Genomic DNA, 69,546 nt, shown 5'->3' on the forward strand with positions numbered 1-69,546 from the left:
ACTATCTTAAGAGGAAACAGTATCGATCAACAGGTAGCGAAAAGGTGTTCCAAGATTGCGGCTGTAATTTTGAATATTTTTTCGAGATATTTGGCACACATATTCTTAATATAATAAAGAATGGTGGTACAGAGCCCAATTTGAAAAATATATTAATATGTGGAAATTACTTTGTAATTAAATACAATATAAAAAAACGAGCTTGTACCGCCATTAAGAAGAACAAAAAAATACACTTTCTTCAAATACAACTTTTTTATCCGATTTTGTGTTATTTTGGAACTACTAAAATTTTTTATTTCATTAGTAGTTCCAAAATTACACAAAATCTAGGCATCGGATAAAAAAGTTTATTTGAAGAAAGTGTATTTTTTTGTTCTTCTTAATGGCGGTACAGGCTCGTTTTTTAAATATTGTATAATTACAGAGTAATTTCCACATATTAATATATTTTTCAAATTGGGCTCTGTACCGCCATTCTTTATTATTTTACGAATACGTGTGCCAAATACCTCGAAAAAATATTCAAAATTACAGTGGCAATCTTGGAACACGTTTTGGCTACCTGTTGATCGCTACTGTATTAACTTAAAACATTGTAATTTGCTAATCCAGTATATTTTACTCTACTACTACTCTACTAGCTACCTCATTTTCCACTGTTTCTAAAGACTTGTTTACATGGGTAGAGTTTTGAGGAGAGTAGAGTAGCGGTAGTACTCTACCAAAAATGGCTTGATACCATTCACATGAGGAGAGTACAAGTATAGTACTGATGCTAGTATAGTGAAACCGATTTTTGTATTTTTAAACACTCTTGATTATAAGTGCACCTTAAATTCTTAATTTTTTGCTTAAGCTCGTTTACTCCAAAGCCTCCTTTGCCATTCTTTAGACGATTTCATCCTCCGCAGCTTGCTGCAAACTTTTATTTCTGTAGTATACACTACCTAAATTCCATAAACACTGGTATTCGCCGTATTATAGCTCTACAAGTTTTAAAGTTTCATCTTCGGTGAACTTCATTTTCACTATTTACACAAAACACAATTCCAGCCAGAATGACAGCGCCCCCATGTACTCTCCTACCTACTCTATTCTGCCATAACTGAGCGTGTTCCATGGGTAGAGTGTGCAGCCGAGTAGACATTTTGGCAGTAGTGGTGGTCATAGAGTAGTTACTTTGCCATAGGTTGCTAGTCACTCTACTTTAACTCCAACTATACACTCTACCAGCTATTCTACTGTGCTGAGCATTTTTACAGGTAGAGTTACTCTACTCTATCAAGTACTTGCATCATTACTCTACCCGTGTAAGCAAGTCTTAAATCTACTGAATGAAAATCTACTTCTACTCTTAATGAAAAATGTCTAAAATCATTTACCCACCTAGTATTATTGTAGAATTTAAGACAGTCCAGTGCCTTATAAATAATTTCAATATGAATATTATTTCCTTTAATTCTCCTTTGATACCACTCCATTTTAGATTTTGGGGAACTTATTTCATTGTGTTTATAGCCCATATTTATTGAAGGAACCCAATCTGGAGATTGTTATTATCGATTAAGTCGGCTGGTTTTCCTATTTTCCTATAAGATTAAAATGTTAACATCTTCAAAAATCGTTACTGTTGTAATTGTAACTTACCAGATATAAAATGATTACAGCAGACAGGACAGGAAAATTTTCATTTCGCTAGTAAAACCTGTACATTGTATTGCATTTAACCATTGTTGTCTCTCAGATACCTTATTTAGTTCAGTTTAAAAGTGAACTTTATCTTGACTTCACAATTACTTTGCATTTCACACTTCAAAACACAACACCAATGAAGCATATTATCTTTCTAAATTAATACTTCCAGAGAAAATGTTAAATTAATCTTTGTACAACACAAAATTACAAAGAAATACAACTAAAATTATCTAAAACTCATGAAGAACAGATAGAATAAGATTTATCTTTTACACCCAGTAGCCATATTGAGAATAGTATATTATTATCAGTAGAAACGATTACATTTAAATTTGGTAAATATAACTCCGCACGACCACGCAACTCGAAACACAAGTACGCAAACACGGTTGCGTGAAGCGTGGCTCGCAATCGTGAAATTTACGAGACTTGCTCGACCTGTAGATTCTTGTGGTTAAGATGGTTATCCGTTAGACTTAGACAACCAACAACACAGCACTGTCATTACCGACCTTGATATGGATCCAAATGCAAAATTTTTTTCCTACGATGATCCTCTCGTCCTGGGGCCTGATTCTAATTCATTTCGACAGTCGCAATTTCATTTCGACACCGCCATGACAGCCGGAAAGTATAGCGATTCTTGGGGATATTAACCTTATCATGTTGAGACTGCTCAGAATTTGGGTTGGCGCTTCGGTTTCTTGGATTTTGTTGATAGTCTGGGAAAATTATCGAAAAAATACCATTTTTGGGAAAAATTATTTACCAGCTATTTTATTGCTAAAATCGAATCTTAAGATTGCATATATTAGTAATATGGGGTATGACAAGTCCGCAGAAAGTGTGTTATTTTATTTATAAACAAATTAGCACTCCTAAATCTTCTTTTTTTTTTTCAATTAGTGGTCTGTAACTCCTATAATTTTTCCTTTGAGCCAAAAACACTCAAATAAAAATTCACCGTAATTTAGTTCTGCACAAAGTTATTTTTTTTCCGATTTCCTTCAACAAAAATTTTACTCAGAAAATCCGAGTTTTCCCAAAAAATCTGCCATTTTCAATTAAAATTTTAGGGAAGTAGCTAATTATTTATCAATAATTAAATAATTGAAGACATGAAAGATTTATTATAGTAGATTATACAGAGGGGCTAAATTATGGAATAAATTCATTTCTTTAAAACGGACGATTTTGGAGCAAAATCCCGAAAGAGGTCGATTTTTATTTTTAAATTACAATTTTTTGGCATATATTTCATACTAGTGACGTCATCCATCTGAGCGTGATGACGTAATCGATAATTTTGTTAATGGGAATAGGGGTCGTGTGGTAGGTCATTTGAAAGGGCGTTTAATTCTCTATTCAGTAATATAAACATTAATATCATTAGGTATTTATACAGGGTTGCCAAAAAAATTTTGAATTAAATTAATTGGCGCAAAAAGAAGAATGTATGTAATTTATTTAACTCAAAATACATTGTACTGCTGTCAGAAAATAGAAAAAAAGGTTTATTTCACAAATAAACATTTCTTTTCGCTTAAATTAAATCACAAACAGCCTCCCTCCTACCTATTGGCAGTTTGAACTTTTAATTTAAGCTAAAAGCAATGTTTATTTGCAAAATAAACATTTTTTTCTATTTTCTGACAGCAATAGAATGTATTTTGAGTTAAATAAATTACATGCATTCTTCTTCTTGCGTCAATTAATTTAATTCAAAAATTTTTTTGGCCTCCCTGTATAAATAATGATATTAATGTTTATAATACTGAATAGAGCATTGAACGCCTTTGTAAATGAGCTACAACACGAACCCATATTCCTATTTAAAAAAATAATTACGTCATCACGCTCGGATGGATGACGTCACTAGTTTGAAATATATGCCAAGAAATTTAATTTAAAAATAAAAATCGACCTGTTTCGGGATTTTTCTCTAAAATCGTCCATTTTAGAGAAAATGAATTTATTCCATAATTTAGCCCCTCTCTGTATATCAGGAGACCGGCGACAATCTAACCAATAGTTTAGCAATAATTAAAATGTAATTAAAAAATTTCGGTCGAAATAATTACCAGAAAGATTATGATGCACCAGAATAACTATGATTTTCATATAAAAAAGCACTATACCTATTCAACGTACCTTACAGGATTGAAATTGGACCATTTGAGCGGTCTCAAGAATGTTATAAAGAAACAATTTTTTGGCTTATAAACAAATAGAACCCCTCAGAAAATATTAGATTAAATTAAATTAAGTTAACGCTGTTGAAAAGAGCACGGCTTCTGTGTCCTTTTCGAAGAAAAACAAATTGAATTGCGAGGAGTGATTCCAGGTATAACCGGTCAAATTTGACCGGCATTTGCGACAGAGTTATAAACAACAGGATTTTAATCTTTGAACCATTAGATACCTTTTAATTCCGGTCCTCTTTGTACATACAAATTTTCATATCTTCAAGACACTCATAACAAAAAAGATTTATGTCACTGTCACCAAATTATTTAATTATTGATAAATAATTACTTCCCTCAAATTTTAGTTGAAAATTAAAGATTTTGTTTGGAAAACCCGAATTTTCCGAAGAAAATTTCCGTCGAAGGAAATTGGAATAAATTATCAATGTGCAGAATTAAATTACTGTCAATTTTTATGTGAGTGTTTTGGTTTAAAGTTAAAATTTTCGGAGTTATAGAGCAATAATAAAAAAAAGATTTCGGAGTGCTAATTTGTTTATAAACAAAATAGCACACTTTCTGTGGACTTTGCATAGCTATATTACTAATATAGGAAATCTTAAGATTTGATTTCAGCATGTCCAGCAATAAAATAGCTGGTAATTAATTTTCCTTGTTTTTTACTAATTTTCCCAGATTATTACCTCACATCTTTCATTGAGTTGATGATTCATGTTGTGGACATTCTCAATTATTATATTTCTAATTTAATACTATTCTATCTAATTCCTCAAAACAAGCAAATTTCAATTAAACCCAGCTATATTATAATACCTTTTGATTTAGTTTTCCTTGCAAGAAATAAACAAAACACATCTAAACTAAACCTAACCTCGCTTTTGGCCATTCATTCATCTCCGTGTCAAATAATTTCGACAGTCGCCATATTGAAAGCGACTTGTTTTTGGTCGAAATTTGATTTAGAATCAGGGCCCTGGGCCCTGATTCTAAATCAAATTTCGACACTAAACAAGTCGCTTTCAATATGGCGATGGCGACTGTCGAAATTATTTGACACGGAGATGAATGAATGGCCAAAAGCGAGGTTAGGTTTAGTTTAGATGTGTTTTGTTTATTTCTTGCAAGGAAAACTAAATCAAAAGGTATTATAATATAGCTGGGTTTAATTGAAATTTGCTTGTTTTGAGGAATTAGATAGAATAGTATTAAATTAGAAATATAATAATTGAGAATGTCCACAACATGAATCATCAACTCAATGAAAGATGTGAGGTAATAATCTGGGAAAATTAGTAAAAAACAAGGAAAATTAATTACCAGCTATTTTATTGCTGGACATGCTGAAATAAAATCTTCAAGATTTCCTATATTAGTAATATAGCTGTGCAAAGTCCACAGAAAGTGTGCTATTTTGTTTATAAACAAATTAGCGCTCCGAAATCTTTTTTTTTATTATTGCTCTAAAACTCCGAAAATTTTAACTTTAAACCAAAACACTCACATAAAAATTGACAGTAATTTAATTCTGCACATTAATAATTTATTCCAATTTCCTTCGACGGAAATTTTCTTCGGAAAATTCGGGTTTTCCAAACAAAATCTTTAATTTTCAACTAAAATTTGAGGGAAGTAATTATTTATCAATAATTAAATAATTTGGTGACAGTGACATAAATCTTTTTTGTTATGAGTGTCTTGAAGATATGAAAATTTGTATGTACAAAGAAGACCGGAATTAAAAGGTATCTAATGGTTCAAAGATTAAAATCCTGTTGTTTATAACTCTGTCGCAAATGCCGGTCAAATTTGACCGGTTATACCTGGAATCACTCCTCGCAATTCAATTTGTTTTTCTTCGAAAAGGACACAGAAGCCGTGCTCTTTTCAACAGCGTTAACTTAATTTAATTTAATCTAATATTTTCTGAGGGGTTCTATTTGCTTATAAGCCAAAAAATTGTTTCTTTATAACATTCCCGAGACCGCTCAAATGGTCCAATTTCAATCCTGTAAGGTACGTTGAATAGGTATAGTGCTTTTTTATATGAAAATCATAGTTATTCTGGTGTATCATAATCTTTCTGGTTATTATTTCGACCGAAATTTTTTAATTAACATTTTAATTATTGCTAAACTATTGGTTAGATTGTCGCCGGTCTCCTGATATACAGAGAGGGGCTAAATTATGGAATAAATTCATTTTCTCTAAAATGGACGATTTTAGAGAAAAATCCCGAAACAGGTCGATTTTTATTTTTAAATTAAATTTCTTGGCATATATTTCAAACTAGTGACGTCATCCATCCGAGCGTGATGACGTAATTATTTTTTTAAATAGGAATATGGGTTCGTGTTGTAGCTCATTTACAAAGGCGTTCAATTCTCTATTCAGTATTATAAACATTAGTTTCATTATTTATACAGGGAGGCCAAGAAAAATTTTGAATTAAATTAATTGACGCAAGAAGAAGAATGCATGTAATTTATTTAACTCAAAATACATTGTATTGCTGTCAGAAAATAGAAAAAAATGTTTATTTTGCAAATAAACATTGCTTTTAGCTTAAATTAAAAGTTCAAACTGCCAATAGGTAGGAGGGAGTCTGTTTGTGATTTAATTTAAGCGAAAAGAAATGTTTATTTGTGAAATAAACCTTTTTTTCTATTTTCTGACAGCAGTACAATGTATTTTGAGTTAAATAAATTACATACATTCTTCTTTTTGCGCCAATTAATTTAATTCAAAATTTTTTTTTGGCAACCATGTATAAATACCTAATGATATTAATGTTTATATTACTGAATAGAGAATTAAACGCCCTTTCAAATGACCTACCACACGACCCCTATTCCCATTAACAAAATTATCGATTACGTCATCACGCTCAGATGGATGACGTCACTAGTATGAAATATATGCCAAAAAATTGTAATTTAAAAATAAAAATCGACCTCTTTCGGGATTTTGCTCCAAAATCGTCCGTTTTAAAGAAATGAATTTATTCCATAATTTAGCCCCTCTGTATAATCTACTATAATAAATCTTTCATGTCTTCAATTATTTAATTATTGATAAATAATTAGGTACTTCCCTAAAATTTTAATTGAAAATGGCAGATTTTTTGGGAAAACTCGGATTTTCTGAGTAAAATTTTTGTTGAAGGAAATCGGAAAAAAAATAACTTTGTGCAGAACTAAATTACGGTGAATTTTTATTTGAGTGTTTTTGGCTCAAAGGAAAAAATATAGGAGTTACAGACCACTAATTGAAAAAAAAAGAAGATTTAGGAGTGCTAATTTGTTTATAAATAAAATAACACACTTTCTGCGGACTTGTCATACCCCATATTACTAATATATGCAATCTTAAGATTCGATTTTAGCAATAAAATAGCTGGTAAATAATTTTTCCCAAAAATGGTATTTTTTCGATAATTTTCCCAGACTATCAACAAAATCCAAGAAACCGAAGCGCCAACCCAAATTCTGAGCAGTCTCAACATAATAAGGTTAATATCCCCAAGAATCGCGCGGTGTCGAAATGAAATTGCGACTGTCGAAATGAATTAGAATCAGGCCCCTGGGCCCTGGGCCCTGATTCTAATTCATTTCGACAGTCGCAATTTTATTTCGACACCGCCATGACAGCCGGAGAGTATAGCGATTCTTGGGGATATTAACCTTATCATGTTGAGACTGCTCAGAATTTGGGTTGGCGCTTCGGTTTCTTGGATTTTGTTGATAGTCTGGGAAAATTATCGAAAAAATACCATTTTTGGGAAAAATTATTTACCAGCTATTTTATTGCTAAAATCGAATCTTAAGATTGCATATATTAGTAATATGGGGTATGACAAGTCCGCAGAAAGTGTGTTATTTTATTTATAAACAAATTAGCACTCCTAAATCTTCTTTTTTTTTCAATTAGTGGTCTGTAACTCCTATAATTTTTCCTTTGAGCCAAAAACACTCAAATAAAAATTCACCGTAATTTAGTTCTGCACAAAGTTATTTTTTTTCCGATTTCCTTCAACAAAAATTTTACTCAGAAAATCCGAGTTTTCCCAAAAAATCTGCCATTTTCAATTAAAATTTTAGGGAAGTACCTAATTATTTATCAATAATTAAATAATTGAAGACATGAAAGATTTATTATAGTAGATTATACAGAGGGGCTAAATTATGGAATAAATTCATTTCTTTAAAACGGACGATTTTGGAGCAAAATCCCGAAAGAGGTCGATTTTTATTTTTAAATTACAATTTTTTGGCATATATTTCATACTAGTGACGTCATCCATCTGAGCGTGATGACGTAATCGATAATTTTGTTAATGGGAATAGGGGTCGTGTGGTAGGTCATTTGAAAGGGCGTTTAATTCTCTATTCAGTAATATAAACATTAATATCATTAGGTATTTATACAGGGTTGCCAAAAAAAATTTTGAATTAAATTAATTGGCGCAACAAGAAGAATGTATGTAATTTATTTAACTCAAAATACTTTGTACTGCTGTCAGAAAATAGAAAAAAAGGTTTATTTCACAAATAAACATTTCTTTTCGCTTAAATTAAATCACAAACAGCCTCCCTCCTACCTATTGGCAGTTTGAACTTTTAATTTAAGCTAAAAGCAATGTTTATTTGCAAAATAAACATTTTTTTCTATTTTCTGACAGCAATAGAATGTATTTTGAGTTAAATAAATTACATGCATTCTTCTTCTTGCGTCAATTAATTTAATTCAAATTTTTTTTTGGCCTCCCTGTATAAATAATGATATTAATGTTTATAATACTGAATAGAGCATTGAACGCCTTTGTAAATGAGCTACAACACGAACCCATATTCCTATTTAAAAAAATAATTACGTCATCACGCTCGGATGGATGACGTCACTAGTTTGAAATATATGCCAAGAAATTTAATTTAAAAATAAAAATCGACCTGTTTCGGGATTTTTCTCTAAAATCGTCCATTTTAGAGAAAATGAATTTATTCCATAATTTAGCCCCTCTCTGTATATCAGGAGACCGGCGACAATCTAACCAATAGTTTAGCAATAATTAAAATGTTAATTAAAAAATTTCGGTCGAAATAATAACCAGAAAGATTATGATACACCAGAATAACTATGATTTTCATATAAAAAAGCACTATACCTATTCAACGTACCTTACAGGATTGAAATTGGACCATTTGAGCGGTCTCAGGAATGTTATAAAGAAACAATTTTTTGGCTTATAAACAAATAGAACCCCTCAGAAAATATTAGATTAAATTAAATCGACCTGTTTCGGGATTTTTCTCTAAAATCGTCCATTTTAGAGAAAATGAATTTATTCCATAATTTAGCCCCTCTCTGTATATCAGGAGACCGGCGACAATCTAACCAATAATTAATTATTTATATGGGAAATAAGCCACAATTAAAATGAAAAAAATAATTTTATTAACGTTTCGACGCCCAAATCGGGTGCCGTTGTCAAAATACAAAATATTACTAAAATAAACTAAAGTGTTGTTGCTAAGCAAAAAAATTCTTCTAATAATTTATTTAATCTCACTCATTTATATTGGCAATTCAGACATATATTATACATTTTAAAGTAGAAGACTTTAAAATGATATTGTCAATATTTATGAGTTGCGTTCCTGGGACGACTTACTGAAAGATAGTTCATTCGATAAAATGGGCGTCGAAACGTTAATAAAATTATTTTTTTCATTTTAATTGTGGCTTATTTCCCATATAAATAATTAATCATAAAAATGCCACAAGGAAATAGCTTCAGAACAAAATCTAACCAATAGTTCAGCAATAATTAAAATGTTAATTAAAAAATTTCGGTCGAAATAATAACCAGAAAGATTATGATACACCAGAATAACTATGATTTTCATATAAAAAAGCACTATACCTATTCAACGTACCTTACAGGATTGAAATTGGACCATTTGAGCGGTCTCAGGAATGTTATAAAGAAACAATTTTTTGGCTTATAAACAAATAGAACCCCTCAGAAAATATTAGATTAAATTAAATTAAGTTAACGCTGTTGAAAAGAGCACGGCTTCTGTGTCCTTTTCGAAGAAAAACAAATTGAATTGCGAGGAGTGATTCCAGGTATAACCGGTCAAATTTGACCGGCATTTGCGACAGAGTTATAAACAACAGGATTTTAATCTTTGAACCATTAGATACCTTTTAATTCCGGTCCTCTTTGTACATACAAATTTTCATATCTTCAAGACACTCATAACAAAAAAGATTTATGTCACTGTCACCAAATTATTTAATTATTGATAAATAATTACTTCCCTCAAATTTTAGTTGAAAATTAAAGATTTTGTTTGGAAAACCCGAATTTTCCGAAGAAAATTTCCGTCGAAGGAAATTGGAATAAATTATCAATGTGCAGAATTAAATTACTGTCAATTTTTATGTGAGTGTTTTGGTTTAAAGTTAAAATTTTCGGAGTTATAGAGCAATAATAAAAAAAAAGATTTCGGAGTGCTAATTTGTTTATAAACAAAATAGCACACTTTCTGTGGACTTTGCACAGCTATATTACTAATATAGGAAATCTTAAGATTTGATTTCAGCATGTCCAGCAATAAAATAGCTGGTAATTAATTTTCCTTGTTTTTTACTAATTTTCCCAGATTATTACCTCACATCTTTCATTGAGTTGATGATTCATGTTGTGGACATTCTCAATTATTATATTTCTAATTTACTATTCTATCTAATTCCTCAAAACAAGCAAATTTCAATTAAACCCAGCTATATTATAATACCTTTTGATTTAGTTTTCCTTGCAAGAAATAAACAAAACACATCTAAACTAAACCTAACCTCGCTTTTGGCCATTCATTCATCTCCATGGTACAATAAAGTTTCATTTTATTGTACCATGATTCATCTCCGTGTCAAATAATTTCGACAGTCGCCATATTGAAAGCGACTTGTTTTTGGTCGAAATTTGATTTAGAATCAGGGCCCTGGCCCCTGATTCTAAATCAAATTTCGACCAAAAACAAGTCGCTTTCAATATGGCGACTGTCGAAATTATTTGACACGGGGATGAATGAATGGCCAAAAGCGAGGTTAGGTTTAGTTTAGATGTGTTTTGTTTATTTCTTGCAAGGAAAACTAAATCAAAAGGTATTATAATATAGCTGGGTTTAATTGAAATTTGCTTGTTTTGAGGAATTAGATAGAATAGTATTAAATTAGAAATATAATAATTGAGAATGTTCCACAACATGAATCATCAACTCAATGAAAGATGTGAGGTAATAATCTGGGAAAATTAGTAAAAAACAAGGAAAATTAATTACCAGCTATTTTATTGCTGGACATGCTGAAATCAAATCTTAAGATTTCCTATATTAGTAATATAGCTGTGCAAAGTCCACAGAAAGTGTGCTATTTTGTTTATAAACAAATTAGCGCTCCGAAATCTTTTTTTTATTATTGCTCTATAACTCCGAAAATTTTAACTTTAAACCAAAACACTCACATAAAAATTGACAGTAATTTAATTCTGCACATTGATAATTTATTCCAATTTCCTTCGACGGAAATTTTCTTCGGAAAATTCGGGTTTTCCAAACAAAATCTTTAATTTTCAACTAAAATTTGAGGGAAGTAATTATTTATCAATAATTAAATAATTTGGTGACAGTGACATAAATCTTTTTTGTTATGAGTGTCTTGAAGATATGAAAATTTGTATGTACAAAGAGGACCGGAATTAAAAGGTATCTAATGGTTCAAAGATTAAAATCCTGTTGTTTATAACTCTGTCGCAAATGCCGGTCAAATTTGACCGGTTATACCTGGAATCACTCCTCGCAATTCAATTTGTTTTTCTTCGAAAAGGACACAGAAGCCGTGCTCTTTTGAACAGTGTTAATTTAATTTAATTTAATCTAATATTTTCTGAGGGGTTCTATTTGTTTATAAGCCAAAAAATTGTTTCTTTATAACATTCCTGAGACTGCTCAAATGGTCCAATTTCAATCCTGTAAGGTACGTTGAATAGGTATAGTGCTTTTTTATATGAAAATCATAGTTATTCTGGTGTATCATAATCTTTCTGGTTAGTATTTCGACCGAAATTTTTTAATTAACATTTTAATTATTGCTAAACTATTGGTTAGATTGTCGCCGGTCTCCTGATATACAGAGAGGGGCTAAATTATGGAATAAATTCATTTTCTCTAAAATGGACGATTTTAGAGAAAAATCCCGAAACAGGTCGATTTTTATTTTTAAATTAAATTTCTTGGCATATATTTCAAACTAGTGACGTCATCCATCCGAGCGTGATGACGTAATTATTTTTTTAAATAGGAATATGGGTTCGTGTTGTAGCTCATTTACAAAGGCGTTCAATTCTCTATTCAGTATTATAAACATTAATATCAATATTTATACAGGGAGGCCAAAAAAAATTTTGAATTAAATTAATTGACGCAAGAAGAAGAATGCATGTAATTTATTTAACTCAAAATACATTCTATTGCTGTCAGAAAATAGAAAAAAATGTTTATTTTGCAAATAAACATTGCTTTTAGCTTAAATTAAAAGTTCAAACTGACAATAGGTAGGAGGGAGGCTGTTTGTGATTTAATTTAAGCGAAAAGAAATGTTTATTTGTGAAATAAACCTTTTTTTTCTATTTTCTGACAGCAGTACAATGTATTTTGAGTTAAATAAATTACATACATTCTTCTTTTTGCGCCAATTAATTTAATTCAAAATTTTTTTTTGGCAACCCTGTATAAATACCTGATGATATTAATGTTTATATTACTGAATAGAGAATTAAACGCCCTTTCAAATGACCTACCACACGACCCCTATTCCCATTAACAAAATTATCGATTACGTCATCACGCTCAGATGGATGACGTCACTAGTATGAAATATATGCCAAAAAATTGTAATTTAAAAATAAAAATCGACCTCTTTCGGGATTTTGCTCCAAAATCGTCCGTTTTAAAGAAATGAATTTATTCCATAATTTAGCCCCTCTGTATAATCTACTATAATAAATCTTTCATGTCTTCAATTATTTAATTATTGATAAATAATTAGGTACTTCCCTAAAATTTTAATTGAAAATGGCAGATTTTTTGGGAAAACTCGGATTTTCTGAGTAAAATTTTTGTTGAAGGAAATCGGAAAAAAAATAACTTTGTGCAGAACTAAATTACGGTGAATTTTTATTTGAGTGTTTTTGGCTCAAAGGAAAAATTATAGGAGTTACAGACCACTAATTGAAAAAAAAAGAAGATTTAGGAGTGCTAATTTGTTTATAAATAAAATAACACACTTTCTGCGGACTTGTCATACCCCATATTACTAATATATGCAATCTTAAGATTCGATTTTAGCAATAAAATAGCTGGTAAATAATTTTTCCCAAAAATGGTATTTTTTCGATAATTTTCCCAGACTATCAACAAAATCCAAGAAACCGAAGCGCCAACCCAAATTCTGAGCAGTCTCAACATGATAAGGTTAATATCCCCAGTTGCTGTCATGGCGGTGTCGAAATGAAATTGCGACTGTCGAAATGAATTAGAATCAGGCCCCTGATTCTAATTCATTTCGACAGTCGCAATTTCATTTCGACACCGCCATGACAGCAACTGGGGATATTAACCTTATCATGTTGAGACTGCTCAGAATTTGGGTTGGCGCTTCGGTTTCTTGGATTTTGTTGATAGTCTGGGAAAATTATCGAAATAATACCATTTTTGGGAAAAATTATTTACCAGCTATTTTATTGCTAAAATCGAATCTTAAGATTGCATATATTAGTAATATGAGGTATGACAAGTCCGCAGAAAGTGTGTTATTTTATTTATAAACAAATTAGCACTCCTAAATCTTCTTTTTTTTTTCAATTAGTGGTCTGTAACTCCTATAATTTTTCCTTTGAGCCAAAAACACTCAAATAAAAATTCACCGTAGTTTAGTTCTGCACAAAGTTATTTTTTTTCCGATTTCCTTCAACAAAAATTTTACTCAGAAAATCCGAGTTTTCCCAAAAAATCTACCATTTTCAATTAAAATTTTAGGGAAGTACCTAATTATTTATCAATAATTAAATAATTGAAGACATGAAAGATTTATTATAGTAGATTATACAGAGGGGCTAAATTATGGAATAAATTAATTTATTTAAAACGGACGATTTTGGAGCAAAATCCCGAAAGAGGTCGATTTTTATTTTTAAATTACAATTTTTTTGGCATATATTTCATACTAGTGACGTCATCCATCTGAGCGTGATGACGTAATCGATAATTTTGTTAATGGGAATAGGGGTCGTGTGGTAGGTCATTTGAAAGGGCGTTTAATTCTCTATTCAGTAATATAAACATTAATATCATTAGGTATTTATACAGGGTTGCCAAAAAAAAATTTTGAATTAAATTAATTGGCGCAAAAAGAAGAATGTATGTAATTTATTTAACTCAAAATACATTGTACTGCTGTCAGAAAATAGAAAAAAAGGTTTATTTCACAAATAAACATTTCTTTTCGCTTAAATTAAATCACAAACAGCCTCCCTCCTACCTATTGGCAGTTTGAACTTTTAATTTAAGCTAAAAGCAATGTTTATTTGCAAAATAAACATTTTTTTCTATTTTCTGACAGCAATAGAATGTATTTTGAGTTAAATAAATTACATGCATTCTTCTTCTTGCGTCAATTAATTTAATTCAAAAATTTTTTTGGCCTCCCTGTATAAATATTGATATTAATGTTTATAATACTGAATAGAGAATTGAACGCCTTTGTAAATGAGCTACAACACGAACCCATATTCCTATTTAAAAAAATAATTACGTCATCACGCTCGGATGGATGACGTCACTAGTTTGAAATATATGCCAAGAAATTTAATTTAAAAATAAAAATCGACCTGTTTCGGGATTTTTCTCTAAAATCGTCCATTTTAGAGAAAATGAATTTATTCCATAATTTAGCCCCTCTCTGTATATCAGGAGACCGGCGACAATCTAACCAATAGTTTAGCAATAATTAAAATGTTAATTAAAAAATTTCGGTCGAAATAATAACCAGAAAGATTATGATACACCAGAATAACTATGATTTTCATATAAAAAAGCACTATACCTATTCAACGTACCTTACAGGATTGAAATTGGACCATTTGAGCGGTCTCAGGAATGTTATAAAGAAACAATTTTTTGGCTTATAAACAAATAGAACCCCTCAGAAAATATTAGATTAAATTAAATTAAGTTAACGCTGTTCAAAAGAGCACGGCTTCTGTGTCCTTTTCGAAGAAAAACAAATTGAATTGCGAGGAGTGATTCCAGGTATAACCGGTCAAATTTGACCGGCATTTGCGACAGAGTTATAAACAACAGGATTTTAATCTTTGAACCATTAGATACCTTTTAATTCCGGTCCTCTTTGTACATACAAATTTTCATATCTTCAAGACACTCATAACAAAAAAGATTTATGTCACTGTCACCAAATTATTTAATTATTGATAAATAATTACTTCCCTCAAATTTTAGTTGAAAATTAAAGATTTTGTTTGGAAAACCCGAATTTTCCGAAGAAAATTTCCGTCGAAGGAAATTGGAATAAATTATCAATGTGCAGAATTAAATTACTGTCAATTTTTATGTGAGTGTTTTGGTTTAAAGTTAAAATTTTCGGAGTTATAGAGCAATAATAAAAAAAAAATATTTCGGAGCGCTAATTTGTTTATAAACAAAATAGCACACTTTCTGTGGACTTTGCACAGCTATATTACTAATATAGGAAATCTTAAGATTTGATTTCAGCATGTCCAGCAATAAAATAGCTGGTAATTAATTTTCCTTGTTTTTTACTAATTTTCCCAGATTATTACCTCACATCTTTCATTGAGTTGATGATTCATGTTGTGGACATTCTCAATTATTATATTTCTAATTTAATACTATTCTATCTAATTCCTCAAAACAAGCAAATTTCAATTAAACCCAGCTATATTATAATACCTTTTGATTTAGTTTTCCTTGCAAGAAATAAACAAAACACATCTAAACTAAACCTAACCTCGCTTTTGGCCATTCATTCATCTCCGTGTCAAATAATTTCGACAGTCGCCATATTGAAAGCGACTTGTTTTTGGTCGAAATTTGATTTAGAATCATCACACTGGGGCCTGATTCTAAATCAAATTTCGACACTAAACAAGTCGCTTTCAATATGGCGACGGTTGAAATGCGATTGTGCGAGCCTTGTGGATTTTAGTTGAACTAACGAAGTGACCTCATGAAATAGCCGACTATCGAAATTAATAGCGACTTTAAAAAGGGTGTTGATATTATAATTTCGACTGTCGAAATTATTTGACACGGAGATGAATGAATGGCCAAAAGCGAGGTTAGGTTTAGTTTAGATGTGTTTTGTTTATTTCTTGCAAGGAAAACTAAATCAAAAGGTATTATAATATAGCTGGGTTTAATTGAAATTTGCTTGTTTTGAGGAATTAGATAGAATAGTATTAAATTAGAAATATAATAATTGAGAATGTCCACAACATGAATCATCAACTCAATGAAAGATGTGAGGTAATAATCTGGGAAAATTAGTAAAAAACAAGGAAAATTAATTACCAGCTATTTTATTGCTGGACATGCTGAAATCAAATCTTAAGATTTCCTATATTAGTAATATAGCTGTGCAAAGTCCACAGAAAGTGTGCTATTTTGTTTATAAACAAATTAGCACTCCGAAATCTTTTTTTTATTATTGCTCTATAACTCCGAAAATTTTAACTTTAAACCAAAACACTCACATAAAAATTGACAGTAATTTAATTCTGCACATTGATAATTTATTCCAATTTCCTTCGACGGAAATTTTCTTCGGAAAATTCGGGTTTTCCAAACAAAATCTTTGATTTTCAACTAAAATTTGAGGGAAGTAATTATTTATCAATAATTAAATAATTTGGTGACAGTGACGTAAATCTTTTTTGTTATGAGTGTCTTGAAGATATGAAAATTTGTATGTACAAAGAGGACCGGAATTAAAAGGTATCTAATGGTTCAAAGATTAAAATCCTGTTGTTTATAACTCTGTCGCAAATGCCGGTCAAATTTGACCGGTTATACCTGGAATCACTCCTCGCAATTCAATTTGTTTTTCTTCGAAAAGGACACAGAAGCCGTGCTCTTTTCAACAGCGTTAACTTAATTTAATTTAATCTAATATTTTCTGAGGGGTTCTATTTGTTTATAAGCCAAAAAATTGTTTCTTTATAACATTCCCGAGACCGCTCAAATGGTCCAATTTCAATCCTGTAAGGTACGTTGAATAGGTATAGTGCTTTTTTATATGAAAATCATAGTTATTCTGGTGTATCATAATCTTTCTGGTTATTATTTCGACCGAAATTTTTTAATTAACATTTTAATTATTGCTAAACTATTGGTTAGATTGTCGCCGGTCTCCTGATATACAGAGAGGGGCTAAATTATGGAATAAATTCATTTTCTCTAAAATGGACGATTTTAGAGAAAAATCCCGAAACAGGTCGATTTTTATTTTTAAATTAAATTTCTTGGCATATATTTCAAACTAGTGACGTCATCCATCCGAGCGTGATGACGTAATTATTTTTTTAAATAGGAATATGGGTTCGTGTTGTAGCTCATTTACAAAGGCGTTCAATGCTCTATTCAGTATTATAAACATTAATATCATTATTTATACAGGGAGGCCAAAAAAAATTTTGAATTAAATTAATTGACGCAAGAAGAAGAATGCATGTAATTTATTTAACTCAAAATACATTCTATTGCTGTCAGAAAATAGAAAAAAATGTTTATTTTGCAAATAATCATTGCTTTTAGCTTAAATTAAAAGTTCAAACTGCCAATAGGTAGGAGGGAGGCTGTTTGTGATTTAATTTAAGCGAAAAGAAATGTTTATTTGTGAAATAAACCTTTTTTTCTATTTTCTGACAGCAGTACAATGTATTTTGAGTTAAATAAATTACATACATTCTTCTTTTTGCGCCAATTAATTTAATTCAAATTTTTTTTTGTCAACCCTGTATAAATACCTAATGATATTAATGTTTATATTACTGAATAGAGAATTAAACGCCCTTTCAAATGACCTACCACACGACCCCTATTCCCATTAACAAAATTATCGATTACGTCATCACGCTCAGATGGATGACGTCACTAGTATGAAATATATGCCAAAAAATTGTAATTTAAAAATAAAAATCGACCTCTTTCGGGATTTTGCTCCAAAATCGTCCGTTTTAAAGAAATGAATTTATTCCATAATTTAGCCCCTCTGTATAATCTACTATAATAAATCTTTCATGTCTTCAATTATTTAATTATTGATAAATAATTAGGTACTTCCCTAAAATTTTAATTGAAAATGGCAGATTTTTTGGGAAAACTCGGATTTTCTGAGTAAAATTTTTGTTGAAGGAAATCGGAAAAAAATAAGATTTAGGAGTGCTAATTTGTTTATAAATAAAATAACACACTTTCTGCGGACTTGTCATACCCCATATTACTAATATATGCAATCTTAAGATTCGATTTTAGCAATAAAATAGCTGGTAAATAATTTTTCCCAAAAATGGTATTTTTTCGATAATTTTCCCAGACTATCAACAAAATCCAAGAAACCGAAGCGCCAACCCAAATTCTGAGCAGTCTCAACATGATAAGGTTAATATCCCCAAGAATCGCTATACTCTCCGGCTGTCATGGCGGTGTCGAAACGAAATTGCGACTGTCGAAATGAATTAGAATCAGGCCCCTGGTGTTCATGTCTACCACAGAACCACAGATCGTATAAGTGGTCTGTGCACAGAACACAAAAAGGTGTCAACCATGTGTCAACCCTTAGACAAGGAAAGATAGTGTCAACTACTGTCAACTCAACCATAGAACATAATGGGTGCGTTCGGACGACCACAGCGGCTGGACAGCTCAGCAGTAGCTGTCAGACGTCACCGCTAGAAGTCAGCCTCTGAGAGTAGGGCCGGTACTTTATGTCTCCGTTAACAGCCGGTTAGTTAACGGAGGTTTAATCGGGACCTCTTTAGGTCTCTTGCGTTGTAATAAATGCAATTATAATGATTGTTATGCTTATTTATAATTATAATAATACTTGTAATTGCATTTAATACAACGCAAGAGACCTAAAGAGGTCCCAATTAAACCTCCGTTAACTAATCGGCTGTTAACGGAGATATAAAGTACCGGCCCTTTCACGGCTGGATACAACCACCGGTGCAACCACTCAGCGGATTTCTGCTGACAGCCAGCCGCTATGGTCGTCCGAACGCACCCAATGTTTATATCTTTGCCATGATGTGTCAAAATTGTCAAGTTTTATTAGGTAGATGGTAGGGTGACGAGCAGTGTGACTCATTTTTAATTTTATATTGTCAAATATTTAGGTGTTTTGCTGGTTATTATTATTATATTATTTAAAAATGGAGTGGTTATTTGGAAAAAAAGTAACCCCCGAAGAAATGCTTCGTAAAAACCAACGAGCATTAAATAAAGCCATGAGAGATTTAGATAGAGAAAAGCAAAAGATGGAACAGCAGGAGAAAAAAGTAATAAACGATATTAAAAAATTAGCCAAGGAAGGTCAAATGGTAAGTTCTATGTCCTGATTAAGATAATATTTTAATAAAATTATTCGTAGGACGCTGTCAAAATAATGGCTAAAGATCTGGTCAGAACTAGAAGGTATGTGAAGAAATTCATGTTGATGAAGGCTAACATTCAAGCAGTATCATTGAAAATTCAGACTCTTAGATCCCAAAATACAATGGCACAAGCTATGAAAGGTGTCACTAAAGCTATGCAAAGTATGAATAGGCAGCTAAATTTACCACAGATACAAAGGATATTACAAGAATTTGAAAAGCAGTCTGAAATTATGGATATGAAGGAAGAAGTTATGAATGATGCCATTGATGATGCGATGGAAGGAGATGATGATGAGGAGGAAACGTAAGAACTAGAATTTCATTATATTAGGTTAAAATAACATTTCATCAGTCTAATAAGCAAATTGCCTAAGTCCATTTTTTGCGAAATTTGTTTTTTGGTGTCATCTAGTAGTAGACGGTAACAGCTACTGCCTGACAGTTCCCACAAATGCCGTTATTATTTTATTTCACGCCAATTTTGCTGAACGAATTTTTCTGAAGTTCCACATTTGGTTCACATTCATACGAATATTGCCTATGTCCATTGCTTGATCAGATGTTTGTTTGTATGTAACAGTGTTTCTAAAGTTGTTTTGATTGAAAACGTTAAAAAATGTAAGTAAATAAATATATTTTGGTGATTATTATTAATATGGATATTGTATAATAATAATAATATGTAAGCACTACGAGCCTAAAAGGCCCATGGCTTGATATACTATTCTTTTCCACTCCCTTTTGTCAGTCGCTTTTCTTTCCCAGTTCCTTACGTTAATTCTTCTCATATCTTCTCTAACTCCATTACTCCATTGTGACCTCGGTCTTCCTCTTCGTCTTTTCCCTGCCAATGCACTATATAGTACCATTCTGGGAATTCTAGATGGAATCATCCTCTGCACGTGGCCTAACCATCTAAGTCTTTGCGCCTTAATTAGTTCCTTATTTGTTCTTCTTACCCATTGTCCATTTAAGTTTTTCCCACCGAAGATTTTGCGCAGTATTTTCCTCTCCCAAACTAATAACAACTCTTGATGTTTTTTTGTTGTGCCCCAAGTTTCAGAAGCATACGTTAATATCAGCCTTATTACGGTCTTGTAAGTTGTTAGTTTTGCTCTTCGTGATATATTTTTACTTCTTAACAACCCATTAAGAGCAAATATAGCACAGTTGCCCGACATAATTCTCTTTTGTATTTCTTCTTCACAGTTAGGATTTCTTATGAAGACAGTTCCTAAGTACTCAAATCTCTCAACTTCTTTGAATTTATGCTGTGTTCCCTTCGCTGTTGTCATTGTTATGTATTGCCCCCAAACGAATTGCTTATTTGTCCATTCCATATACTTTGTTTTTGCTTCATTTATATACAATCCTTTGGTTGCTGCCCTCTCTTCGAGTTTCATGACTGTTTCTATAAGTTCTATTTTGCTCCTAGCCAAGATTACCAAATTGTCTGCGAATGCCAAGTACTGGTACTTCCTGTATAACCTTTTCTAGTAATATGCTAAACATTATAGACGATAATGGATCACCCTGCCGCACTCCTTGTTTGACCTCAAAGCTTTCTGTTATAGTATTGTTCATCTTGACTTTATTCATTGTTCTTTGGAGAGTTAATTTTATAATTCTAATAAGCTTTGAAGAAACGTCCATGTCTTGCAATGCTGTGAATAACTCACTTCTTTTCACTCGATCAAAAGCTTGTTTAAAGTCAATGAAAAGAACCATGGTGTCTTTATTATATTCGTAACTTTCAGCCTGTATTTCTCGTAGTGTGAAGACCTGATCCACAGTACTTCTGCCTTTTCTGAACCCACTTTGATATTCTCCTATTTTATCAACCTTCGTTGTTAATCTGTTTTTAATATGCATAGCCAATATTTTATACGTTATGTTTAGCAGTGCTATGCCTCGATAATTCTGACAGTCAGCTATATTTCCTTTTTTGTGAATAGGACGCAGTATTGCTTCTGTCCATTCCTCAGGTAGTATTTCTTGTTCCCATATATTATTAATTAGTTTATGGATTTTCTCTACTAACTGATTTCCTCCAAATTTAATCATTTCAGCCGTTATGCCGTCGCTTCCTGGGCTTTTGTTCATTTTTAATTTATCAATGATATTCTGAATTTCGCTTATAGTCGGAGCCTGCTCTTCACCCTGTTGATTTTGTATTTCATTTACTAGATCCTCTGTTTCCTCGTTATTATCATCTGTCTTTTCAGGTCCATTTAGAAGCTCATCAAAGTACTGCTTCCAGTGTTCTAATATCTCTGGTTCACCCATAATCATTTCTTCATTTTTGTCTTTATAATGTACAGTTTTCAGTTGGTGCCCTCGTTTCTTATTTTTTATCCCTCGGTACAGGTTCCTAATTTGATTATTTTTGTAGCTTTCCTCTATATTTTTCAGTTTAGCTTCATAATGTTTCCTTTTTTTTTTCTCGTAGTATTTTTTTGGTTCTATTTCTTTGTTTAGTGTAATTTTCCTGCGCTTCTCTTGTTCCTTGAGTTATCATTTTTAATCGAAGTTTGGCCCGTTCTTCCAATGATTGTTCACATTCTTCATCAAACCATTCTTTTTGTTTTTTCTTTGTGTTGTCATTGGTGCTGGAAATATTTGCTGCTTCTTTAATTACATCTTTTAATGTTCCCCACATGCATTCTACATTCCTTTCATCCACTATGCTCTCTAATTTGTTGTTAATAATTTGTCCATACAACGTTTGCTCACATTCTGTCTGTAATCTGATTGGTTTGTTTCTTTCGTATTTTAATCTCTTTTTGTTTCGAAGAGTTGGTACTAATTGTTTCATCCATATTCTGACCAAATAGTAGTCTGAGTCCATATCAGGTCCTCTATATGTTCTCACCTTTGTTATGCAGTGTTCTTCGTTTTTCTCAATTAAAACATGGTTGATCTGGTTGACTGTACAGCTGTCTGGAGATTTCCATGTTCCCTTATAAATGTCCTTTCGTTGGTGGTACATACTTTTTATTATAATTCCCTTTTTTTTGGCAAAATCTACCAGGAAATATCCATTTTCGTTAGTCTCTGGATGTAAACTGTGCTTGCCTATAGTGAGCATTAATATTTCTTCTCTGCCTATTTTGGCATTAGCGTCTCCTAGAATGATCTTCATGTCATACCTGGGTATAGCCTCATATACTTCATCTAATTTGCTATAAAATTGCTCTTTCAGATCCATTCCTTTTTCCTCCGAGGGTGCATGTATATTAACAAATGTTATTTTTTGGTATTTACCTTTTCATCTGAGATTGCACATCCTGTCCGAAATTGCTTTAAAGTCTGAAACAAATTCTTTCAATTTTTTACTTATTATAAAACCTGTACCCAGCAGTCTGTTAGTGCCTCCGCTATTGAAAAATATATAGTCGTCTATTTCCTGGCTACCCTGCCCCAATTGTTTTGTCTCTTGTAGAGCTACTAGATCAAACTTACATTTCTTAACTTCGTTTATTAAATACTTCAGCTTTCCTTCCTCCTAGGATCCTCTTATTCCAAGTTGCTGCTTTTACCATTTCTTCTGTTATTTTATTAATTTGTTTTTTGATTTCCTTTTTTTGTGTCCGTGTTCCCTGCGGTGTCGTCTTTGTTGATTCATCTTCGTCTGCATCTGAATAATAAGTGGAATTATATTGTCTGAATTGTATAATAAGTGGAAAGTTTTTGTAAATACTTTGTTCAATTAATTTTGGTCAATTATGTATTGCTTGGAGTTAGGCAATTTCCTCTTTTATTACTTTTGTTGTCTGTTGGACGTAGGCAAAGTTACAAAGTTTGTTGCCTCTCCTGTAAAATCTTCAATTTGTGACTTAGGCAATTTGCTTATTAAACCGGAAATTTATGGATAATTCTGTTAGATGTTGTTTCTTTGTATCTAGATTTTATTAAATCTTTGTGGATTTTAAAGATTTTTTAGACCCTTGCAGAATGGAAACATTCAATTGCATGTGTAAAATGACTTCACTTTTTAAGAAACAACTGATAACCATTTGCGTTTGGCCGATAACTAAACATTGGGAATTTTACCAATTAATGAATACAGTAGAACCCCGCAAAGCCGAACTAATTGGGGGGACAGTCTGTTCGGACTCTGAAAAGGTAGGATTATCCGAAAGTTAGCCTAACTAATAAGTCAAAGCTTTCGTCGCTTTGAATAATTGATTTTGAGTCGCAGCACCTGTCTCGCTCTCTCCCTCTTCCACCTATCTCATATTGATGTCACTGATGCAGAGCCAGTGTCATTGTTTGTGTTTAGTCGGACTCGCTGGCTAGATTTACAATTTGAAGAAGCTTCATTTTTCCATGCTCCATTACAAAATGACCTAGAAGTCGTACAACAGGATGAGAAAACGAAGAAGAAAGTGCAATTACAGAATGGATTGAAGCTACGACAATGGGCACCAAGAATTTATGGATGAACACATTGTAGACTTGGTTTAACCTCAAGGCAACTTTAATGAAGATGAAGAAAGCTAGGAAGAAGTTTCCCTGTCATAGCGAGTGGCACACGTGGATGCCACTAAAATCTGGTAGTGGCTCTATGTTATGTGGAGCAGAACTCTGCTGCGTTACTGGTCGATGTAATGTTTATGCGTAAATGGTTTACCATCGCTGCTAGATTGTTAAATTTTCTGGTTTTACTCTGTATAATAATTATATTTTTAAGTTTTTGTCTTGAATTTTTAATTTTTCTCATTTCTGTTGGTTCGGATTAGCGGGGTTCGGATTTGCCGGGCTCTACTGTATACTTATTAGAGACAGAGGGAACAAGTAATACAAACCTCTTGCATAGGTGTAACTTGATAAAAATAGATTAGTAAGTGGTTCATTTTGTGGACCACTGTGCAACATGTAGCAAAATTTGGGATTCAAATTTTAATCCTGTGTGCAGAAAAGAGTTAAAGAGCTGATTTGTGGAAATTTTTGTCTAACTGTATTTATGCCTTCCACTTTTAAGCATTTACATAGCAAATGTAATAAAGTGATTATCTAGTTCATGGTCATAGTTATAGATTATAAATAGTCACTGACTATATGACGCTATGAGATGGAAAGTGGCCTAACCCACAATTTTACTCAAATGCATTTATTACATTAAAGTTATCCCTTATTTAAGTATTTTCAGATGCAGAGTGGCTCAAGCAACCTTTGGCTACCTATTGGTAGATTGTCTACCTTCTAACTGGCATGATTCTAAGAATTATTGTTTACTTACTATCAGTATGCCAAATACGGCCTAAACAACATATTGCTTCATATATGAAACATTAAAGTGGCCTAACCCACATATTTGTAAAATTTTTAAGATTTTTCCAAATTATAATTAACTTCTGAAAAATATATCAGTATTCCATATTGTTCTAAAAAAAAAAACAATATAACCTCTAACAGTATAATTACATTTTGAAAATATCTAAATCTTCAAAACCGTTTTTCTCATTTGTTGCATTTTGCGCCTAGGCCACTTTATATCTCAAAGCGTCATATAATCAACTGTGACAAAAAGAAAACTACTTTAAATTTGTTTACTTTCCAAATGTAATTCTATATTATTATTGAATTGCTATCACTGAAGTGAAGTATAGAACTCTTCAAATTATATTTTACTTAGTCTAAATATAGTATTGTTCGTCCGCTATAACTTTTCCCATGTGTCACGATTCATTTTCAAACAAATTAAGTCAAAACATAAAGTGAAACGAACGTTGATGTGTATATACATTTTGTATACTGTATACTATACCGGGTAGTGAATTGAAAAACGGGCCGTAGGAAACTCAATGTAAAATTCTAAATTGTTGAATTCCTGCTTCCCTAATTATTTTACATCACTATTCATGAGAAACTATTTGTAGAGGATTAAAATCTGTATTAAAAACAAAAGTTAAAATTGTTCTACGATTTAAACAGAGTCCAAAATTTTGAAAAATAGAATACATTTGCCATACCTAAGTAAGTGCGCAAAAGTAAGGCCACACATTACTATTTCTGACAGTACGCAAACTATTGACTGAATAAAACATCTTTATTACCTATTACTACTTTCTCCTTAACTGAGGACATCTTTTCGACTTTATTGTTTTTTAAACAATAAAAACGATAAACTAAAAATACTGACAGTTCAAAATATTGTTAATATAATAATTTCATTGTGACCGAAGGCAACCTTATACACATTCTTGCACTGTGTGTGGCCTAAATTTGGCAAATACTTTGATAAAATTTATTATATTTTACAAAATTTTGGAATGTGTTTAATTAGTAGAACCATTTTAACAATTGTTTTCAATAAAGATTTCAATCCTCTACAAATAGTTTCTCATGTCTTTTGATGTAGAATAATTAGGGAAGCAGAAATTCAATAGTTTAGAATTTTACATTGAGTTTCCTATGGCCCGTTTTCCAATTCACCACCCTGTATACTACACACATCGGCGTACGTTTCACTTTATGTATTGGCTTAATTTGTTTGAAAATGAATCGTGATGCATGGGAAAAGTTATAGCGGACGAACAATATAAGCCCATGTTCCTATCAAGGTATAATTGAGAATGTCAATAAGTCAATATTTCATAATACCAAATTTACAATCAATTTAAAAATAACCAGGTAGAACATTATTGTCAAAAAAGCACGAGACATAAAGCAGTACTTTCGAGTAATTTAGGTCTGAAGTCATATACCTTATCTTAGCTTGTCCTGTATTGTTAATGTTCTTTTGAAAACTTCTTATGTTTATTATTATTGATTAAGATATTTTATTATATAAGATTATTTTAAGATATAAAGCATCAGTGAGCTACACTTGAGAGCAAAAAAATTGACTCAAAAGTAAAATAAGTTATTATATCTTTCTTTCTCTTCCTTTCTTTCCCCTTCCTTATACCCTTTTAGGTGTCGGATTTGGGTTTAATTTAGCTACATATTCACCCATCTCTTCCATTCTTTTCGGTCCTGTGCTATTAGTTTCATTTCTTCTAGCGTTTTCTGTTTGATTTTTCCTGCTTCTACTATTTGCTGTATCCATTTTTTCTTCGGCCTGCCTTTTTTCTTTTTTGTAATATTCCTTGTTTCGTGAATTTTCCTTGCTAGTCTACTAGGTTTCATTCTCATCAGATGTCCATACCAGTTTAATTGCCTCTTTATTATTTTATTCATTATTGGTTCCTGTTTAGTTATCCCTCTTATTGTCTCATTTCTTATTCTATCCCATTTGGTCTTTCCGGCTATAGCACGTAAATGTCTCATCTCAATTGCATTTATCCTACTATTATGCTTTTTCTGTAAAGTCCAATTTTCGCTTGTATACAGTATCGTCGGTATCACAATCGTATTATATATTTTAATTTTTGTTTCGTGGGACAATTCTTTTTTCCTCAGAATTGGCGCTAGTGCGTAGTACAGTTTATTTGATTTTTTAGTTCTGTTTGTTATTTCGAGGTCTATTTTCCCATCATTGGTAATAATACTTCCAAGATAATCATATGCTGTAACTATTTCCAGTTGAGTATTTTTGCATTTTATAATTACTTCATTTTCTTCCTTTTCGCCGATGACCATTATTTTACTTTTCTCGATGTTTATTTCCATTTTTAATTTCTCTATTTCTTCTGTCCATATATTTATGAGTTTTTGCATTTTTGTCACGGAATCTGCTATAAGGACTATGTCATCCGCATACAATAGGGCTTCTATTTTTATTGGCTGTAATCTTTGGTATCCTATTGTTGTCTGTATTTGGTTCGTTCTTTTTCCAGTATTTCTAGTCAATTCATTCATGACTATTATGAATAGTAGCGGACTAAGACTGTCTCCTTGCTTGATACCTCTTTCCCAATTGAATTCTTCAGATCTTTCTCCTGCTATCTGTACACGTCCTTTTACTACTCCGTATATATTTTCAATTATTTTTATCAGTGTACTTGGTACTTTCATGTTCTGCAAGCATTTCCATATAATTTGTCTTTCTATAGAGTCGAATGCTGCCCTTAGATCTATGAATGCTAGAATGAGCTTTCCCCCCGAGTCAATACTTCTTTCTATTATATTTCTAATGATGTAAATGTTATCGTTTGTCTGTCTTTCTGGTCTAAACGCTGCTTGTTCTTCTCCCAGTTCTTTTTCTACCTCTTGTCTTAGCCTCTTCTCTACTATTTTCGTGTATATTTTAAAACATACCGATGATAAACATATTGCTCTATAATTTTCGCAGTTGACGTGTTCTCCCTTTTTGTATATTGGCACTATAAGGTTACTTTGCCAGTCTTTTGGGATTTGCTGCTTTTCCCATGCCTCTTTGTATATTTTCAACAACCAGTTTATCCCTTCTTCTCCCATGTACTTGACCATTTCCGGGTCTATGTCATCATCCCCTCCAGCTTTACCTATTTTTACGTTTGATACTTCCAATAGTACTTCTTCTCTATTTATTTGCTCTAGTTCTTTGTTCTCGTTATCTTGATATGTTTCATTTCTATCATCTATTATTGCATTTCTAAATTTGTTTTCATAGTATTCTTTCCATACTTTAGCTATTTGTTCTGGAGTTGTTTGGATTTGATTTGTTGTATCCCTTACGGCTGTTATTTCTTTATGTTTTCCTTTCTTCATATGTCTGATTGTTGTCCAGAAGCTTCTATTATTTGTTACATAGTTTTGTTGTAATTCTTCTCCAAACTCTTCCCACGTTTTTGTTTTTACTTGTTTTATGGTGTTTTTCGCTAATCGTCTCAGCCTTTTGTATTCTTCTTTATCTTCTTCCAGTTCGGTCTCAATGTATTTTTTCCATGCTATTTTCTTTTTCTGCACTGCTGTTTTAACTTCATTGTTCCACCATCTCGTTCTTTTATGGAGTTTGTTATGTTTTCTGATTCCACATATATTTCTGTTGCTGTAGACTTTATGACTACTTTGAAGGCGTTCCATCTTTCTTCCAGTGTCCATGCCTCTTTTTGGTTTTCTAGTTGTCTTAATCTTCTATTTGTTTCTTTTTTGTAATGTTCTCGCACCTGTTCTAATTTGAGCTTATTTACTTTTACTCTTTGGTAATCTTTTCTTTCCACCTCCTTTATTTTTTCATCCTCGAGTTTTGCAGTAACCATCCTGTGCTGTGTAGCTAGTTCCGGTTCCTTTTCAGTTAAGACGTTATGTATTTTATCTTCTAGGTTTATCGTATAAACTATGTAATCTATCAAACTTTTCGCTCTTCTCTCTTCCGCCACGAACGTATATTTGTCTTCGATGTTTTGGTTTGTAAATGTGTTTCCTATTAGTAGGTCATTTGCTTGGCAGAAATCTAGCATTTTGACACCATTCCTGTTCAAACATTCCTCTCCGTATTTTCCAATGCATCCTAATCCTTTGTTGACATCCTTGCCCACTCTTGAATTCCAATCTCCTAAAATTATGATTTTCTCTCTCGATTCTCTTAATTTGTCTAGTGCTCTTTGGAGGTCATTGTAGAATTCTGTCATCGTTTCTTCATCTCTGCCTTCAGTTGGTCCATATAATTGTATGAATCCTATTTTGTCTTTTAGGTCCATTTGGATTGTTATAATTCTAGATGATAATGTTTCATAGTGTGTTATTCTTGGTTCTAGTCTCTTATTTACTATTATACCAACTCCTTCCTTTGCTCTTTGTCCCTATGGTACTCCTGAATAATAAAGACTATATTCCTCATTTAGATTTATGTGCCCTCCTCATACTTTTTTTGTTTCACTTATTCCCATTATTTGGATACCCATTTTTTTCATTTCTTCAGTTATTTCTATTTCCTTTCCATTTAGAGAGGTCACGTTCCATGTTGCTATTCCTATTTGTTCTGATTCTTCATTTACAAAACTAGTATTTGATTTTCCATTATTGTTATTACTACTACTACTACTATTTATACTACCTATACTACCAATATTTCCACCACCCATCCTATTTCTATTATTATGTTTAACATTTGAACTCCTAAACCTAATCTTATCACTAATCGAGTCTATACTTTTATTTTCATTGTCCAGTGTATTCGTAATTTCCTTGTTTTCTGATCCTTGTCTGGCATCTACTTCGTCTCTTCTCTGTCGCTCTGCTAGTTTTTTGGACTCGCTACCTCCACTACCTTTTCCTCATTGTAGTTCCATCTCCATTCCTTACCATCCACTGTAATTTTGTTGTACCCAATTTTCACTGTTTTTCCTTTATCTCTCATTTCCCTTGCTTTGTCTCTTAGAGATTTCATTTTTTCTCTCTCTTTTTTTGTAAGGTCCTCTGTTATCCATATTTTCTTGGGTTCAACATTCTTTAGTTTGTTCCTATTTCGTAGAATGGCTGTTTTTTCTGTTTCGTTTCCTAGTTCTATTAAGCATGTTCTTATTCCAATCTTGTTGTTGTTTGTTTGGGTTTATATGACTGCGGACACTAAATCCATTCGCCAATTTTACTATTTTTTATTTTATTAGTCATTTTTTCGTATCTTATCCTAAAACTAATACTAATATAACAAACAATTCTACTAATAAATAATTATTTTTGTATTTTTTTTTAATAATTTTTTATATATATATATTTTTATTAATTTTTTTCCAAATGATGTTCTCAGAGTTCCACAGCAAAAACTGCAACATTCTTCTTTAGCCCTCTACTTCATTCGAAAGCTATTTTACTATGGACTGTCCAAGTTCGTCATTCATTTTTATCTACATATTTTTTTTTTATATTTTTTTTAAATATTATATTTTTTTTTCTATTTTTTTTATATATCTTTTTTATATTTTTTCTTTCTTTTTTTTTTATTATTTTTTTTTATTTTTTTATTTTTTTTTATTTTATTTTATTATTTTTTTTTTATATTTCTTTTCTTTTTTTTTTTCTTTTCTTTTCTTTTTTTTTTCTTTTAACATATAACAATTTACAAGAAATACTTACTCTATATTTTACAATTACAATTTAAGCTTAATATCTAAAATATGTTTATACAATAGTCGGTATACCAACTCATTATTTTCTAATGTTAATAAATAATTTAAATTAATGGGATGGTGGACATCAGTCAAAGAATACAGTGAATTTAAAAACATATTAACTTTATTAGAGATAAGAGAACAGGTCAAAATTTTGTGTTGTAGATTGCCCAACTGTCCACAAATACATTGTGGACTATCAGCTATATTAATTTTAAATAAATATGATGGAGTAAGACAGTGGTCAAATCTCATTCTGCATATGGTTCTTATCATATCTTTTGTCGACTCCATTTTAGAAAACCAAGGTTTATCCGTTATATAGTTTCTGATTGATCTGTAGTGGTTTCCTGTATTTACGTTTTCATCAATATACCTTTCTTTCCATTCTTTCTTAATCTCTTTGAATAAATTTGATTCAATATCTTTTGGCGTAAAAAGATAATGGGTTAATACTCCTTGTGTCACCGCGTTTTTAGCCAATTCATCTACCATTTCATTTCCAGTTATTCCACAGTGGCTTTTAACCCATGCCAACTTAACAGACTTTCCTTGTTGCTGAAGTTCTTTAATTTTATTTATGATATATAATTCAATGTAGTTCACTTTTGATTTAGGATTTATAGCACTAATTTTACTAAGAGAACTTTTACTGTCACTAAAAATTATAAACTTTGAATGATTTATATTAGATAAATATTTTAGTGCTTCCATTATCGCTATTAATTCAGCTGTGTATATACTCATAATAGAATTTAGTTTAAACATTTTACTAATTTTATTACTGCTATCCCAATAGGCACATCCCACACCTTCAATATTTTTTGATGCATCTGTATATAGCATACAATAATCTTTGAACATTTGTGAACTGTCGGAGATAAACACTAATTTTCTTAAAGATATAGGCAACTTGCTATAGTCCCTTAAAAAGTATACCTGAACTTGTTCCATACTATTAAAGTCAATATTATAATTTGGGTTTATGTCATATTTATAAAGTTGTTTATCATATATTGTCATTTTTGAATATAAATCTACCATATTTAGAGTTTTCTTTTTTATCCAATATTTTTCTGTCAAGTCTGCTAAAAACAGTTGATGTATTTTGGAAATTAAACTTGCCTTTTTTCATACAATCTAACTAAAAGGTTGATGCCAAGTTTTTTTCGTCTTATATCCATCGGCATTTCACAGCATTCAACTTGTAGATTATTTATCGGTGTACTTCTTAGGGCTCCTATACACAATCTAAGGGATTTATTAATGATTTTGTCTATTTTATTTAAATGACACTGTGATGCGTCACTGTATAATATTGATCCGTAGTCGAATATAGCTCTTATATTATTTTTAAATAACAACAAAGAAATATTTGGATCTGCTCCCCAACGTAAGTGTGATACGAATCGAAGAAGGTTTATTCCTTTTTCTGTTTTTTTAACTATATTGTCTATATGTTCTTTCCAGAGAAGCTGTCTATCCAGAGTAATACCCAAATATTTAACATAACTTTGTACAGGATAGGATATATTGTTTATTAAGATGTGATTGGGTATTTCTTTTCGTTTTCTTGTAAAAATACATAATTTGGTTTTGGAATCAGATATATTTAGTCCATGTAATTCACTCCATATTTTAATATGTTTGTCTCCTTCTTCAATGGATTTGACTGCATTTTCTATTTTAATGTTTTCTTGATAAATAACTATATCATCTGCAAATTGTAAAATTTTTGTTGAGTTTAAATTTTTTTCTATATCAGAAGTGTAAATTAAATATAACAAAGGGCTTAATATTCCTCCTTGAGGTAAACCACCCATCGCTACTCTTGGACCAAATGTGTTATTATTTACCGATATATAAATTTTTCTACAGTCATACAATTTTATTATTTTTTGACAGAAGCATTCTGGCAGACCTATTTGTATCATTTTGTTATATAGTATATTTAAATTAACGTTGTCGTATGCTGCTTCAACATCTAATAAAAGAGCGATTACTGAAGAATTTTTTGTAAACGCTAAATTTATATCTGTTACCAAATGACTCACAGCTTCCACAGTAGAATGATTTTTTCGAAATCCAAATTGTGTTTGTGATAATTTATTGTTTTTTTCTAGCCAACTTTCGAGCCTAAGTTTTATCATTCTTTCCAGTGTTTTTGTTATGCAGGAGCTCAATGAAATACCTCTATAAGATTCTGCTGAATCAGGATTCCGATTTGTTTTGAGAATAGGAATCACCCGGTACTCTCTCCAGTTATCTGGAATATCTTCTGATAACCATATTTGATTAAAAAAAATTTAGTAGTGTTTCTTTCCCTTTTTGATGTAAATTGGCCAACATAATATAATGTACATTATCTATACCTGGAGAAGTATTTTTCTTATTCTTAAGGCTTATTTCTAATTCACAGAAACTAAATGGAATTGAAAGTGGATGCATAGAGTTTTTTCTTTCCATTACATTAATTTTTGAAAATATATTATCTGGACATAATTTTCTTAAAAACTCCTCAACCCATTCTCCTTCAGTCACTGGATTTACTTGTGGTTTAAAAATGTTTTGTAATCGTTTGGCTTGATTCCACATATCTTTAATTGGTGTATTTTTGTTTAAAGTTTTACAAAAATTTCTCCATGCATTACGCTTACTCTCTAATACAACTTTTTTGGTTTTCGCTACACATTTATTATAATTTATATAATTTTGTATATTAGACTGTAGTTTAAACTTGCGTAAAGCTAGTTTTTGTTCTTCTATTACCTTTTTACAATATTCCAATCTTACATGCTCTTTTAATATTAATATTTACACCTAAATATTTTCCAATCATATTTGTTGCTCTTTCTTTCAGTGTTGCTGAATCGTCAGTATCAATTTCTAACCCACTAATAATTAAATTATTTTTCCTTTTGTCTTTGTCCATTATTTCTATTGTTCGTTGGAGTTCTTTTATATCTTCTGTTATCTTTTTATTTTCTTTTTTAAACAATTCATTTTCTTCTATCAAATCTTGTCTTTCCTTAGTCCATTCATTTTTCATTTTTTGGATTTCTAGTTTTATAATATTTATTTCTTCATTATTTTGTTTTATTTCTTCTTTTAGTTCTTTTATATCACTTCTGGTCTTCTTATTTTCTTCCTTCATTTCTGTTTTTAAGTTATTTATTTCTGTTTTAATCTCCTGCTTCAGTTCTGCTAATATGTTCTTTATTTTATTCATTTCTTGCTTTTCCTTATCGTCTTTTTGGGGTGGTGTTCTTATTGTTGACTTAATTTTCTTAAATGCTTCCTCTTTGTCAAACGAATTATCATGCTCCGGTTTGCTCCTTTTATTGTTCATTCGAGTGGGATTATACCCGTAACCTTATTTTGTTTAAAGTTGGCGTCAGGCAGTGTCTTCCACCCTATCCGTTCAGAGAAAAACACTACCTACCTACTTTAATTTAATTTATCTTCCACCTGATTAAATTTTCCAAAGCCGTCCCTGACTTTTATATTTAATTTTGCTAAACGGCTGGTCTTAATCTATTCTCGACAAGTTTTTTGTTCCTGGTTTATTTTATTTAGTTTTTGATTATAATATACTTAAATATTAGGTACTGGATTTTTGATTTTATGAATATTAATCTAGGCATGCATTAACTTACAGTTTTTCTGAAGGCTTTTGCGTTGTGTCGTACACTGCACTTTCCTTTAACTATTAATCTTACTTTTAATATTTTATTATTTGTTTATACCACTTAATTTTTGATTTTTATGAGAGCTAAATTTTTCACGTTGTTCACTTTCGATTTCCAGGACCGGACCGCTTAGTTATTATATATAAATTTTTATTGCAATGACACAAAATATTTACAAATTCACTAACTAAAGAACATAAGAAAGATAAGTTATTATTGTATGTGAGAAAACATATGAATGAGAGTCATTATGTAATGAATATAAAAGTAAATTAACATAAAAATCTGAGTAAATCAAAATTAATACTGTGTAGTTCCTACTCTGCATTATATTACACTTTCCATGCGACTTTATTAAGTTTCTTATCGATTCCTGAAGAATCGCTTCCCACTCTAATGCAGTTTTTAGCTCCGCTACTATCACTGGTGTTGGATTATGAACCCGAACTCTGTGTTTGAGCTTATCCCATAGTTACTCGATGGTATTCATATCCAGACTTACTGAAGGTCCATTGTTGTTATATTGGTGTTGGCCAAGTAATCATTTCGTAATCAATGCTGAAATGTTATGTGTGGTCTATCCTATTGTATGGTTGTGAGACATGGACGTTAAAAACCACAATGCTAAACAAAATAGAAGCATTCGAATTGTGGTGCTATCGACGAATCCTAAAGATATCGTGGGTTTCGCACACTTCCAATGAAGATGTTCTTCAAATGATGAATTCGGAACGTCTGCTCATAAGCATCATAAAGAGGAGAAAAACAGAATACTTCGGCCATATAATTAGAGGACCTAAATACCATCTGCTTCGCCTTATAATACAAGGAAAAGTGGAGGGAAAGAGATGGATTGGTCGAAAGAAACTTTCATGGCTCCGTAATATTAGACAATGGTGTGGCTGCACAGTAGAAGAATTATTTCGCGCAGCAGCCGATAGAGAGAGATTTCAGGAAATTGTAAACATGATGACGGCCAACGTCTGAATACAGACATGGCACCTAAAGAAGAAGAATCAATGCTGTGTGCCATCAAACATCATGTTTTAGCATGAAGCCATTGCCCATTTAGCCAGTTTAGGGAACAACATTGTCTTGGAGAACATTCATAATGTAACAATCCACTGTCAAACCCCCCTCCGTGACCACCACCGGGCATGAACACAAGCTCTGTTTTTTCTTCTAAAGATAAAGTACCCCAAAATATACATGAAACACCTCCATAGCTCAGTGTTTCGACATTGCAGTACTGGACAAATCATTCTCCATGTCTCCGATAGACGTGTCTTCTGCCATTGCTTTACAAGCACATTCGACTCTCATCAGAGAATAAAACTGCATCATTGGCCAAGGTCCCAATTGACGTGGTCTCGGGCAAACTGGAGTCGAGCTTGTTTCTGAAGTGCGTTCAAATTGGGCTGTGTGTTAGCTCATCTGGGAGTCAAAGTGGCAGCCTTAAGCCTTCTCCTATCTATGCACTGAGTGACGGTGACACCTCAAACATTCATCTAGGATTATTGAAGCTTAACTCCTGTCACGTGCTGATTCCACAAGAGGCTCAGGACAATAAATCGATCATCCTCTATGTCATTATACGTCACCGACCCGTATCTGGCCGTCAACTGTAGCTACCGGTCTCCTGGTAGCGATGGTAAGCCCTTGAGACTGCCGAATTCGTCATAAGGAGGCGACGGGCGACAGTCCTCTGATTATATTCCTCTCGTAATTATGCAATTACCTGGACTGTAAAATATTCACTTACTGCACTTCGAAGTGTACACAGTGGCGGCGCCTGGTGTAAAGTATTGGGGGTGCACACATAATATTAAGATATAAAAAACCCTTGAGGCCCTATTTCCCTAGATAAAATTTTTTGAGTGTCGTCAAATTGTAAAAAGCAAAGGACCTTTTTAAAAAATTATGATAAATAATGTATTGTATTGACTTAAAATTATAATTTAATGTTTAAATGTTACAAGCAAGTTTTAAAATAAATTCTTCAATAACCAGTTCAGTAAAATTTGAAATTTCTTGAATAATTTTTTTTATTGAAAACATTGCGACTGCCGTTAGTCAATTCTAGCCCATAGCCATTTTAAGGAAAGTTTTGGTTTTGATACGTTTCAATGCAGAGAAACAGTCTGTTTCTGCAGTTGTCACTGGCCTCGTAACAAATAATTGAAGAATTCAAATTATTTTAGAAAAATCATCTTTTAAATTATTTTCAATCAAAAATTTACTTAAGTGGACTGCCCCGGATAGTTAAAATCGGATCTTCTATTTTGTTCTTTATGATTCTTCTTCTCCAAATATGTAGCAATTACGGAAAGCGGTAAAAAGTATTGATAGTAGCACCTACACAATCAGTAAGTTTTTTCACAAATCTCCATGTTAAATGATCATTTTTTATAATCCCGACCTTTGCACTTTGGTACATTCATACTTAAGAAATTTGGTTTAGATATTTTTAATTTTTCTTCTAAATATAAAGAACAAAAATTTATATGATGTCAAATATTCCACGCTAATATTCACATCCACAAATCCCTCCATTCTTAATATTGTTCCGAAATTCGAATTTCACAAAAGCAAAATTTAAATGTACATATCCGCCGTGCACGTTAAAAATACCATAAGATCACAGTCAATTTGTGCTCTTGTGGACATCTAAACTTTTGGGCTAGAGCGGGAAGCGGGGTGTGTGGTAAGTTGTATTTTGCCCTATGATAAGTCATTGGGATAGGAGCCACCGTGAGAGCGGTGAACGAGAGGTTCTACCTAAGGCCTCGCATCCGTGAAGTTTCCTCGTCGAAATAGAATAAAAATAATTAAATATTACGTATTACTTATAAATTCCTTGGATTTGTGGTTTGTGATTTAATTTACTGTATAGTTAGATTAAAATGTTATTTATAGAATGATAAATTTTACATATGAATGTTTGTTTGAAAATAATTTAGGGGGTTCACGTGCACATGTGCACTTATGGAGAAACCGCCACTGAGTGTACACACAGGTCAATGTTTGTAAAGCGACTGAAACGACCACCAGCAAATTCATAGAGGTCTAAATTGTGTAGAACATGCCCGTTAAAATGTTTGCTACATTCCTTATAAAATGCCATACAGAAGAAGACATATTTTTTACACATTGTCAATTTACATAACACAATTTTTTAGAATCTCTATAACAGACAACATTTTTTTGCATTCGTTGTTTTAATTTAAATAACACAACATGAAATTACTAAGCATAAACTACAGTTCATCGAGTAAGTCAATTTTTTTGCTCTCAAGGATAGTTTGTGTTCATTTTTTAGTTTATTTTAGTTAATAAATAAATCCAAAAATTTCAATAATTCTTTTATCTTGTATTCTTAAATATTGTCAGTTGTTCTTGCAATTTCATACACCCACACCACACAATGACAAACAAATTAAAAATTTTTATAAAATTTAGTTTTGTATATTCACATTTATTTTTTTTTAGTGACGCAGTTGTCAATCAAGTTTTAGATGAATTGGGTCTTCAATTGAATGATACTCTTTCTGGACTGCCTCAAACCGCTGGATCTCTTCCTGCCTCTGGGCAAAAACATCCTGCAGCTGCAGCTGCTGTTGCAGGTAAGTTTAAATTTTTTATACTATGCTCTGTTTTTAAACCACGAGGTGTAATTCAAATTTATCGCGCCGTAATACTTGTTCGTAATTGGTTCAACCTCAGGCAAGTTTACTCCACCGTTATGAAATTTTGACACTATTGACACTTCATAGGTTAATTAAGTTATATCAGCAAGTTTTTGTGTTTTCTGCGTTATTCCTTTGTCCTAAACAGTTGGTTTTAGAACTCTTTAGCGACATATTAGTGTAATATAATATTTATGCATTACCATTGAAAGCTGATATGATCAACCAAAAAGGAAGGTGTATTTGATGATTTTTCTAGTGACTTTCGTGGGTGTGAATCTCTCTTTTTAATTTACTCCTCCTGATAAGTAGTTAGTAGGGAGCAAGCATTAAACCATATTATCTCTTTATTCTATTAAAATATTTTTATTTCAAAAATGGAATTTATTTGGATTATGTAATTTTGAGCAAACGCTATAAAAATAATTTAATTGCTTTATGATAAACGATGTTCAGCATAAATATCCTTCTTTGGTAATTATGACTCGTTTGATAATTAAAATAAACATCAGTTTTAATAATATATTGTTTTTCTAAATGAAGCAAAGTTGAGTCATTGATACTTTGGATACAACATACCTGAAACTTCAGAATAATATAGTGATATATTTATTGGCAAAAAAATTTAGGACATTTGAAAAAAAAGCAGGGTCGCATTTGTTTGCGGACTTAAAAGCATTTACTGCATGTGGTCCACATTTCTTTTACTGGAAATTAAGATGGATTTATTAACACCGCTGACCTAACTTTTTTCAAAAGAAAAATACAGAATCTTTTCGCAAATTGGTTTAAAACACAACTTCTTTCAAATATTCCCTTGAAAACTGATCTAGTAATGGACAATGTATCCTATCATTTTAGGAAGTTTTGTTTTCGTTCTTCTTTAAATACTGTTTCTCAATCGGAGGTTGGGTGTAATCATCAATATCTTTATTAGAGATGGTACAGAATAGCATTTTTCGGTAATAGGGTGGAACTGAACCTATTCCAAACAAATACCTATTCCAGAAACCTAATGCGAGTTTCTGATTCCGAGGTGAAAAGACGATATATCGATCGCCCTAGCTTGTTCCTAATTGTGCCACTATTGTCTTGCGCTGCATCAAATTCAAACGATCAAACTAGTGGGTACCTATAATTTTGTATTTTTAATCTAGAGGATGTATTTAATTTAATTTTTAAATATATTTACAATTTCTTACCATGTTTTTCCTACAATTCGTAAATCTATATAACAGCTATTAAAACAAATTTTTCCTACATTACATGTAATTATGTGTTTTTAAATTACCCAAAGTCGAGGTTTATTCAGAATCCATTTATGCAAATGGAAAATGAAGACACTAAGTTATTACAGCAGATTGGATCGATTAGATTATAGTAATATAAATAAAAACATAATGCGAAAGAGTCAAAATTTTAACAGGTTTTAAATGACAACTATTTATACCCGCCATAAATTAGAAATCCGTTACAGCCGTATCGACCTGAAATTCTTTTGAACCCATCACATTAAACAGATGTGAGATGTTGGAATCGAAACAGACGCCGCCGATGCCTTTCTCTATGGTACCTCTTTTTCTTTTCTATTTTTAGTCAGATTTGAGTACTAGACAATTTCTTTCTGTACTTTTCCTAGACGAATGAAAACAGAATGTGACTGCCTATAGTAGAGTACCAGAAAGAATTTCCAACGAGAAAAGTTTTCAGATTTAAATAATGATTTACCATTTTAATTTTTATTATAATGGTGGATTCTGTATCTGAGACTTTTCAGTTTGTTTAAGAGATGTCGCTGATTGCGTCCCAGAGTTAATTTTGAATGATCTTTAAAATTTCACATAATTAGACGGTTTGGCTTGGTTTTTATTTATTTATTTATTAGACGGGAAACGCCCATTGCAAAAAAATAATAGTACATTTTTGATTAAAGGTTATATCAAAACTTGTCCAAATAGCATCCTATTAAGAAAAGCTTAAAAGATACATATAGGTACATATATATACCGAACGAGACCTTTATCGCAGTAAAACGAACCAGTTGTAATGAGCAGAGAAGAAAAAAATACGAAGAGCTATTATTTCGAACAGAAAGTGACGGTACCACGACAGACGAAAACGACAAGAAGAGAAAAGAGGAAGAATTGGAACGGGCTTTTAACAAAAGTCGAAAAATAAGCAGATCTCCCTCCTACAGAAAGGAGAAAATGGAGGAGAATATACAAAAAATTATGGAAATGATGGCAGGAGTAAGTCTAAAAATCGAGGAACAATCAAGAGAACTTAGCGAGATGCGTAGAGAGCAGAAAGAATATAGAGATGAAATAAGAGAGCTACGCCAGGAGAATGTAACATTAAGAGAAGAAAACACGAAACTAAAACAGGCAGTTTATCAAATAGAAGAACGGCTTGAAAGTTTAGAAAATCAAAAAAGGCGGAAAAATATAATTATACAGGGATTGAACATAGATACAAATGGGCCAGATATCCCAAAACATGCAATGAAAAATTTTATGCAGACAGAATTAAAAGTAGATGTACAAATAGAGAAGGCTCTGAAGTTAGGAGAAAAAGTTTGTCTGGTTGAGCTTGAAAAGGAAGAAGATAAAAGAAAAATCATGCGAAACAAAACCAAATTGAGAAATCGAGAAGAAGGTCCAGTTTATATCAACGATGACCTATCAAAGAACGACAGAATTGTACAGAAACATGTCAGACAAAAAGCGCAAGAACTAAGAAAGGAAGGGAGAAAAGTGAAAGTAGGGTATAAGAAAATATATGCCGATCATGAAATATGGCGCCGGGATGGAATGAACCAAACGTTGGTGGTAGAGACCAAAGCAAAAAACTAAGCAATAGCAATGAAAGGAAACAAATGACGACGAAAAATGCAAAGAATAGGATTACGAACTATGGAAATAGAACAAATCAAGACAGCAATAAAAAAGAAAAGCCGAAAAATGACAAGATACAGTTTGCAACAGGGATAAATAAGAAAGAAACGACGCAGGCAATGGACAAGGCAATAAGTAAAGATAACAAAAAGAAAACTAAAGTCAACTTGGGTACATGGAATGTAAGAGGCACATACGAAACAGGAAAACTCAAAGAATTAATTAGAGAAATTAAAAGATATAATGTAGAAATAATAGCTTTACAAGAGACAAAACAATTGTAAACAGAAATAGTAGAAATAGAAGACGTGGTATTTTTTAAAAGCGGGGGAGAAACCAGAAGGTTAGGAACAGGTTTTATAATACAGCGAAAATGGAAGGAAAGAGTAATTGCATTCCAACCAATATCAGATAGACTATGCACAATAAGAGTAAAAGGGGACAAACGAAACATAAGTATAATAAATGTACACGCACCGATTGAAGATGTCACAGAAGAAGAAAAAGATGAATTCTACGAGCAATTGGAAAGAGAATATGATAAATTACCAGGGTTTGACATCAAAATAATAATGGGAGACTGCAACGCCAAAGTAGGAAGAGAGAATATATACGAACACATAATAGGGAAATATAATAAGCATGAGGTGTCGAACGATAATGGCCAAAGAATAATAGGCTTTGCAACAGAAAGGCAAATGGTGATACGAAGCACACAATTACGCCGAAAAGATATATATAAAGGAACGTGGATTTCCCCTGATAAGAAGACAGTAAATCAGATAGACCATATTTTAATAGAGAAGAAGCATGCAAACAATGTAATAAATGTAAAGAGCATGAGAGGAGCGGACTGTAACTCTGACCACTACCTGGTGAGAGCAGAATATAAAATCGAGCATAATATAAAGCGAAACAATAAAACAACAGAAAAAATTGGAAAACAATTTAACATAGGACTACTAAAAGATAACAACACACAGAAGAAGTATGAACAGGGAATAACCAACAGACTAATCAGGGAACAAGAAACGTCAAGCCCAGACAAACAATGGCAAAATATCAAAGAAGCAATCTTGGACACAAGTAAAGCAATCCTAGCGAAAACCAAAAGAAAACACAAAACAAAAGATTGGTATGATGAAGAATGTCAAGAAATAGCAGAAGCAATAAGAAAAGTAAGACTCAAAAATCTCACAAATGACGAAGAAAGCACTAGAGAAGAATACAGAGAATTGAGAAAAATCATGAAAAGAAAATGTAGAAGCAAAAAGAGAAAATACAACGAGAACAAACTGAAAGAAATAGAAGAAAAATTTCAAAAAAAAGAAATAAGATCATTCTACCAGGAAGCAAAAAAAATGGAAAGAGGATATCAAAAAAACAACCCATATATGAGAGATGATAAAGCGATGTTGCTAAATGAGCCTGAAAAAATAATGGAAAACTGGCAAAACTATTTCACAGAACTGCTAAATAAGAGCGAAGTACAAAAGGAAACAAACCATGAAATTGAAGATGATCAGATAGCAATAGAAATACCCACAGAACAAGAAATAAAGAACGAAATAAAGAGCTTGAAAAATAACAAAAGCCCAGGAATAACAGAAATATCGGCCGAAATGATAAAATCAGGAGGGAAAAGACTACAGAAAGAGATATATGATCTGATAAAAAGAATATGGGAAGTAGAAAAAATGCCAGAAGAGTGGACCATAGCAAGAATATGCCCTATACATAAAAAAGGTGATAGAATGCTATGCGAAAACTACAGAGGCATCGCACTATTAGAAATAGTTTACAAAATCTTGGTACAAAGTATAAGTAAAAGGCTAAGTCATTATTCGGAAAAAATACTGGGGGAATACCAGGCAGGTTTTAGAAACAACAGATCAACGACTGACCAAATATTTGCCTTAAAAGAAATACAGACTACCTGTTACGAACATAAAACAGTACTATATGCTTTGTTCATAGACTTCAAGCAGGCTTACGACACAGTAAATAGACAGCAGATGTACGAACTGATGAAAGAATGGGGATACCAAGTAAAATTGTCAGGATGATAAAGATGACGATGGAAATCACAACAAACGAAATAGCTTGGAAAGGGTATACATTCAAAAAGTTTGAAACCAAGGAAGGATTACGACAAGGAGACCCACTATCAACAATGGCATTCAATCTAACATTGGAAGGAATAATCAGGAAAAGCAGAATAAACATGCAAGAAACGATATTTAAAAACGGCCACCAATGCATAGCATTTGCAGATGATCTGACGCTATTAGCAACAAGCAAAAAAGAACTACAAAAGTTAATGAAAAACATACAGACAAACAGAAGCCAAAAAATTCGGACTTAAAATAAATGAAGAAAAGACAAAGTATATGATAATGGGAGAGATCCAAAAAGAAAAAGAGAATAACATCATAGTACAAATAGATGGAGAAAAAACATACTCGTTTAAAAGAGCCAAAGAAATTATTTACCTGGGAGCCAAAATAGATGAAAATGGTCATGAAGAAGGGGAGATAAAGGCAAGAATAGCTAAAGGAAATAAAAAATATGGAGCATTACGCACATTATTGAAATCCAAATACGTATCAAGAAAAACAAAAATAAGAATTTATAAGACTGTTATCAGACCTACAGTAACATACGCAAGCGAAACATGGGTGCTCAAAAAGTCAGAAACAGACCTGTTAGAAAGATGGGAGAGAAAAATGCAAAGAGCAATATATGGAGGTGTGAAAATAGAAGGTCAGTGGAGAAGAAGAAGCAATAAAGAATTGGAAGAACTATATCAAGAGCCAACGATTACGACGACGATCAAAGCACAGAGAATACGATACTTGGGGCACATAGAGAGAATGGGAAGTAAACGAATGCCAAAAATGGTACTTTCACGAAGACCAATACAAAAGAGGAGGAAAGGCAGGCCAAGGAAAAGATGGAAGGACAGTGTATATGAAGACTTGAAGAAAAGTAACATTGAGAGATGGAAAGAACTAGCATTGGACACAAGGAGATGGAGAGAGGTTGTGAAGGAGTGTATAAAAAGACTGAAGTGTATTTAAATAAAATTTATAAGTTATGTAAGATATATTAAGTTATTTACTATATTAATTATGTAATCAGAAATGTAAACATTTTAGCCCTAGGCCTACAAGGCCTGTTGCGCTTATTAAATAAATAAATAAACATATATATACACACACAAAATTAACAAAAAGTTACTTAAATAATAAATCCATTAGGTATGTAAGTTATCACTAGTAAACTGGCACATATGTAATAGCAATATAACATTAAATATTTCCAAAAGAGTTCTCTTAAATGACTGCAAAAGTTTATTCAACACATCCAATCTATCTTCTCTATTCATAAACTCTAGGGATCGATCCATGAATGAGTGTCTACCATAATTTGTTGCATGAAAGCCAATAAAAAATAAGTTATTTTGTCGAAGCATTCTCTGTGGAACATCAAATTTGATTTGTGAAAGAATTTCTGGACATGATATAATTCCATTCAGTAGTTTGAAAACAAAGCAAATATCAAACATGGTTCTTCTCTTCTCCAGTATCCAGTTTAAGATACTTTAAAATATGAGAATAGTTGTGTTCAGAAATCATATTCAGATTGAACATATAATTATAATATCGTAGAAATTTATATTGCACACTCTCCAGTAATGACTTATAGACATTATACTGAGGAGACCAGATAATTGACCCATATTCAAGCTGTGATCTGACCAACCCAACATATACTGTCTTCATTGCCTCCAAAGATAACCCTTTACAATTTCTTAGTGTAAAACCTAACATCCTGCTCGCTTTTATTGTTAATCTATCTATATGATCACTAAAATTAAGTTTGGAGTCAAATAGTATACCTAAGTCTTTATCTACCTCATTTATTTTAAGATTTTGCCCATTTATAGAATAAATTGATGGTATTCTATTTTTTTCCTATGAAATGAAATCTGAAAGCATTTATCAATATTAAGATCTAAGAGATTATGTTCACACCACTGAGAAAGGCTATCCAGATCTTTTTGTAAAAACTAATGCCAAGTTCATTACGTATAGTTAAAAATAATTTGAGATCATCAGCAAACATCAGAAAGTCACAATACTTCAAGACCTTTTTGAGGTCATTAACAAACAGGTTAAATAACAAAGGAGAGTAGCGCCCCCCTGAGGAACCCCTGAACATACCTCAATCACTCTAGATATAAAGTTACCGATTTTAACTACTAGTCTTCTATCGCTCAAAAAACTACGCAACCATTCCACCAATCTATCAGAGAAACCTATATTTCTTAGCTTCTCAACCAATAATAAGTGATTGACCTTATCAAATGCCTTGGAGAAGGCAGTATACACAGCCCCAACTTAATACCCCCTCTCCAAGGCATCCAACAACTTACCATGGTATAGAAGCAAGTTGGTCATTGTGGAATGACCTCGTCTAAAACCATGCTGTTCATCAATAATGATCTGTTTACAATGCCAGTTCAAATAACTATACATGAGACTATCAAATAATTTTGGGATAGATGATTGTATGGATACACTACGATAGTTTTTAACATCATTTCTGGAGCCTGTTTTAAATATAGGAGAGATATAACTTTCTTTCCAGATATGGGGAAAAATTCCGGTAGATAGAGACAAATTAAACAGTTTACACAATGGCTGAGATAATGAATATTTGCACTGTTTTAAAACAAGATTTGGAATGCCATCAGCCCCAATCATTAGCTTATTAGGAAGAGTCCCTAACTTTTTTTTTCCCTAACTTTTCGGTTTTGCTTCAAAGGTGTGCACGCTAGCTCTGCTGAAGAAGTCTGTAAGACAGAAACAGCTGTCCAGGGATTGTGCATCCCTCTGAATCGCATTCAAGCAAAAACCGTCTTTTTCTTTTCTATTTTTACTCAGATTTGAGTACTAGACAATTTATTTCTGTCCTTTTCCTAGACAAATGAAAACGGAATGTGACTGCATATAGTAGAGTCCTTTTCGTTCCCTATATTCGTCGTCTGTTGTCTTATAAATTGTAAAAGTCACAGATTGAGGATGTACCAGAAAGAATTTCCAACGAGAAAAGTTTTCAGATTTAAATAATTATTTACCATTTTAATTTTTATTATAATGGTGGAATCTGTATCTGAGACTTTTCAGTTTATGTTGTAGAACATGACTTATTAATGATATTGTTCTGTATTCACTGCAGTCTTTAACGTTTGTAATTTTAGGGTTAGCGGAAAAGGTGGAGAGAAACAATTGTTTCAGTACATATCCGGTTTTGTATATTTAGTCGAGGAAATGAAGCTGAAAAAATGGCAAAACCTCGCCATTTTTTTCTTCCAGCATCGATTTGTACAAAAATTTTGGATTAGGCTCATTTCACCCTCTAGTTCATTTTCTATATTGAGCCGTTGTACGCTTTTGTTTTTTTAAGGGGGAAACTACCCCTAAAAAACTACTTGTAAAAAATTATAAAACAACATTTTATACTTTAATATTGTCAACATTTGGTTCTTATTAGTTACATAATGATTGTTTTATGCTTTAAGATATACTATCATAATATTTCAACCCTTAAAACCACTTATCCTAAAAGAATAATTTCGGCTTGCATCGATTTACATAAAAATTTGGGATTATGATTATCTCACCCTGTACTTCATATTCTATAACATGCTCAAGGGCGTTGAATATTTTTAGGGGTGTAAACTACCCCTTATTTTCAAAAATTATATAAAAACATTGTAAACTTTAATATGGGTAAAATTTGGTTTTGATTGGCTAAGAATAATGATTGTTTTATGTTTAGGATATAATATCATAATATTTCAACCCTTAAAAACCACCTTTAAGAACATTACAATTTTTATAAGTAGAAAATTTAATAGATCTATACAGAAAAAAAAGTAAAATTAAAGAATTACAAAAACATTTATTTACACAAAAATACGAATTTACAAATATGTAGAAGTACAAATACGAATAGTTTTTAAGTCATCTTCCAGTATACGAACCAGTTCTGTGGTATTATACATGCATTGAAAATGTTCCATACGCGGACTATTCGAATATTTCGAAAAAAAAAAAAAATTCGTTTTATAAACATAGCTCCTACATTTTTGGCGATAAAAAGTATTTTCGAAAATGATTTTGTAGGATTTTTGAAGAACTATAAGTCTGTGTAAATTAAATTCCGTTAGTTCCCTTACTTTTTAATTGGGGTGGGTTTAAAGGGTTCGAATAAGGGAGTGTTTGCTCGTAAATAGAGGTTTTAAACAGCTATATCTCGCTAACTGTTTCCTGTAATAAAAATCTATGTACAATATAACTTTAGTTATTAAAAAATCTACAATTTAGTGCTCTATCATTTTTTTCGTATCTCCAGTATTTTCGGAGATATTTTGAAGTAAAAGGTGAAAAATATGAAATTGCAGAAAATCAATTTTTCTTTAAACTCCAATTTTTAGGGTAGTTAGGGGTTTATTTTCACTGATTTTTTCGTGGAGAAAAGCAGGTACCGACCTTTTTTTGATCATAAGTCGCTCCATTTTCATGTTAGAAATTGTTTATTATTATTCTTTGAAAGTTTTAACTGTATACTTAAAAAAAGATAATTTAAGTTTTCTTCGAAAAATGTAAAGTTTTCCCGTCATTTGGCTTTGAATATTTCAAATAATGTATTTGACGAGAAAAGCTAACTTTTAACATGCCGTATCTCGGTTTGTGTTGGTCCTAAAGATATTATAGAAAAATAATTTAGTTTGTGTTACTAAAAGGTATAATTTTTGTATCTGCAGTTTTTTTGGTTAAATGCATATTTTTCGAGGTATTCACAAAAAACCCTCTAAAAAAGTCGATTTTTTCGACGAAAAACTGTTACTTTGAAGCGTGAATAACTCGAAAATTATTAGTTTTACGAAAAAAATGTAAAAAACATTTTTTTCTTAAAATTAGTTTTTACACAGATTTACATAATTAAAATGTAATAGAAAATTCCCACCCCCGAGATGGGGTGGCAACCACCCCCAAGGTTTTAGCGTACAGCGGCATGATATAGAAAATGCTTCTTGGGCTATTCCCTAGCTTCTGTGAAAATTTCAAGTAAATCCATGCTGGACGAAAAAATTGCGAGCCAAAATGCTTCATTTCCTCGACTAATAATTGTATTATAAACAAGGAGTGTGTGTACTTTGTATGCACGTAAGAAGTTGTACTTCTTTATCCCTATAGATTTTAAAAATGTATTCAAAATTACCTATTTAATCTTAACTCCACCCTCTTAATATAATTTTAGATAATAATATGAAGCTAGGCGTGCAACAAGAGCGAACTCGACTTTTTTTATTTACCGTTCTTTTCTTCTACGTTTGTCCCTTCACATGACACATTGGTTCATTAATTCATAATCATAATTATTTTCTTCAATTATTGAATTAAATAATTAAAGGACTCCGCAACACTCTTTATGGAAAAGTGGCCCCGGACAAATTTAACTAAAGTTCAACCAATGATAGTTCTCAGTGCGTAGATTAAAGAAGTCCATGGGACTTAGGTCTAAAAAACTATTATTCTGAAGCTACAGCCTTTTGAAGATATTCTGGTGCTCGGTTTATGTTTTAATTTATTGGTTTTAAAATATTTCTTATTGAAAGAAGAGAGACTTATTTTCTTCATGCATAATAATTGCGTGTTGCATATGAATTCGTGGTCAAAAATAGATGCATCATATTTTAGTCTTCAGAAAACCTTTGGAAAGTCCTCAGAAAACTGAAGAAGTTTTTTTGTTCAACCATAAACACATTTATTTTGTTGACATTATTGGCGCGAAGAGAAATATTTCAATAAATATTTACTCTACATGAATATTACAATTACGATTACAATAAGCGTTTTTAACTCAACAATGGTAAATCTAGTGGTAATTTTTGCCTAAGCCATTTAATTTGTGGACTGTTGTCCAATAAATTTAACTCTAATATATTCTGGTGGTTCTCTAGTAAGTATTTATCACTGTATGACACTATCACTTCACTCACAGTTGTCACTTGAAGGTCTTGTAGAATGTATTTGTTGCTTACAAACCATGGCGCATCAGTTATTGCTCGTAACACCTTGTGAAATCGGTCCATGGTTGCTAGGTTGGATTTTGAGCAGTGCCCTACAACTGTATTCCGTACATCCAAATTGGCTTGAGTGTGGCATTTCACGTTTGTAGTTTATTTTTCAACGACAACTGGGACTTTCTTCCGAGTAACCAATAATATTTTCTATATGTGGTATTAGGATGTTTTCTTTTTTTCCATATATGAGTTGTCCAGGTAAGTCTCTTGTCCATATGTAAGCCTAAGTACTTTACAGTATCTACTGTTGGAAGCGGAGCATTGTTGAGTAATATCTGATGGGAATCGCTGTGGCATTTAGTGAATAATATGTGGCTTGATTTAGATTCATTAAGATTTATATCACTAAAGAAGTGTGGTAGAAAATGTGCTGCTAGAGCGACACAAGAATTATCATGTTTTCGTGAATGCTCTACACTTATCAATAGCTGCAGTCCCGTCTTATCTTTAGAAAACTACTAAACAGTGGCGGATCTAATGAGGAATTGGAGAATTCCTTCCATAATACGGTCATGAATTAAAGAAAAAATTCTTGAAACATGAAATTGAGCTGACATGAAACTTACAGACAGGCAAATTCAACCCATTTAACTCGATACTTAACTTTAAATACGATACTTAAATTAAAATTAAGGGAACTTATTTCATAAATATAAGTTATTATCTATGTCTTTTATGTAGTTTTTGAGGGAGGGGTTTAAGGGAGGCGCAGGAAACTGAGGAACAACCACAAGTGCTGCCAAAGCAGCACAAGGCATCTCACGTTTTCTCGCATGCAGAATAGAGTGCGTCTAAAAAATATTAGATATGCCGACGAAACAGTAGATTTTGCAAATAGCTTAGATGGTTTTTAAATATTAATGTCCCGCATATCAGATATAACTAGAAAACATGGACTTGATCTCAATACGAAAAAAAAAAAAAAAACAAAGTACGTGGTAGCCAGTAAACGTGAAATATTAATTCCAATCGTTTATGGAAAAATGGGAAAAGTCATCTTCGACTATCTGTATTTTAAGATTTTGCTGATTTCGGTGAGATGCATCATATTGATGTTGTGTTAACTAACGACATATAAGCATACTTAACAATGGATTGATGTCTTGCAAAGCCTAAAAACCATAACACACTGGTTATATGAGCACAATTACCCACAGTTCTCACACCAGATTGACAGGTACTTTTAATAAGGTCTTCTGCAGGCTCATCTTCATTATTCTCTTCATCAATTGTGTAGGAAATGAATATTTGGTGTTTTGTAGCTTGCCGAAACCTAGAAGGATACCTGAAGGCGCTTCAGTAGCAGTGGCGAAACGTTTGCCTGAGGGTGGGGGGACTTTCGTTATAACACCAACCAAGAGACATAAAAAAGATAAACAAACACAAACTACATAAAATACGTAGATAATAATTTATATGTATGTAATAAGTTCCCTTAATTTTCATATCGAGTTTATTGGGTTGAATTTGTCTGTCTGTAGCATAAGTTTCATGTCAGCTAATGTATTTTTTATGTTTCAACATTTTTTTCTTTAATTCTGGGCCGTGTTATGGGGGAATTCCTTTATGAATTCCGTGTGAGTGGCGGGATCCGACACTGTTCGGTAGTTTTCTAAAGATAAGGCGGAACTGCAGCTATGCTGGTATTGGATAAGTGTCAAGCATTCATGAAAACGTGATAATTCTCATGCAGCTCTAGCAGCACATTTTCTATCGCACTTTTTCAATTTTCTGAGGACTTTTCGGAGGTTTTCTGAGGACCAAAATACGATGCATCTATTTTTGATCACGAATTCGTATGCAACACGCAAATATGCATGAAGAAAATGAGTCTCTCTTCTTTCAATAATAAATATTTTCGTTCACTTGACCGTGAATTAGTGCACTTAACGAAAACCGAGGACCTGAATCCAATAACTTCAGAAGGCTGTAGCTTCAGAATCATAGTTTTTCAGACCTAGGTCTCCTGGACTTTTTTAATGTATGCACTGAGAACTATCATTAACCGAACTTTCGTTAAATTTGACCGGGGCCACTTTTCCATAAGGAGTTTGTAACAAAAATGAACTTCTGTTGGAGTGATATACTCCAACAGAAGTAATGAAAAAAATGATTACTACTTATCACTCAATAGTTGTGTCTATATTGAAAATAAAAATGAAGGGGCTTCAGCAGTAAAGCCGAAGTCGGAAAAAACTACTAAAGTGCAGTAGTACTGAAGAAAGGGGAATTAGAAGGGATAGAAGTAGAAGTGGGAAGAGACAGAGGCAAACTGAATAGAGTTGGCTAGCTATAGAGGCAAGAGAGCAACTTGACACTCAAGGATGGATACGGCTCGTTTGCATGCCTGTCGAAGAACAGTAGCTCTATATAGGTAGTAATGATGACTAAAAGATGAAATAATAAAATAAGAATAATGTACTGAAACTGAATGAAGATGGATAATTGCTAAAGACGAACAAGATAAATAAATCTAACAAATCATGGGCGCCATGAAAATGATCTTCGATCATTTTCCCAGGTATCTTATACTGCTGTCAAATATTAAATATATCAAACCTGTAATAATGAACATAAAGGAGTAATAAAATAATTGATATACAAAATAAGTAAATATTTATTAAAAATAACTACCAGATTTTTAACAATCTCTGAGTTAAGCAAGTTCATATTATGCTGTGACTCTAACATGACAAAAGTTATACAGATGTTATATCTAAGATAACAACAATAATGTTATCTGTTACAAAATTACAGGTATTAGTACCTCTTACTTACATATAGGGTACAAAATTACATAAGTCTTCTACCAAATGGTTATAGTACGCCTGCTACGTACAACTAAAGGAAACTGACAAAGATGAAAATACTACAAATAAATAGGCCCAAGCCTCACTAAGGGAAAATACAGTAATGAATAAATAAAGTTAAATATACAATTGACTAAAGTAGAAATGAAGTTGAGATAAATACCGACGATGACCTAAATTAACCGAACAAATGGAATAAAGCGAATAACAGTAAAATATTTGGGAAACAAGCTAGTAATATTAAAAAATAAATTTACCCGAATTACATAAACCAATATCAAAGCAATAATAAAGTACAAAACCTAATTTTCTAGGCTTATTACCTTGTGCACAATGTAAATACCATAGATAACTTACAATAGTTTGGGAACCTAATACAATACAAATATGTCATTAAAAAAGAAAAAAACCAGAGGTTAACTAAATCTGGAAAAAAACATGGTGTATTTAATCAAATGTCTGAAATATAAAAAAAAACCCAATAGTTACTAAACACCTCACTGAATGTTCCCAAACGAGGTTGCGGTTGCATCCTAGAAAATGATGCACCAGGATGGTGCGACTAGGCCCAGGTGCCAAGACGAAAATTGAGCTGGAACGCTCCCATAGCTTGTTCCCAAAATTACTACCCAATGATGACTTGACTGTGGCTGTAGTGGTTTCTCTAGGTGGTCAAATAAGGTCTGTGACTTCATGGTAGGGTTTCTCCCAAATGGCTAAAAAACATTCCCAGTTTTATTTCTCATTTTAAACATGAGCAAAAAGTAAAGGGAAGAAGAAATAATTGAGGAACTTTTTAGAAGCAATAGTATAGAAAAACCGACCATTAAAACTGGAACAAAAACCAATCTCAGGTAACCTTGAACTGTTTTGAGTGTGAATACATGGACAAATGACATTGAAATGATTTATTTGAGGAAATATCTGTAAAAATATATTGAATTTATAAAATATTGGATGTTGAATAATTTAAAACCTACAGAGAAATGGTAATTATTTTCAATATTAATTTGAGGACTTCAAAAATGTTTGGTTATGTAAAACCAAAAACCACATTAATATAAAAGATCGATATAAAGATAATATAAAGATCGAAATAATCTACATCCTTCCCTTAATAGATTGACTAAGAAAGTTTAAAAATGAACCAAGTATATCTAATGTTCCATAACAAAAAACAAAGCTATACAAAAAAAAATTATTATGAAAAAGTAGATCTCACCGAATGATTCCTATTTAGACTCCAACAGGAGTTGTCACCCACATGTCTCCTCACTCCAGACAATCCTTGGTGGTAACCTTTTACTTTACTTTAAATTGCTTGATGTTATAAAATAAGTTGGATGAAATCATCCGCCATTCTATATGGTACCTCTATTCGACACAACAGCCAACAGTCAAGTAAAGAACGAGAGGCGCTTCTCCGCCAAGGTAAACGTCAAACTCTCTCAGAAAACGAAATCATTCTCGATAGGTGGAGTACGTTCCATCACCGAGGTATGACGTCACCCCAGTAGTCCTATACGAGAAATTAGAGAATTTAAATGGAGACCGAGGAAAAATAATTATAATAATAATTAAAGAGCTAATTTTGTAACGTGACCGTTACAAGTTGTGGCGGGGTCCTTTGTATTTTAGAAAAATTTACATCTTATAATTATTACAAAAACTGTTTTGTAGGAGGAGGTAATGGTGGCACTGGTACTGGAGGCAGTGGTGGAAACAGTGGCGGCGGAGGTGGCCTTTCTGATGCCGATGCGGATTTGCAAGCTCGACTAGATAATTTACGCAGAGAGTAGATATTAAGTAAGATAAAAGGGCAATTAAAAAATAAGGAACTTTGTATACACATTATATTTTAAAATCGACAAAAACTTGATCTTTTACAAAGTTAATTCTTGTAGCTTATTTTTTCCACTTACTAACGGTGTAATTATCTGTGATTTTCTTAAAATATAACAATTCTCAAATATAACAATCTTCTGTAATAATTTTTTTTATCAATTTAACAAATTAATTAATGCGAATATATTTCTGTATATACATAATTAAATATTATCATATAAAAAAGTATTTAAAATAAAAGTATTTTATGTATTTACTTTTATGTTTAATAAAATTCATATTAATAAAAATATATATATATTTTTTATTTTGACCCATCCTATAAATAGATAATTGGGCGTTAGTATTATCATAATTGCAAGTATTTATGAATGAGTTAACAACAGTTCTAGGAATTTAAATTCTTAGTTGCGTCTAATAAAAATAAGTTGTTTTATGATATTGTATAAAACAAATTTTTGCCCAGTGTTATAGTACATTTTCCACAGTATGTTACTGGTTTGACTTTTTTCCTGGACATCGTGCCTACTCTTCACGTTTCTCCATGAAGTGTTCTTTCCCATCGAATTTTATGTCTTTAATACTCTAGATGCTGATGTTCTCTATCTTCCTATGGTTCTTCTTGTACTAAGAGTCAAGTTAAGGTAGGAAACTGCTACTGACTTATTTACTAGTTTTTGGAGAAGTCATAAATTCACTAATGCCATACCATTCTTCTCAAAGCTCTATTTTCATCTTTTTTTCTGGTGTATATGTTATTTCCTGTTCCCGTAACTACGTATACATCGGCAAAACTATCCGATTCATCAAAACCCAATTCCAAAAATATCAAAGATACTTTAAATCTTCGTCTAAAGTTTCGTCCTTATTCCTTTTCTGCAATGGTAGAACACTGCCAAGATAAAGTACATTCCATGTTTTAAAAAAAAAATTTTTTCCAAAAATCTCTCCTTCTATTACCGAAAAATTAGTGAAACGGAAGAAATCTGGAACCAACACTGCAGTGCCTTTCAGAACAAATCAATAGACGCGACGGCGGAAACAGCGATCGACGCCATCCGAAGGGACATCACAATGGTGGAGAAACCTGGTGGAAAAGTGTATAAGGACCGTTGCATAATGTTTTAGACCTAGAATCTATATAAAACTATGTAATGAAACCATATACCAGTTAAAAAAAAACAGTTGAAAACAAAAAAGAAACCGGACGACGAATAGTTTAGTATTCAGTAGGTTGAAATATTTCAAGAAAAGTGAGACACGTGTATCTAAGTTCTCGCTCTGACTTTGGACACTGATCTTGCGATATCAAAAAACAAACAATATGTAAACAAAAAGTTTAATATTTAATAAGTATTAATTTTAAAAAATCCCACACTGAACATTCATATATTGAAGTTTCCTTATTTTTTATTGCAAAAATAAATACACTGCTTAATAAAACTGTAATATAGGAATAAAATAAATGTAATGTAATATATACCTGCTAACTTGTTAAGTAGTTTAGATGCTACAATTTTTTAAAGAATTTATATATTTTTGAAATTTTGTTACCTTGTCACAGACGGATGCAAATTAAATGTCTTTCGTTTTATTGTTGTTTCATGTTTATTTTTCATAGAACATCCATAATCTAGTAAAGAGAAACATAAAACATGTGAAAAACAGCAAAAACAAACACGCAGATTGCATTTAGATTAGTAGATATGAGATCATCGAGACTACAATGAGTGGGACATTCAGACAGGGATTAATGTGTAGTTGACTGCGCCATGCCGCAGACACACAGGTCCAAGTGAACTGGGAAACCTAATCTGAGTTTCCCTGAATCTCGCTGTTCCAGTTCGCAGTCTGTTGAGAGATTTCAGACTTCTCATGTTTCAAGATGGTTAGGAAACAGTTTTTCCAATGGTTGTGTCAGATGATGGTCCTTTAATGCTATAAACTCTCTAGTCTGGGACGAGTTTGGTTTTCGAAGTCTTGCGAGAGTAGTTTGCAAGCATTTGGTAATAAGCCTGCATGTTTCGTTGACTGCTACATCAGGCTGCTTGGTGTGGGCGGACTTGTGCCAGGTGGGGTAGGAGACTTACTAACCTACAGGGAAGCAAAGGGCTAGGGATGTTCTAAGGATTTAGTATCTCAGCTTGAGCCTCTAATTTTGTCTTAGATATTGTTTCTGGGAGTGACTTTAATTTTGGTGTTGTTTATAAGTTAGAGCTCTATCTAAGATGAAGCTCACGTATTTCAGGTAGTGGTAGTGCTCTAGCGCCGTTCTTCGTTATGTGACACGCAGTTTTTGGTATACTACGCCAGGGAAATAAGGCAAAATTACACCATGTTCGGGAAACTTGAGCAGCCAGGTTGCAAATGGGTTTTTGGGTACTATATACCTAATACATTATAAATACAAAAATGCCCGTTACAGTTCGGACGAGAATTTTAGTTATTAACAGATAAGGGTCAAAAATGGCAGTTTTTTTTAAATCGCTACAGGTAAGAATAGGGTAATTAAATATCTTATTTATAGTATTCTTCGTTTAGTAGACGAGCCAAGGTTTAAAACGGCAGTTTTTGAATTTTGGTTCGATCATTTGTTGCTTCGGAAATTGCAAAATAAGACTAAAATTTTGAAAATAAAAAATGTGCTATAACTTTTCCCGAAAATGACCTTAAGACTTTCATATTGCATAAAAAGTTGAGTCGAAACAGTCCATATAATGCACAAAAAATTGTAAGACGATTTGTCAATTAGTTTAAATTTTATTCAAATTGTTTATCCCAAAGAGCATTTTTTCGCAATGTTATTGTTCAGAAAATAATAATGATATAGCAAGTCTGTGGAAGCGACATGAAAGAAGGATAATCCTACTTTTGGCAGGGGAGCCCAAGCGGGGATTTTTGCAGTTACTCGAGCGCGTTAGATTATCATATGGGGAGAAACCTGGTACCCTGCAGATGTACCTCTACCATATATTGGCTCTTAACACAGGAGAGTTCTTTAAGGGGGCCCGAAAAAAAATCTATCCTTAAAAAAACTCGAAATTGTCAGATTAAATTAGGGGGGGGGGGGGTAAATTTAATATTTTAAATACGAATCCCGCGATATTTCGCGAAATGAACATCAAATCGAAAAACTGTAAAATACACTTATTCAATATTTTTAAAAAATCTATCGAATGGCATCAAACACGACCCATCACGGAGGTGGGGTGGAGGATTACTTTAAAATCTTAAATAGGAGCCCCCATTTTTATTGCAGATTTGGAATCCTTACGTAAAAATAAGTAACTTTTATTCGAAACAGTATTTCGAATTATGGATAGATGGCGTTATAATCGGAGAAAACGATTGTTGGAAATGGAAAATTAAATTAAAAAATGGCAAGCGCCCACTAAAATGGAAAACTTTACTTAACTATTTTTGGTTTCAGGACCTACTCTTCACAACCCAATAGGTCCCCATAACGCTCGAGTGACTGCACATTTAGCATATTTTGCTCCCCTACTATTTCAACGTGTTTAAAAAATCATTAGAAAGTCATTTTTATCACTCCGAAAACATTTTAAAAAATCAGAGTCATTTTTGGCTTATAACCAATTTGAATACGTTTGTTAATATTGACTGTGGGCTAAAACTACAATGGGATTTGGAAAGCTGGTATTTTTGCACGAACTTTCAAAAAAGAACTTCTCGATTAAGTTAATTACGGTCAAAGTTAGCCACTTTTTTTATTTAATTGACAGCTACTTTGTTTATAACAATTAAGCAACCTAACTAGCGCCATTTTGAAGTTGAAGGTATATAGTTTATGTGTAAAAGTTTGAGTAAACTTCGAACCTCAACAGAGTGGTTAATAAAGCTTTAAAAATGACGTCCTAACGAAATCGATTCGTGGTCGGTGGATTCGTGGAGGGGAATTATTAAAATCTGTGGACTCAAAAAATGAAACTGATTCTTCAAAAATATGCTGCAATATGCTTCAAACACTTTGAAAATATATACATATAACTATTCTTCTTTCATGTGGTTTTCACAGAATTGCTATATCATTATTATTTTCTGAACAATATCATTGTCAAAAAAAGCTCTTTGGGATGAACAAATTGAATAAATTTATACGAAGCAAGTTTTCAATCCTAATAGCAAATAATTAATATTGAAAAATATCAAAAATTACTAAAAGATTTTTAAATTGAAAACTTACTGGTACATCCCCATGTATACGCCTCCAAGACTTCTACAATTTGCAAGTCATATGGATGCTGCAGTAAAGACGATAGGGAAGGAATTCTAAACTTTGCAATTCAAATCCCCCGTCTGCAGCTGGCTAGGAACTGAAAGATGCACCATAGTTACTCTACTGAGTAATAAGAAAATAAAATAAAAATGTGTGTACCATTTTTATATATTCGGCTGCAATACGAAGGAAAAACAATCTTACTTTTTAATTAGAATAAGGAGTGCAGCCAGTCCCTTTAACTGCAGTTTTCTGCTCTTATTGGAGCGTCATCAGAAGGAACGTAGGCACTGTTCTCCTTAATCCAATCAAATCGCATCGAAATGTTTTCCCAAATATTGCAGCCAAAATGATGGTAATGGGTGGCTAGCGCCATCTGGCCGTAAAAATACGAAGCAAGTTTTCAATCCTAATAGCAAATAATTAATATTGAAAAATATCAAAAATTACTAAAAGATTTTTAAATTGAAAACTTACTGGTACATCCCCATGTATACGCCTCCAAGACTTCTACAATTTGCAAGTCATATGGATGCTGCAGTAAAGACGATAGGGAAGGAATTCTAAACTTTGCAATTCAAATCCCCCGTCTGCAGCTGGCTAGGAACTGAAAGATGCACCATAGTTACTCTACTGAGTAATAAGAAAATAAAATAAAAATGTGTGTACCATTTTTATATATTCGGCTGCAATACGAAGGAAAAACAATCTTACTTTTTAATTAGAATAAGGAGTGCAGCCAGTCCCTTTAACTGCAGTTTTCTGCTCTTATTGGAGCGTCATCAGAAGGAACGTAGGCACTGTTCTCCTTAATCCAATCAAATCGCATCGAAATGTTTTCCCAAATATTGCAGCCAAAATGATGGTAATGGGTGGCTAGCGCCATCTGGCCGTAAAAAAACGAAGCAAGTTTTCAATCCTAATAGCAAATAATTAATATTGAAAAATATCAAAAATTACTAAAAGATTTTTAAATTGAAAACTTACTGGTACATCCCCATGTATACGCCTCCAAGACTTCTACAATTTGCAAGTCATATGGATGCTGCAGTAAAGACGATAGGGAAGGAATTCTAAACTTTGCAATTCAAATCCCCCGTCTGCAGCTGGCTAGGAACTGAAAGATGCACCATAGTTACTCTACTGAGTAATAAGAAAATAAAATAAAAATGTGTGTACCATTTTTATATATTCGGCTGCAATACGAAGGAAAAACAATCTTACTTTTTAATTAGAATAAGGAGTGCAGCCAGTCCCTTTAACTGCAGTTTTCTGCTCTTATTGGAGCGTCATCAGAAGGAACGTAGGCACTGTTCTCCTTAATCCAATCAAATCGCATCGAAATGTTTTCCCAAATATTGCAGCCAAAATGATGGTAATGGGTGGCTAGCGCCATCTGGCCGTAAAAATTTAAAAATCTTTTAGTAATTTTTGATATTTTTCAATATTAATTATTTGCTATTAGGATTGAAAACTTGCTTCGTATTTTTACGGCCAGATGGCGCTAGCCACCCATTACCATCATTTTGGCTGCAATATTTGGGAAAACATTTCGATGCGATTTGATTGGATTAAGGAGAACAGTGCCTACGTTCCTTCTGATGACGCTCCAATAAGAGCAGAAAACTGCAGTTAAAGGGACTGGCTGCACTCCTTATTCTAATTAAAAAGTAAGATTGTTTTTCCTTCGTATTGCAGCCGAATATATAAAAATGGTACACACATTTTTATTTTATTTTCTTATTACTCAGTAGAGTAACTATGGTGCATCTTTCAGTTCCTAGCCAGCTGCAGACGGGGGATTTGAATTGCAAAGTTTAGAATTCCTTCCCTATCGTCTTTACTGCAGCATCCATATGACTTGCAAATTGTAGAAGTCTTGGAGGCGTATACATGGGGATGTACCAGTAAGTTTTCAATTTAAAAATCTTTTAGTAATTTTTGATATTTTTCAATATTAATTATTTGCTATTAGGATTGAAAACTTGCTTCGTATTTTTACGGCCAGATGGCGCTAGCCACCCATTACCATCATTTTGGCTGCAATATTTGGGAAAACATTTCGATGCGATTTGATTGGATTAAGGAGAACAGTGCCTACGTTCCTTCTGATGACGCTCCAATAAGAGCAGAAAACTGCAGTTAAAGGGACTGGCTGCACTCCTTATTCTAATTAAAAAGTAAGATTGTTTTTCCTTCGTATTGCAGCCGAATATATAAAAATGGTACACACATTTTTATTTTATTTTCTTATTACTCAGTAGAGTAACTATGGTGCATCTTTCAGTTCCTAGCCAGCTGCAGACGGGGGATTTGAATTGCAAAGTTTAGAATTCCTTCCCTATCGTCTTTACTGCAGCATCCATATGACTTGCAAATTGTAGAAGTCTTGGAGGCGTATACATGGGGATGTACCAGTAAGTTTTCAATTTAAAAATCTTTTAGTAATTTTTGATATTTTTCAATATTAATTATTTGCTATTAGGATTGAAAACTTGCTTCGTATTTTTACGGCCAGATGGCGCTAGCCACCCATTACCATCATTTTGGCTGCAATATTTGGGAAAACATTTCGATGCGATTTGATTGGATTAGGGAGAACAGTGCCTACGTTCCTTCTGATGACGCTCCAATAAGAGCAGAAAACTGCAGTTAAAGGGACTGGCTGCACTCCTTATTCTAATTAAAAAGTAAGATTGTTTTTCCTTCGTATTGCAGCCGAATATATAAAAATGGTACACACATTTTTATTAAATTGAATAAAATTTAAACTAATTGACGAATCGTCCTAAAAATTTTTGTGTATTATATGGACTGTTTGACTCAAATTTTCATGCAATATGAAAGTCTTAAGGTTATTTTTGCAAAAGTTATAGCAATTTTTTTATTTTCGAGATTTTTGTTTTATTTTGCAATTTCCGAAGCAACAAAAAAGAAGAATATTATAAATAAGATATTATTACCCTATTTTTACCTGTAGCGATTTAAACGAAAAAATTGACATTTTTGACCCTTTTTGTTAATAGGTAACTAAATTTCTCGTCCGAACTGTGACGGGCATTTTTGTATTTATAATAAATTGGGTATATAGTACCCAAAAAACCCATTTGCAACCTGGCTGCTCAAGTGTCCCGACAAAAACTTTATTTCTCTGAACTATACGGGCGTATTACGGATATGAAAGACACAGTCCTAAGTTTTCGCAGGGTTTGGGACGAGTTGGTTCTGGCCGTAGTATGGATCGATCCTTTCAGTTAGCTTCTTCGCAGCCTCATCAAATAAAACAAAACCAAACTTCAAAAAAGCCTTACAGCCTCAAAAAAACCTGGTCGTTGGTGTAGATATTGAAAAGAGTTGGGGTCAGAACACTGCCCTGTGGTAGGCCAATTTTCTCTTTTGCCACCTGCTTCTTCTATCCTGGAATTCACATATAACATGCGGTTCGCTAGAAGAGAACCCCTGACTGCCAACTGCAGTCAGGGGTGTTTTACAGAAGAAGGCGATTCTGCATCAATCCCTCATATATCTTACAGATATGGGATAGGAGGGATATAGGGCGGAAGATTTTGGCATCGTTAACTGGCGTTCCCAGTTTTATTATTGCGATAACATTGGCTTCCTTCCAGATGCTAAGAGAGAACAGGAGAAGTTCCAGACGTTAGAAGAACAATAAGGTAAAATGTATTTAATTCAACTCGCAAAAGATTAATTATTACGTTTACAAGATTCACGTCAGGATTTTGATTGGTGAAACCATTGCGAATTTTAGCAATTATTTGAGATTCATTTTACATCTACACTAAAACTAAAACCATGGTCTAGATGTACGTGCTTTGAAAATCGTTATTGTATATGGTGGCCGGAAAGTCCCTTTACGCACTAATAATAGGGAGTTTTTGTTGCTACGAAACGTAACGCATCTCCGTATACGTAAAGCAACTAACGGGTCGTAGAGGATGAATGTTAAAATAGGTAGTTTTTGTAACTGCCTTAACGTAACGTAAAGCAAATCGTAAAGTCACTTTTAAATTCCGTTGACATTAAAAAAATAAAACAATGTTCACACTATACAATTAATATACAAATGAAAAAAAAAGATAAATGAATGATGAAATTGTATGGTTTTAATTGCTTCTATTTAAATATAAAAATATTATTTTTCCTTAGGTTAAAATTTTTTTATTTTTGTTTATACAGTGGAACCCCGATAAGTCGGCCCCCGATAACCCGGAACTCCGGCTAACCCGGACCGATTTTTATCAGACAAAAATTTCAACAATAAAGATGTATTGCTGTTACAAAATCTCGTGAACCTAATTCATTCATTTGGTGACGTCAATATACGAACGAAACGATTGAATCCGACATTACTGAAAATATCAGGGTGCAGATGGGACCCTGTCGCGCAATTCGCAGCAAATAAAATAGTCGTATGTTTTTGGCTTCATTTTATTTCGGTTATACATACGCATTTTCAAGGTTCACGAGGTTTTGTACCAACTCTATGTAATATAACATTTGAGAGATAATGGGTACTTGTGTAATTTGAACTACATATACCATTACAAAGACCATTAATATTCTTTTTGTAACAATGGTCTTAGTCATCACTGTTATTAAATAACATAACATCAGAGACGGTATTGTGTGTAGTAAAGTCGTATTGTTCGCTTCCAATCGTTCGTAAATCTATTCAGATTTTGTGTGCGTGTTTTTGTCTATAAGGGCAACAAAACGTAAAAATGTTGTAGTGACAATGGAAAAGAAACTAGAAGCATTAAGTAGAATTGATAAAGGTGAATCTTGCAGCATTATATGGTGTCGGTACATCTACAGTATCGGATTGGAAGAAAAATAGAACTAAAATCGGAAGATTTTTTTTTCAAAATGATAACAAAAGACAGTTTGGACAATCGGTGCAAAGCTAATAAAGCTAAGAATGAGACTCTTGACGACGCTTTGTATGTGTGGTTTTGTGTGGAATGCGAACGTGCTTTACCAGTGTCTGTGTGACAATTATAACGGAGTTTATCTGTAAGCATACCATATTTTATTAATTTTTACCATTTTCTCCGGCTAACCCGGATTTTCGATAACCCGGATAGGCCTCGGTCCCGATTAATCCGAGTTAACGGGGTTCCACTGTACCTACTTTTTAGTTGTAAATTATTGTACCTACATCAGAATTCCAGTATAATGTAAATAGTTTGGTAATATTTATTTGAAAATTTTACTGAAACTTATACAACATTTGTTTATCTAGTTATTAATTGTGGTGATCACTGTATTTCTTAAATTAATACAAGATTTGTTTGTTTTGCTTTATTAATAGACAACTTAAAAACAATAAAATTTTAAATCTATTATGAAGTTCCAATTTCCAATTACAAACACAGAATAATTTTACTCAAATAGACTAAACCAATAACCAATAACCTTAAAATGTGTATAAACGGGTAGTACGCTGAGGAAATGTTCATTTGGTAGGTAATCGGGCAAGATCCTCGTGTGCATTCGGTGACTTTCGTCTCGATAGGGATGCGTTCTCACGTACGTATCAGAGCGTTACTTTAGGTAATACGTATCGAGATACGGGAGTTCAACCATTAATGCGCAAGCGTATATGTCAAAATGATACGTTACGTTTACGTATTTGTGTGCACAAAAACTCCCTATTAATAATGTTTCAACACCGCCCGATGTTTATTTGCGTTCCGGCGAATACGCATCGTCAAGGGCGCCTGTCTGGTCACGCAGACAGACAACAATAGTTGCGATTGAAACTTGATGGCGGCCACAAGTGAGTATACAATTAAAGCAAAGCGTGTCAAGTATTGCTTCAAAACTTTCCGAGAGCATGTGACAAAGAAAATGTTCTGTTCTCCGATGATTAATGTAATCCCATCAGGAAACGACCTGGATTAGTCTCAAGAGGCCAGGTCATTTGTATTAACTATAAATAAATAAATAAATGTTCTCCGATGAGTGTGCGATTTCTCGAAATCTAAATGTTTATTTCTGGGCAAAGGACAACCCTCATTTCTTTGAGGAAGTGAAAAAAACCTGCCTCATGTTATGGTATGGGCTGGAATTACTTCAACTTATCTGCTTGGGCCATATTTTTTTTAAGGCTCCATGACTTTTGACTTAACACACATATCTGCAGATAATTAACGAGTAGTAACTACCGCACTGCTGACACTGTTTATTTTCAACAAAATGGCGCCTTATCCCATTTTCCTCTCGTTGTTCCCGAACGCCTGAATGAACTCTTCTCGAACCGATGGATTGGGTGAGGTCCTACAATTTACAATTCCTTGGCCACCAAGAAGTTCAGATTTGACAACGCCGGACAATGCACTGTGGGATTTCAGTGGAGGAGGTCATAAAACGCAGATATGTTTCGAATGAGGACTTGCGAAACGGAGTTCGCCAAGCTTTTACGACTCCGGACATGCGGAGACGAATGAGCATATGAACATATGTTGTCGTACCAAGTTGTGTTGCGATAATGGAGGTATGCACACCGATGTTTTACATATATAAATTATTAATAAATAATTTACGAACAAAATTGTTTTATTATATTTTCCCTCTGTTGTATAAAAAAATAATTCATTAGTGTAAAGGGACTTTCCGGCCACCCTATAGGTAAAGTGGTCTTTTGATCTCAGAGATTTTCACACTATGACTTAAAAGGTCTTTATTGTAGTACGTAGTCTACGTTTGTGGCTTTCAGTTATACTCCAGGGAAATAAGGTTTTTGTCGGGACACTTGAGCAGCCAGGTTGCAAATGGGTTTTTTGGGTACTATATACCTAATACATTATACATACAAAAATGCCCGTCACAGTTCGGAAGAGAAATTTAGTTATTAACAAATAAGTGTCAAAAATGGCAGTTTTTTCGTTTAAATCGCTACGGCTAAAAATGGGGTAATTAAATACCCTATTTATAGTATTCTTCTTTTAGCAGATGAGCCAGTGTTTAAAACGGCAGTTTTTTAATTTTGGTCCGATCATTTGTTGCTTCGAAAATTGCAAAATAAAACTAAAATTTCGAAAATAAAAAATTTGCTATAACTTTCGCGAAAGTGACCTTACGACTTTTATATTTCACAAAAAGTTGAGTCAAAGAGTCCATATACTGTACAAAAAAATATAAGACGATTCGTCAATTAGTTTAAATTTTATTCAATTTGTTTATCCCAAAGAGCTTTTCTTTGTAATTTTATTGTTCAGAAAATAATAATTATATAGAAATTCTGTTAAAACCACATGAAAGAACAATAGTCTTGTTTTCAAATTATTGAAGAAAATCATTAAAAAGTAATTTTTGTCACTACGAAAACATTTTACTAAAGTAGAGTCATTTTTGCCTTAAAAACAATTTGAATAGCTTTGTTAATATTGACTGTAGAGTAAATTTACTTTGGAATTTCAAAAGCTGGTATTTTTACACAAATTTAAAAAAAAACTTTTCGCCTATGTTAATTACGGTCAAAGATAGCCACTTTTATTATTTAATTCACAGTTAAATCAATATACATAAAATTCTCCTGTAACAGTGTTAGTTACTATACTACTCCGAAACGGCTTGGCCGATTTTTATGAAATTTTACAAGTGTATCCTATGGGACTGAGAATAGGTTTTAATCTATTTTTCATATGCATAAGTTATAAGGGGGGGTTGCCCCCTGACATTTTTTTTTATTTTTTTGGACAAAATTGTCTATCTTAATTTTATATGATGTAGGATTAAAAATACATACAACCCTTAATTTACACTTTTCCATCACCAACCCCTATTTGTTAATACCCATCTATATATTTACATCTATAAAATTCTCCTGTCACAGTGTTAGTTGTCATACTCCTCCGAGACCGCTTGACCGATTTTTATGAAATTATATATGTATATTCGGTAGGTCTTAGAATCGGTCGTAATCTATTTTTCATATCCCTGAGTGATAAGGGGAACTCCCCCTAACATTTTGAAATGTTAGGTGGGGATTTACGTACATAACGTACTCTACAAGACTACGAGTACATACAATTTAAAAAAATTATGATCAAAATCCAAGACAAGCTCTGGAGATATTAATCGCAGCATATGTTTGAAGAATCAGTTTCATTTTTTGAGTGCATGGATTTTAATAAATTCATTTCCACCGACAACAAATCGATTTCGTTAGAACGTTATTTTTAAAGCTTTATTATCAACTCTGTTGAAGTTTAAAGTTTACTTAAACTTTTACACATAAACTGTATACCTTTAACTTCGAAATGGCGCTGGTTGGGTTGCTTAATTGTTATAAACAAAGTAGCTGTCAATTAAATTAAAAAAATTGGCTAACTTTGACTGTAATTAACCTAGGCAAAAATGTTTTTTTTTTTGAAAATTCGTATAAAAATACCAGCTTTTCAAATCCTAAAGTAGTTTTAATCTACAGTCAATATTAACAAAGTTATTCAAATTGTTTATGAACTAAAAATGACCCTACTTTAGTAAAATGTTTTCGGAATGATAAAAATGACTTTTTAATGATTTTTTTTAAATACTTTGAAATTATGACTTTTCTTCTTTCATGCGGTTTTCACAGAATTGCTATTACGTTACTATTTTCTGAACAATATTATTGCGAAAAAAAAGCTCATTGGGATAAACAAATTGAATAAAATTTAAACTAATTGACAAATCGTCTTAAAATTTTTTGTGAATTATGTGGACTATCTGTCTCAACTTTTCGTGCAATATGAAAGTCTTAAGGTCATTTTCACAAAAGTTATAGCAATTTTTTTATTTTTGAAATTTTAGTCTTATTTTGCAATTTCTGAAGCAACAAATGATCAAACCGAAATTCAAAAACTGCCATTTTAAACCATGGCTCATCTACTACGAGAATAACAGTATAAATAAGATATTTAATTACCCCATTTTTACCCGTAGCGATTTAAACGGAAAAACTGCCATTTTTGACACTTATTTGTTAATAATTAAATTTCTCGTCCGAACTGTGACGGGCATTTTTGTATGTATAATGTATTAGGTATATAGTACCCAAAAAACCCATTTGCAACCTGGCTGCTCAAGTGTCCCGAACATGGTATATTTTTGCCTTATTTCCCTAGAGTATTATGTTTTAGTTCCTGAGGTTGAGGCCTTGATTTAAAAGGTACCTACCTAGTTAAATCTTTTGCTTCTTTGAATCCTTATGCTCACTCACTGAACCCTTGCTAAGGTCCATTGCTGTTTCCCTGGCAACTATTCAATATTATCTTTTCATTTTCGAAAATATGACCTGTTTCCGAATGACCGAGACTGCGTTATTTATCTGCATTATTACTTTCCATTCTTATTCCATGGGATGCTAGGTAATGGATAATTACTTCAGACAGAAACCAGCGTGCCAGGAGAAAACTTATATAAAACTTGAATGTCGGGATACCCGCAGCTGCGGCAGACGAGAAGTGAGATGCAACTCTTTAGATCACCCTCATCCTTTTTGCTCCAGAAATTCGTTGGTTTGCAAATTTTAGAAACCACGAAGATGTTACCAGAAAATTGGTCCCAATAAAGTTTGGTTTTAATATTATTTAATAATTTTATTAAAGCAAAACTTTCCCTTGTTTTAGCAGATGTCGCCAGGACATCCATACCAGCATATGTTATTTCGTTGTGAATCGATACTGGCAGCCCTAATTTTAGTTTATTCAGAGATAATCAAAAAATCAAATATGCACTCTCTGATGATAACCTAATAAGGTTTGAAACCGGTTAGGGTGCTTTTGATGCTCTCTAAACAAACTGAAATACACTAAGCGCCAAAATTAATGCACCACCTTAAAAATGGGACATTTTTAATGTCTCATATTTCCTAAACCTGTTGTCCGATTTTAGTGATTTTTTTTTAATAGGTTATAGCTTTATTCTTCAAGAATATCTATGTAATAATATTGTTGCTAAACAGATAAGTGTCATTGTATACCGGGTGTAACAGTGATAGTGTGTTTTTTCCTCAAAGTTTGGAACACGCTGTGGAATATTCTAGCGTATATAAAATATTGAAATTAAAACTCAACTGGAATCTTAGGTTATCTTAACATTTTGCTTTTTGATTCATTCGCTTATGTTGGATAATAAAAAAGTTAGGTACCTTAACAACTAGCAACGTTTTTCATCAATACAGGGTGTTTCTAAATAAGTGCGACAAACTTTAAGGGGTAATTCTCCATGAAAAATAATGACCGTTTGCTTTATAAACATATGTCCGCAAATGCTTGGTTTCCGAGATACGGGATGTTGAATTTTTTCGTACAAACTGACGATTTATTTATTGCTCTAAAACCGGTTGAGATATGCAAATTAAATTTGGTAGGTTTTAAGAGGTAGTTATTGGGCATTTTTTGGCATACAATTAAGGCTATGGGTACATAATTCGCAAATATTTTACGTGTTTCCCTACTTTTTCTGTCTTTACACGGCAAATTACGTGTAGTAAAATTCACACTGGTATGGATATGTAAACATTACTAGAATGTCATTCTACTTGAAAATGTCATCATTAATTTAAAGAGATGGGTTTTGAATGTTCTTGGATAACTGTTATTTTTATAATTGCAAATTATTAATTCAGTTAATAAATGTGACAATTTTTTCACTAACTATGTATTCAGTGATTGTAATAATTTATTTGTACAACAAAGACTAATACTCAATCGAAAAAAGAGAAAAAGTGTTAAAGTGATTTTTTAATAATATATTGTTATGGAACGCTTACAATTTTGAACATCTTTAACAACAAAATACTTGGATCACAGAATGTATTATCCTGATGTATTCTCTGCTTGGATCTTCCACAAATAATACACAATAAATAACTTTTTATTAAGTTCACGTCTTAAATCAATTATTTATCAAATACATTATACAGAGAGAGTCTGTAAAGTGGAATAAATTCAATATCTCAAATACTAATTGTTTTTTTGGAAAATGCTCAGACCCGTCGATTAGTATTTCAAATTGTCCTTTTTGACATTCAATAAAAATGTATACAGGGTGTCCCAATTTAGAGATATGACGTCATCGTCGATTTTCTTAAATGGCAACACTGTCATTTTGATAGCTAATTTGATAGGGTTTGTAAAGTTATACATAACTGCAAAATATCAAATTTTTATTCTCTACCATTTACAAGATAATAGAAAATAACAAAGTTATATCTGTAATTTGGAATATATTCAATAATTAAAATACTAACTGTTGTTTTGAAAAATGCTCAGACCCGTCGATTGGTATATCAAATTGTCATTTTTGACATATAATAATAATGTATACAGGGTGTCCCAATTTAGAGATATGACGTCATCGTTGATTTTCTTAAATGGCAACACTATAATTTGGATAGCTATTTTGATAGCGTGTGTAAAGTTATACACATCTGAAAAATTTCAAAATTTTATTCCCTACCATTTACAAGATAATAAAAAATAACAAAGTTATGAAGAACAAGAAGTAATCAAATAATAATTGAATTTATTTATTTCAATTAAGCAAATGCTCATAACGTTGCCCATTGACAATTTGACA

General features: G+C 32.3%; 1 protein-coding gene and 1 long non-coding RNA gene across 3 annotated transcripts in view; one reads left to right on the forward strand and one right to left on the reverse strand.

Annotated features, from left to right (window-relative positions):
• Window positions 1–2,254, reverse strand: part of LOC126884490 (uncharacterized) — a 2,834-nt gene extending 580 nt beyond the window's left edge. Inside the window, exons 1-2 of one of the 2 annotated variants that reach the window (XR_007698066.1) lie at window positions 1,651–2,163; window positions 1,390–1,592 (exon numbers count right to left, since the gene is read on the reverse strand). This is a non-coding gene — a long non-coding RNA (uncharacterized LOC126884490). Of the gene's footprint in view, window positions 1–1,389 lie in introns of both variants that reach the window. The other variant, XR_007698065.1, reaches the window with a different exon arrangement.
• Window positions 2,255–19,312: 17,058 nt separating this feature from the next.
• LOC126884491 (charged multivesicular body protein 2a) lies at window positions 19,313–55,314 on the forward strand. Its single transcript, XM_050650424.1, has 4 exons — window positions 19,313–19,602; window positions 19,653–19,963; window positions 37,817–37,950; window positions 53,556–55,314. Exons 1-4 carry the CDS (start codon window positions 19,435–19,437, stop codon window positions 53,672–53,674), a joined length of 732 nt encoding a protein of 243 aa, XP_050506381.1. The 5' UTR covers window positions 19,313–19,434; the 3' UTR covers window positions 53,675–55,314.
• Window positions 55,315–69,546: the final 14,232 nt, after the last annotated feature.

The sequence above is a fragment of the Diabrotica virgifera genome, chromosome 5, assembly GCF_917563875.1.
Source record: "Diabrotica virgifera virgifera chromosome 5, PGI_DIABVI_V3a".
Taxonomy (NCBI): Eukaryota; Metazoa; Arthropoda; class Insecta; order Coleoptera; family Chrysomelidae; genus Diabrotica; species Diabrotica virgifera.

Excerpts from the sequence above, each read along its gene's own strand:
- LOC126884491 (XM_050650424.1), top strand. The coding sequence starts at position 19,435 with ATGGAGTGGTTATTTGGAAAAAAAGTAACCCCCGAAGAAATGCTTCGT. Across the intron at positions 19,603-19,652 it reads TAGCCAAGGAAGGTCAAATG|GACGCTGTCAAAATAATGGC; the intron begins GTAAGTTCTATG and ends AATTATTCGTAG. Across the intron at positions 19,964-37,816 it reads GATGATGATGAGGAGGAAAC|TGACGCAGTTGTCAATCAAG; the intron begins GTAAGAACTAGA and ends ATTTTTTTTTAG.